General features: G+C 44.3%; 1 protein-coding gene across 1 annotated transcript; it reads right to left on the reverse strand.

The window, feature by feature from the left end:
- Positions 1–32,640: 32,640 nt before the first annotated feature.
- SLC10A2 (solute carrier family 10 member 2) lies at positions 32,641–51,853 on the reverse strand. The gene is made up of 6 exons (XM_061629382.1): positions 51,414–51,853; positions 47,781–47,899; positions 40,737–40,825; positions 38,979–39,154; positions 34,349–34,506; positions 32,641–32,819 (listed from the first exon to the last, which is right to left on the reverse strand). Exons 1-6 carry the CDS (start codon positions 51,851–51,853, stop codon positions 32,641–32,643), a joined length of 1,161 nt encoding a protein of 386 aa, XP_061485366.1.
- Positions 51,854–72,089: the final 20,236 nt, after the last annotated feature.

Here is a 72,089-nt window from a genome sequence, read left to right on the forward strand (position 1 = left end):
ATCCAGACTGAGTGTGTTGAACTTAGTTTCCACTGAAAACAATGAGATGGAAGTTAAGCCATTGTTCATTTGTCCCATTGATTTCAATGGGATACAAACAGAATTTAGGACTCCTCCATATTGGTGTTTTATTATGGGTGTATTTTGAAACATGCACTTGATACAATAATAGTGAACTGTGGTGGATCTATTTTAATTTGTTCTGCAATGGTTCTTCGATCAGAGCTTGGAAAAGTTACTTTTTTGAACTACAGCTCCCATCAGCCCCAGCCAGCATATGCTGGCTGGGGCTGATGGGAGTTGTAGTTCAAAAAAGTAACTTTTCCAAGCTCTGTCTTCGATGCTTCTCCAATGCTACTACATCATGGCTGTCCAGAGGGGTTGTAGCGCCACAAAAGTGGACCAAAAACAAATCAGAGCATTTGTGGTATATAAAGTTACTGGATTCCAGTAGCTATGGGATATGCACTGACTGGAAATGAAGCCATTTAAACCTCCCCCCTCCCCCCAAAAAACTTTTGCAGGCACAAACACAATTGAAAGCAGGATTGCACATGATGATCCTGTTAGCATCATGAGCACAAGAAATCATGAATGTGCAAAAAAAAAAGGATGTCCGAAGGGGCCCTTAAACATTAGCAAATAGGCTGTTTTCAGGCATTATTTGTGAAATAACAACAAAGAAATTACAGACTGATTCAATGTGAAAAGGCGGATAGGAACAAAACTTTATAAACCTGTCTTGCCACCCCCCCTCCCAGTTTGGCCCTTTTTATTTCCTGGAGGTCACCTCAGAAAGGTATATTTCACTTCCATAGCACCTTCTGAAACAAATTCCAAGGATCACAAGATGGCAAGCAAACGCTGGCCCCCCTGCACAACCCCAAAGAGCAAGTGCAACATAGAAAAGAGCCACATACAGAATGCAACAGCTATTACATTTCCACCCAGAAATGTTGGAGTAACATATTTATTGAACAGATTGCAATAAAAATGTGAATGAATTCAAATCTATATTGCCATATTTAGTTAACAGGAGAAATATTAATATGGCCTGCTTGGAAAAGATCTTGCACAGTTTGAGTTAATCATCATCATCATCATCATCATCCCGTCCTTCCTCCCAGAAAGATCCCAGGTAGGCAAACAAGGGACAAAACACCGATCTTCATCAATTTCATTATCATACTCTAGCAAACATTAATGATAGCATGTTTAACAACTAGCAAAACACCAGCATTTCTTAGATGTTACTGCTGCATAAATCTGCTGGGAATGCCAGGCACCAGTGTTGCAGCCACCTAGTGCTGGGAAGTGCTACCTGCAGAAATGAGTGCAGACTGGAGACACTGAAGCTGTGTACACGCTTCCATTTACTCTGCCTCCACTGCGCTCCCACTGCTGGCTTTGGAAGCAGTGTACACACAATGTTAGCTGCAATCCATATCAGTCCTGTCTCTATCCTGTCTTTTCTTATGAAACACTGCACTTTGATGCATTTCCTTTGACACAAAACTACCTAGCTGCGTTTGAAGCCGGTAATGTGTGTACAGCCTGAATCTGCATATTTGTCAGGGGCTAATTTACATGTTTCTTTGGGGAGGTTTGAAGTGTAGGGAGCAGTACAGTAAATTGTTGAACCAGCGCTATGGTTGTAACACTGTGGCTGTATGTCAATACATTAGAGGAAGAAATTGTTTAGTGTGCTGGCACAATTTACCCAATACGGATCAGGAGTGGGGAACCTTTTTTGGCCCCAGGGACACATTCGGTCATGGTCAGCCTTTCAAGGGTCTCATGTGAAAAGTGGGTAGAGCAACGGATATGACTCTTTTGGACAGTAGGGTAGATTCCAGCCACACAAAAACAAGAGGTTTCTACCCCCCCGCACACCCTCTCCATCCTCCAGTCATGCAGAAGCACTCAGGCAGGGTGCAGGGCAGGGGTGGTGAGAGGGTGTGTGGCATGGAGAGGAATATGCATGGCAGAGTCCTGAAGGCCAGAGAGTGAAAGGCCTGGAGGCAGTGGTGGTGGCTTTAGCACCTTGGACAGCCCATTGAAAGTTCAGACTAAAACCTGGAGTGGATTCCATTGCCCTACTGAAATGGAGTCATCAGCCTCCACTGCGTGGAAGGCCACATTTAGTCCCTGGGTCTGAGGTCCGCCACCCCTACCATAGACGGTAGCACAGCTTTCAGAAAGAAAGATGCTGAAGTGGAACCAGAGGGAGGGAGGAGATATGATTTGGTACAGATTCTCAAGGCAATGCTGGTTGTTGCATTAGAACAGGGGTAGGAAATCTGTGGCCCTCCAGATGTTGTCAGACCGGGGCTGGGTACACAGGACATTTTATTCTACAGTCAATGGAGAGAGAGTAATCGTTTTGCTCTACGTAGTCTAAACACAATCTAGGTCTATTGTATATTTTTTTCTTGCCCTGGAAAAACTGGCTTCATTCCAAAAATAAAACCTCATTTCAGATTGATTCTGCATTACCCCACAGGGTGTCCATTTAAAAATAGATGGAGATAGTCCCAGCAATGGGGCTGGTGGTGTATCCACACCTGCCTAATTTTGTTGAGGGTGGGCATATATCAAGATCACAATCACCATTTCTTAACTCATTCATCTGGAATAAGTGTAGGGAGGAAAAAGTGTGGATAACCTAATCAAGGAGTGGGTGTCAAAATATGTATCCATTAGGAATGGAAAGAGTTGTCCATTTTGGTTCTCCCCGTTTCTCATTTCTCCAGTCTTGAATTCAGCTCTCCACCTTTGCAGCAATTTGCGATTTAAAAAAAAAATCCTCATGAAAATTCTCTGGCATTTTAGTGGAACTTAATAAACACATTTTTATATGTAGTTTTGACTAATGTAACCCATTTTTGAAAGCCATTTTTTATCTGTGTCTGTGCTGGAATTACTTTTTAAAGTTTGTTTTAAAGATGTTTTTAAAGAGGTTTTGTTTTAATATGTTTTAAAAGATGCTTTGTGTTAATATGCAATACCTTGCCTTAATGTGAGCAGGCACTCACTGAACTTATCTAAATAAAGGACAAAATGGAGAACTTCTTTCCCGCACAAGAAAAATGTTACTTGTGAAGAGTTTTTATTCCGAGAAAAAATGCTCAGATTTGTAAACAAGATTATATTACTTCTGGGAAGAAAGACTCAAATGACTGTGTTTGTGCCTCTCAAATGAGCTTATGGAAAAAAAGATTCAAGAATATTTATTTTTGGAGAAATTGACTTGCTAATAGATGTGCACAAATCATAGGAACTGTAATCACACAGCATAAGCAGCTGATATTACCATAATGCCAAAGATGGATAGAGCACGATTATGACTTGATCAGTGATAGCAGTGGGTGATCTTGCTAATTCAGAAAATGCACAATTTGCCTAATAATATTTTGGTGGCATGTCTCATATCTCTCATACTACTGATGAAGAAATGTATGATTAATTTTGATGTTTTTCAATAAATAGGGTTAATTGATTTACAGTACATTTGTATGTAACAGTTTTATAAAAAAGGTTCTTTGATACGTTTTTAAAAAACAAAATACAAAAAAAAGTCAAGCAATGTCCTAGTTACTAGGATATGATTGGAAGTGGTAGGAGGTTTGAGGGCAAAGAGAAACTTGTGGTGGGTTTACACACACACACACACACAGGGAAAGAGAGACAGAGAGACAGAGACTATCTAATATATTCTTTCTCTATATTTTCCTTTTTATGTTGTCCATATTACTTGGGGGGGGGGTCAGCTCTTTGAATCTTTTCCAGCTGGAAAGGTAACACAGCTTTGCATGGCTTAGCATGTCAACTTCTGACCAGATAATATTTTGGTTTTCAAGCAGTAGATGTACTTTCATGACCACAGTTGACTTCTGCATGCATGTGGCTGTTGGAATACTATTAGGGGATCTGCTTCCCACAGGTTTTGGGACTAGTGAATAAAGCAAGTGCTTTCTGTGGATTTGCATCGGACAAGAGAGAGGGGCACTGGGAGCTCATGGTGGCTGCATGTGAGAAACCATGGCCCAATGGCTCCAATGAAGCTGAATGTTGGAAGATTCAGGACAGACAAAAGAAAGTACTTCTTCACACATTGCTTAGTTAAATTATGGAATTTGCTCCTATGAGATGTAGTGATGACTACTGTCATGCGACCACCACCCCTCAAGGCATGAGGACCATGCTTCAGACCCAATTCCCACCCTTAGGGCAATTGTTCTGGAACCCAATACCAAATTCCGCCTTGCCAAGGCTGTGCAAACTAACACCAACCCTGCAAGGTAGAAGGTAGGCTGCCACCACCCCTTCACTGATTCAACTCAGAGCTAGGGGAACTCTGAGCCCAGAAAACAGGTAAACCAAGGTCCTATAAGACAAGAGCCAAACTTACACTCCTTGTCAAGAAACCTCTGGTAAAACCCCACAAACTAGAATTAGGCTTCACTTCTTTTCCCTTTGGTAGTTGTGTAGCTGAATGGTCAAGGTGCTGAATTCAGAACCACCCTTACCCTCAATGAATACACCAGGTTAAATAGAAGTAGCTTTATTCAAAAAATATAAGTGCACATTAAAATATAGCAGCAACCAATTCTTCAAAACCATACACCCAAACAGGGGTTTAGGTACACATAAGAGAATTCATTCACACAAGAAAATAATAACCTAACTAACCTATCTACTTACATAGGAGGAAGTTGGATGTAGTCTCGTCTCTCCTCAGAGAGAATAGCATCAGTTACAAAGCAATGGAACCCTGTTTAGGTAACCTCCCATAGGCACCAGTCAGAAGGAACCTTTCAGAACCTTCCTGAGGGAACAAAGGCTATGGGTCTCAAGCCCTATACTTAAGGAAAAGAAACCCAATGGCCCAGGATTAATTAACCAATCAGGAGTTTACTGATGTAATCCTTTCTAGATGTTTCTCCACTTTTGCGCGCCTTCCAGGCCCCCCTCCCAAGGGTGTTTCAACCTTCACAGGCTAGTATGGCCTTGAGTGCCAGGCTCTTACTGATTAGCACAGATAACCAGGTGCTTCTGTTTAGGCCTCCCTAACTGTCTTCAGCTGGAAACCGAAACTTAACATTTTTACCCTTTCAGAGGCCTGTTTTCTAACAAGATGGAACTCCCAGAGTTCTTTGCACATGATGTTACATATAATTTTAACATTTCATAAAAATATACAAGTTCATGACAACTACCATCTTGGATGGCTTTAAAAGAGGATTACAAATTCAAGGTTGATAAGGCTATCAACGGCTACTAGCTGTGATATCTGTGTACTACCTACAGTATCAGAGGAGACATGATACTGAAATCTAGTTTCTGGGAATCATGTGGAGAGAGTTGCACTCAGATCCTGCTTGGGGGTTTGCCATAGCCTATGGGAAGCCCACAAGCAGCCATAGGCATCTGGTTAGCCATTGTGAGAACAGGATTCTTGACTAAATGGGCCTTTGGTCTAATATAGCAAGGCTCTCCTTATGGTCTTATTACAAACTTAAAGGATTCATCCAGTTACATTCAGCAGAAAGTGATGGAAAGATAAGATTGAACCATGAAATGACACAAAAGGGAATGACTTGGAAAGTGCTGGAGATCACCAAAGTAGGGAGGCCAGGTGGCTGCTGTTTCTGCCTCTTTAATTAAAATAAGATGATATTGGCCAACTGGTTTCACTTCATCACACGCAGTGAAAGTTTGCGTCCAAGTTCGATGTTATAATCTCCAGTTGCACACCTATAAAGAAAAGGGCAGCTTGCAGATGGGGAAGATATCTTGCCCAGCAACATTAATTTCCTACTATCAAACACATAATTATCTGACTTCATGGAGTAGGTTCCATTTCTTTCATTCCTGTGCAGAAATATTTGCTTGCCAGGTACCACGTGTGGCAGGAAGGCACACGTAACCATTTCCAGCAAAAGGCTTAGTTAATGGGAGATAGCAAGTGACTCTTTTGTGGTATTGTTCTAGGTTGCTTTGGCAGGGCCAGCTCAAGACATTTTGCTGCCTGAGGTGGAGAAGCAAATGGTGGCCCCCAACCCTGTCAAGTCAAGGTGCATAGTACCCAAGGCTAACCAAGCTATTTTGCTACCTGAGGCAGAAAATCCCACAAGCACCTCTTCCCCTCCCTGGCCATAAAGAGGCAATCATAATAAAATAAACTTCTCACAATTAGCTGCCTCTTCACAACACCCAAAATCTGCTGCCTCATTCTGCCTAATGGGCCAACCCTGATTATAGGGCTCATGTCCCAGCCCTCCATAGGAAGAAGATCAGTGCATGAATTTGATATCTTAATCCCAGGGTGACTTTGAAGGATAAGCATCATAATTGTAGTACTTCGCTGAAGTGAACTCACTAGCCTTGCTTAGTCCAAAAGAATCCAAGGCATGCATGTTCTACATGTTTTTCTCTGTATCATAATCATAACTGGTAAATGTTATTGGGAATTATGCTCAAAGTGGCTCACACAATATCAGAAAAAAATTACGTAATAAAATGTAATAGCATTTCAAAATAATCCACAAACGTACAAGAAGTAACAAAATGGAAATAGTCATATCAATATTATATAGGCCAATCAAACCTATTAATACATATAAAATCAGGTAAACAATCCATTAATAATTCATGCTAAGCCCTGACAACAGTACAAAACCAAAATCTATATAGTAGCGATAACGTGCCCTCCACCCCCAGCAACACTTGCAGAAGACCACCACCCTTGCAGGTCAGGCAGAATGGGCCAGGCAAAGGAGCTGGGAGACAGGTCTTAAAGTCAGATAGGTTCCAGGCACCTTCAGTAGCAGCCTGTATATCCAATACAGTCATCAGACAGATATTTTCATCCATGCTTATGTTTTAGTTGTTAATTGTAGACTTTTGCCCAACTGGTGTTTAAAAATGATTACAACTTAATTCATGAATGCAGACTTCAGTCAAAAAGAATCCAAACACCTTCTACTCTGGTCTAATTATTTTTTATGTTGGCATATTTTGTCCCTCTGGCAATCTTCCTTACATCTTTATGCTAAATGGCTCAAATTACATAAATTAATATCTGATTCTCGCCCCTCCCAAAATAACCACCCTTACTAAAAAAAACCTGGTAAAGCTAGGAGATTTTTTTTGGCTGATATGGAGGTGCTATCTCTGCAACAAGAGCCAAGTTCCTAAAGGGCAAAACGTTTGCATGTCCAAGTTAAATAAAGACACAATTGGTGTTAACTTGCTTCTAAGAGCCCCCAGATGTAGTCTCAAGCATGCCTTAAGGGGCGCCAGGTTATTCTCAACTGTGTTTTATTTGACTTGGATATCTAACAGCTGACTATCTTCTCTCTTGGCTGCTGCTGTAGACATCACACCTGTATCCAAGGCTTTGGTGGGGTTTTATTTGGACAAGTGCAATATTTTTGTCCTGAGATTACTCTGTCTATATTTTGGTGTATGCCATGGATTCAGGGCACAATTTTGTGTGTGCATTTTCCTCATAACCATAGGAACACAGGAAGCTGCCTTATAGTGAGTCATAGAACCACCAGAATAGTAGAGTTGGAAGGGGCTATAAGGCCATCGAGTCCAACCCTCTGCTCAGTGCAGGAATCCAACTTAAAGCATACCCAGCAGATGGCTGTCTAGCAGCCTCTTGAATGCCTCTAGTGTCGGAGAGCCCATCCCTAGGTCATTGGTTCCATTGTCGTATGGCTCTAACAGGAAGTTTTTCCTGATGTTCAGTAGAAATCTGGCTTCCTGTAACTTGAGCCTATTATTCCGTTTCTTGCACTCTGGAATGATCGAGGAGAGATCCTGGCCCTCTCTGTGTGACAACCTTTCAAATACTTGAAGAGTGCTTTCATATCTCCCCTCAGTCTTCTCTTCTTGAGACTCAACATGCCCAGTTCTTTCTGCCTCTCCTCATAGGGCTTTGTTTCCAGTCCCCTGATCATCCTCGTTGCCCTCCTCTGAACCTGTTTCAGTTTGTCTGCATCCTTCTTGAAGTGCAGAGACGAGAACTGGACACAGTACTCAAGATGAGGCCTAACCAGGGCCGAATTGAGGGGAACTAATACTTCATGCGATTTGGAAACTATACTTCTGTTATGCAGCCTAAAATAGTATTTGCTTTTTTTACAGCCACATTGCACTGTTGGCTGATACTCACCTTGTGATCAACAATTCTAAAATCCTTCTTGAATGTAGTGTTGCTGAGCCAAGTATCCCCCTTATAACTGTGAATTTGGTTTATTTTCCATAGGTGTAGAACTTTGCACCATTGGTCCATCTAGCTCAGAATTGTCTGGATTGACTGCCAGTGGCTCTCTAGGATTTCAGACAGGATTCTCTTCTAGCCCTACCTGGAGATGCTGGGGATTGAAACTTGGACCTTCTGCATGCAAAGCAGATGCTCTACCACTGAGCTACGGCCCTTCCCTCATTTGTATCAATGGTGACTAATCAGTCCAAAGGACTAATTGGTTTTTTTTAACAATTCATATACAATATATCATTTGTTTCACGATATCTCACATGCATTAAAATAATGGAAAGGAAGGTGGAAGCAAGATAACCCTGGCACAAAGAAATAAAGGGCAAGGGAGGGTGGAGACATAACATGGGCCTGATAAAGCTTTCACAAGGCAGAAAAGAGTGGAGATCTGTCAAAGATCAATCAATGGAATGAAAAATGCTAGACAGGCAGATTGCAAACTAAATTAAAATTGTGTTGCCAATGACATACTGCAAAGGACATGTCCTTTGCAGTACACATCAAGAAGTATCTGTCAACATCTCTCTTTGAAGCAAGACATATTTACCAATGTTTTAAAACAGTTGCTCTTCTGATTCTTGTGAAAGATACTTTGAATATGTGGCCCTGGGATGAATCCCAAGTATTCTAGAGCCATAGGAAGCAGTGGATCCAAGGGTAGACAGGGACCTCTCAGAGTCAGAGGGAAAACCAATGTCAGATGTCCCCTCCCCACTGCCACGGAAATTTCTGCTGCCTTCACCTTACCAGTGTCAGAAGGTCAAAAACGTAAAGTCCAGCGTGGTCAGGTCAAAGCCGCACTTCTCCAGCTTGGTATAGAGACGATGTTCCCTGAGACGTTGCAGCACTGCCCACACATTTTCCTCGTGTTCCGCTGGGGAGTATGAATAGACAAGGATATCATCCAGATACAAAATCACGAACCTGTCCAAATAGTCCCTAAATATGTCATTCATGAAGTTTTCGAAGACCCCTGGGCTATTGATAGTCCAAACGGCATGACCAAGTACTCAAACTGTCCATATCGTGTCTTGAATGCTGTCTTCCACTCATCCCCCTCCTTGATTCGTACCAGATTGTAGGCTCCCCTCAAATCCAGCTTGGTATATATCTTGGCCGACCGCAGTCGCTCCAGCATCTCCATGATGAGCGGCAGGGGGTAGCTGTTGGGAATGGTGATCTTATTCAACTCTCTGCAGTCGTTACATGGGCGTAGCTCTCGTTTCTTCTTCTTAACAAACAGCAAAGGAGCCTGGGTCGGAGACTGGGAGGGTTGAATGAAGCCCCTCTTCAGGTTAGTTTCCAGGAATTCCCTTAGTACTGCCAACTCCGGTTCTGACAAGGGAGTACATCTGCCCTGCAGGGATGCGCGCCTTCGGCAGCAGATTTATGGCACAGTTGTTTGGGGGGTGGTGGTGGCAACTGGTTGGCTTGTTTTTTGTCAAACACATCCCGGTACTCCTCATACTTGTCTGGCAGGATGACTCCCTCCTGTGGTACGACTCCAGCCACAACATTGGGGGGGACTTCTTCCACAGCTGGCAGTGCTGATGGCAATATCCCGAGGTAAACACCACCACTGCTTCATCCCAGAAAATTGTGGGATTGTGCTGAACCAACCAGGGCATTCCCAACATCACTGGGAAGCGAGGCAGGGAAGCCACATAGAATGAGAGTCTCTCCATGTGTCCCGAGATTTCCATTTCAAGCATCTCCATTGCCCTGGTGACAGTTCCTGACTTTAAGGACTGCCCATCAATGGTCTCGATGGACAAGGGCTGTTCAAGCATTCGGGTGGGCACACCATGCTCCTGAGCGAAGTCCCAGTCCATAAAACTTGATGAAGCCCCACTGTCAATCATGGTGCTGACCTGGATAGTTCTCCCTGAAGGAAGAGTCAGTCAAACCAGTAGGTGAAGGGCGGGGTGTGATGGGAGGGGTTGCTGGTGAGGCTGCAGTGTCTGCTTAGCTCCCAACTCTTTGGCCTCTACGAGAGCTGGGGTTTCAAGTTTTCCTGCACCGGAGCTCTTTCTCCCTTGAAGGGGCATCCTCGGGACAGGTGCCTCCCTTTCCCGCAGTACAGACACAGCCCCTTCCTCCTGTGCTTCTCCTTCTCCTCCGACAGTCGTGGTATAGCCCCTCCAATTTGCATGGGCTCCATCTCCGACGAAGTTGAGGTTCCCACGCTAGGTGGGAAACAGATTCAGGGAGAGGTGTGGGAGCCTGAGAACGTGGGAATTCTGCTCTGCACTCCAAGTGGTGACCTTCAATCCGACTGTCTATCTGCAAACATAACTGGATCAGCCCCGCCAGGCTGCTGGGTGGGGAGGTGCATGCCAATTCGTCCAGCACCTCCGGGCTAAGCCCATTCCGGTAGAAGAACATCATAGTTGGGTCATTGTACTTTACCTCCTGGGCTAGGAGGCGGACGACCATCTCCTTACACTGAGGGTCAGGAAACATCTTGGTCATGGCTGTGACGAAGGCAGTATATTGACCCAAGATAGGGTTGTTTCTTAACGAGATACGGGGTAGCCCACTTGGCTGCTTCTCCTTCCAAGAGGCTGATGATAAACGCCACCTTCACATCATCATTCAGAAACTCTGCTTGGCGTACATGTATGTATAGTTCACACTGGGCAAGGAATGTGGCAAACTGGTTGCTCTGGCCACCATAGCGAGGAGGAAGTCCCACTGGCATCTTGATTCGGATGGGTGGCACGGCCACTGGCACCACGCCTCCTTGGGCAATCAGGGCTTGAAGGTTTTAATTCTAGAGTTGGAGATCTTGAGTTACTTCCTGGAGATTCTGGACTTCAGCATACAAGGCTTGGATGGTTCCCTGAAGTCCCCCTTTGGCGCCGCCACTAGCCTCCATGGAACACCATGGGAGTGTTGGTGAAGGGAGGTGATGGCTGAGTCAAGCTGTCCTGCCCAGAGCTCGAGGCAAGAGATGGAGGCGAGGGTTGGTTCAATTCTCATTTTATTAGTGTGATGGTTACATCTAGAGCAGTGCGCTTCATAAACCTGTCTACTCCAGCTCACTACTTTCCCTAGCTAAGCTACCTAAGCAGTCTCTGCAGTGTGTGGGGAGAGTTGACTCAGCACTAGTGTCTGGGTGGGCACCTGCTTAAGTAGGGAAGGTCTTTGCTCATAAATGATGGCTCCTTTGAATTTCCACCCTCTGAAAGTCCCTCTTCCTGCTCCGTCACGCAAGGGGTGAGGGGCGGTGAGCCTCCGGCGGCCCATCTGACAGTGCGGCTTCGCTAGGTGATGGCTCAGCTTCAGGGAGTGGGAAGGTGGTTGGTGGAGAAGCGTTTGAAGTGCCAGGCTGGATTCTTATGGGGGCAGGGTTGGTGCACGCAAGGGGTCACTTCCCAACAGCTCAGGTGAGGAACTTGCAGGTGGTGCGGGAACTGCCTCGATGGGGGGGCTGGCTGGGAAATTATGTGTGCTGACAGCACTCCCCATTCCTTCAATGCTCCCAGGGACCTCATCCTCATCTGACACCTGTCCCTGAGCTAGCTGCTCTTGCTCCTGGGGTGCAACAACCAAGGTGCAAACCGGGCCCCACAATGCGCTCAGGAGTAACAATGTGAAGAGCCTGATGCGTTTCATTGTTCCACAATGTGACAAGGACGTCAACAGAGTCACTTGCTCTATCTACTGGGAACTTCCCCAGGGCATTCAGGAATCCAGTGGATTCCATTAGTCTCCTTGGGTGGACCATCTTAACCTTTCCACCAGCCTTGCAGGATTGAATCTGTAAATCTAAACTTCACCAGGAAGTGGTCTGACCATGACAATGGGATGACATCCATCCCCCTATCTCCAGATCACCCCTTCCTCCATCTGGAGCAAAAACCAAGTTGAGGATGTGCCCTGTCCTATGTGTCGGATCGGTGACAACTTGAGACAGCCCCATGGTCATCATGGAGGTCATGAAGTCCCGAGCAGGAACACTAGAGGCAGCGTCAGCATGGAGACTGAAATCACCCAGGACTGTTTTTCTGGGCTCCTCCAATACCATAGCTGTCAAACAGGACAGATGAATACAGTATTTGATGAATATTTTAAATATATAGTAATCACATATCAATCTGAAAGCTGATGGATGTCTTCAGAGGAGGGATTTTTTAATATTCTGGCTATTAATAACCAATGCCAAGTGTTATATAAAACTAATTTTTTTTTGTATCCCATATTTTTCTTTCATTTTGTTTGCTAATTTGCCATAATGGAGAATTCAACTTGTGTTACCAATCATTTCAGATAAATATTTTATGCTATCTCCATGTTTAGCATACACAGTACCCGCAATTTCTACTGTAAATGCCACTAAAATATTTTGGGTAGTATTGATCTAATTTTAAATTGAGTCTTGTAAATTGATTTATGGTGTTCTTATGTTTCCTCAATAAATTCTTGCTCATATAAGATGAATAATCCAGCACCCACAGGAGAACTGCAGCAAATAGATTCTTCTTCAACCAGCTAGATGGAGAAACAGTTGAAGGAAATAGTCTTAAGAGTACTGATGCAAATGTATCTGCCCTGATCTATTCCTAGTTGCACAGAACTATCTGTACAACGTTGAGTGGACTCTGAGGGGGATGGATGGGATGCATGTCCCAATCTACATCAAAAGACAGGTTCAATTGATCCTGGATCAGCATTGTGCTGTAGATGTGGATTCACATCTGTGTCTTGCATTGCCTCTTTGCATAGAAGCCACCTCCACAGATAGATTTGCCTCTTGAATCTCTACTAGGCTTCCCAGATTGCGACACAGAGATGTTGTTCAATTCCAAGGCAGAGGAAGAGCATGCCGTTATTAATCTGGGTTAGAATGTGTACCCCATCAGGTAGAGCTGAACCAGGGACAAGGACCACAGACTCAAGATGGTAACTGGAATAAATTAAGCAGTTTATTGATCCACAATAGTATAGCAGTGAGGAAATAATATCAAAGAAATGCCATACTAATGGTGTTGACAAAAGCCATTGAAAGCAATTTGAACAAAAACAAAACCATCCCCTAATACAGCCTTTCCCAACCAGTGTGCCTCCAGATGTTGTTGGACCACAACTCCCATCAGCCTCAGCCAGCATTGCCAATGGTCAGGAAAGATGGGAGCTGTGGTCCAACAACATCTGGAGGCACACTGGTTGGGAAAGGCTGCCCTAATACAAGGCCCTCTAGATGCCTCCCAGTCCACTTAGGTCAAAGCATCCTAGAAACATCTTCCCTTCCCATCCTTTCAGGACATTTCCCCCTCCCTTCTTGTTGCAGGAACCAGGACTCATGTTTCTACCTCCAGGCAACTCTTACCACTTTGGCTTTCTGATGATGAAGACCTATATGTTGCAGAGGATTCTGAGTCATGTTGTGAGTGCACAGCATGATTACATGGAACACCAGCTGGTTCATTTGGCCTCATCCTTGCTCCACCCTCAAATATACAAAAAAATTCTATGTGTTCCCATGTTAAGGGTAAGTCTGGTAATTTGTGCAAACTGCTTTTCACTTGTCCACCATTACTGATTTTCCCGTTAAAGAACCCCCTGGCAAATTTCTGAAGAACTCCAGGGTTTCCAAGAACATTGAAAACAAGTGACTTTTGCTTGCTCCTATGTAAAATAATTGATTCTGTTTAATTCCTTATTATTATTAGTTTTCTTAGCACTTCTTTGGTCTCCCACATTGGTAGTATCCATCACATCATGTTGGCACTCTTGGGAAGGAATTTCAGTACTGATTTTGCAACTATTCCTTGTTTGAGTCAACACAAAACTGTGTCAAGAAAAGAGGAATGAAGAAGGTGACTAGCACGTTACACCTGCCTAAGAGAAAGGAAGTTTGCTTACATGGCATGTAGGGTGACCAGGTAGGGACTGGGTTCCTGCACCTTTAATCGAACCAGGGTGGTGTAGTGGTTAGAGTGTTGGACTAGAATCTAGAAAGCCACTGTTCTAATCTGCCACTCAGTCATGAAGCTCACTGGGTGACCTTGGGCCAGTTATAGTCTCTCAGCCTAACCTACCTCATAGGATTGTTGTGAGGATAAATTGGGAAGGAAGAGAACCATGTACACCACCTTGAACTCCTTGGAGGAAAAATAGGATGTAAATAAATAAATAGTTGTCCAGAAGAAAGAATTTCAGCAGAGGTAGCTTGCATGGCAACTATTAAAGGTGCAGGAGCCCTGGTCTCTTTTTCACCTGGCCACTGTAATGGCAAAAAGACTAAAACTGAACCTAATTGCACATTCCTTGGTGTAATATTTTAATGGATGAAAAAATGACTAGGCTGCATGGTAGGCAATTAGCAGAAAGTTAAGAGGTTTTAGAGTATTTCACTCATGATCATTTCCACAACCTCCTGCTTTAAAATCCCCTTCCAGCATCTTTTACAAACCTAGATCTTGCTTTAAACATTGACTTAATCTAATGTGTTAGTACATCTAACAATCCACAGAATTCTTTTAGGGTGCCTGATGGCTGATTTTTTAAAAATTATTTTACTTTAATTCTTAGAATATTACTGTCTTCATAACACCCTGTTCATTGCGGCACAGTTTTATTCACAAATGACCCTAAGCAGACATAAGCTGTACCTTTACCATGGTTAAGAGACAGCAGGATGCAGTGCCCAGTGTGCTAGACTATGACCAGGAAAACTTGGGGTTAAGTACCCATTCAGCTATGAAGCTCCTGGAGTGACCTTGGTGCAGTTACTCTCTCTCAACTTAGCCTACCTTACAGGGTTGTTGTGAGGAGGGAAAAAGAAACTTATATATCAGGGAAGGGCAAAATTCAGGGTTGCAGGATCTGCTTTGTTTTTTATTAGAACCCCAAGATCCACCAACTGGAGCCACATGCAAAAAACCCACAAACCCATGCATGCATAATTAAAGAACTTGGAGGCTAGGAATTTGTTTGGAATACCAGAACTGAACCGAACCATACAAAAATCCAATCCTGGTTACTGCCCTTTCCCCACCTTTCTTCAATCCAGTAATATCATTTAGGTTAGCAGAATCTTCTCCCGCACCTTTTTTTTTTAAACAATTAGGAGTAAGAAATCCTTGCCAATCTACTTCAAGCTTTTCCAGCTGGATGAATAGGTCTCTGCCATGGGTGTCCCCTGTGTATTGTTTTAAAATTCATCTTCTGTTATTTTTTGTGCTATTTTACATTTTTTTCAGCTGTTCTTATTTTGTGCTGGGGCTTGTGCCCCTGTGTGCTTCGCACACCAACCCCACCACAGGAATGGGAACCCCAGGTATTCCCAACCCTCTAACCAAACGTTGCAGTGCTGGTGTGTGGTGGCTGCCCATAGCTGACTCTCATAATTATGGCCGGCCTGTGCTCCCTGGCTGGTTGCCAAGCCCCCCTGATTCTCACCCATGGGTTGCTAAGCCCCCTCATCTCCTCCCCCATATGGATCCCCCAGCCTCCCCCCTCCTCCCCCTCCTGGGTTGTAAAGCACCCTCCTCTCCTCCTCCATCCCACAGGTCACCAAGCCTCCTCTTCTGCCTTTCCAGGAGTCACCAAGCCCCCATGGGTTGTCAAGGTTTCTTTTCTCCCCCCCCATGGATCACCACCAACAGCCCTCTTCCCCCCAGGTTGCCAAGCTTCCTCTCCCCCCCCCGGATCAATAAGATTTCTCCTCTCTCCCTTCCCACGGGTCACCAAGATTCCTTCTGTCCTCCCCCCATGGATTTCTAACCTTCATCCTCTTTCCCACCCATTGCCAGGTTTCCTTATTTGAAGTCCTTGTGGTAGCCATGCCAAGGCGTCCTGGAGTTGCCCTGGTCTGTCAATCTGCAGCTCGGCTAGGCCACCACCTGCTGCAGCCAACTTGCCTGTTCTGCCGCTGGCTGCTGGAGCTGCCCTGGCCTGTTGCTCCATGGCTCAAAGCTCACTTTCCCACTGGCTGTCCTGCTCTCCTTCCCCTTATGAGTCATTAAGCTTTGTCCTCTCCTCCCCCCACAGGTTGCCAACCTTCCCCCTGTCTCCTCTGCCCCCATTGTGATGCTTCCTGCTGATGCCCCAGCCTTCCACTCCATGGTTGTCATGCTATAGTTCACAGCACTACCTGTCTGTGCTGAAGCGAATTGCGGCATGATGGTTCAGGGCTAACAAAAATATTAAATAGTTAGATAAATAGACATCGCATTGGGAAATATGTGGAAGGCAATTAAATAACAGCAATAAGTGTCCATAGATCCCAATCTACATGCCCAACCTTGATGCACATTGTCCTGAGCTCCTTGAAAGCCATTGGTGGGAGGGAGGGCAAGATATTAATGTGATAAATAAAATATTATGCATTTAGGCTGAATTCTTAAACCATAGTTATAGATTGGCTGTAAACCCAGATGTGAGACCATGGAGAGAAATGGGTGTGCACACTATGCTTTGTATTAATGGCTAACAGGCACAGCACAATCCTATCCATGTCTACTCCAGAAATAAGTCCAACTGAGATCCCTCTCTGCTTTCACCAACTGGCCAACTGGTCAATATTCAGCCTCAAATATGCCCATTTGGATCACTTTCTTCCATCTCCTAACCACAATTCAACCAGAAGGTGCTTGGAAATGTATCTCCAACATCCAAGATTGCTCTTCTGAAGGTCCCATCTCCCCTGCACTAAGTTTGGCAAATCCAAGACAATGCCTTAATCTGACATAAGACTAATGACTTAATTCATAAGTGTATTGTCAGATAAATACATAAGCGAGGCTAAGACTTGTTTGGCTTATTGGTATGATTGCTTGTTGGGATAGAGGTGAGTGAGGCACTGTTACTATCTGCATGTAACATCCCTGTTATACTGGCTGCCAATTTGCTATTGGGCCTAATTTAAGGTTTTAGGACATGAAGCTCAAAAATAGTTCAGGACCTGGTTATTTGAGAAACCATCTTCTTCCACACTGCCCTATTGGGTCACTGAAGTCATTTGTAAAGACCATCCAGGTGGTGCCAACCCCCCTGCCCCGAGGTTCAGCTAACAACTGTTCGGAAGGGGGCATTCAGTGTGGTGGCACTCACTTTACAGAACACATTCTCTTCTGGATTATTATTATTATTATTAGCAGCAGTAGTATTAGTAATAGTAATAATATTGCCCACCCTTCGCCAGAAGGTCCCCAGGTGGGTTACAGCAGTCTAAAATTCAGTATTAAAAGCAATTAAAACAATTACCAAAAAATTGCATTCACAAGAATAGGGTGGGCCAAGTGCCAAAGGCCAGGATAAAGAGTTGCGTTTTAGCACATGCTGATAGTCGTTTGCTTTTGGTGCATGTTAATAATGTTTTTATTCAGGCAAGCCTTCATGGAGTAACGATGCAGACTGCTAGTTTGATTTTGTAGGTCCTTTAGCCTTGTGACTTTTGTCTTTGTTATGTCCCACATTGTCTTGTTTTTAACTAAAGACCGGTGGCGAATGTTCCCTTTTTGGGCAAGGTTCTGGAGCGGGTGGTTGCCGGTCAGCTCCAGGTGCTCTTGGATGAGACCGATTATCTGGATCCGTTTCAATCCGGTTTTAGGCCTGGTTTTGGCACTGAAACAGCCTTGGTCGCCCTGTATGATGACCTTTGTCGGGAGAGGGACAGAGGGAGTGTGACTCTGTTGATTCTCCTTGATCTCTCAGCGGCGTTTGATACCATCGACCATGGTATCCTTCTGGGGAGACTCGCGGAGTTGGGAGTTGGAGGCACTGCTTGGCAGTGGTTCCGCTCCTACTTGGCGGATCGTCACCAGACGGTAGTACTTGGGGAACATTGCTCGACTCCTTGGACTCTCCATTGTGGAGTCCCTCAGGGGTCGGTTTTGTCCCCCATGCTTTTTAACATCTACATGCAGCCTCTGGGTGCCGTCATCAGGAGTTTTGGAGTGCGTTGCCACCAGTACGCTGATGACACGCAGCTCTATTTCTCCTTTTCATCTTCTACAGGTGAGTCTGTGGATGTGCTGAATCACTGCCTGACTGCGATAATGGACTGGATGAGAGCTAATAAACTGAGACTCAATCCAGACAAGACTGAGACACTGTTGGTGAATGCCTTCCCTGCCCAGATGGTGGATGCTTACCCTGTTCTAGATGGGGTTACACTCCCCTTGAAGGAACAGGTTCGTAGTCTTGGGGTTCTTTTCGATCCTTCCTTGTCTCTGGAGGCGCAAGTGGCCACGGTGGCAAGGAATGCATTCTACCACCTTCGGTTGGTAGCCCAGCTACGCCCCTATCTGGACAGGGATGACCTCGCCTCAGTTGTTCATGCTCTGGTAACTTCTAGGTTGGATTACTGTAATGCGCTCTACGTAGGGCTGCCCTTGAAGACAGTTCGGAAGCTTCAGCTAGTGCAAAACGCAGCAGCCAGACTGCTGACGAGGACCAGCCGGTCAGTGCATATAACACCTGTTCTGGCCCGTTTGCACTGGCTACCTATTTGCTTCCGAGCCAGATTCAAGGTGCTGGTTTTGACCTATAAAGCCTTACACAGCGTGGGACCGCAGTATCTTGTGGAACGCCTCTTCCGCTATGAACCAACCCGGTCACTTCGCTCAGCGTCTAAGGCCCTCCTCCGGGTACCAACCCATTGGGAAGCCTGGAGGACAGTTACTCGATCTAGGGCCTTTTCTGTAGTGGCCCCCGAATTGTGGAATAGCCTCCCCGAAGAAATACGCCGACGCTTCTATCTTTTCGGCGCCAGGTTAAGACCTGGCTATGCTCCCAGGCATTTTAATGCGTTTAATGTTACAATTTTAAATCTCTTTGTTTCAGTTTATTTATTGTGATATTTTGTATTTCTGTACTTTTAATCTTTTGTACACCGCCCAGAGAGCTATTCGCTATGGGCGGTTTAAAAATGAAATAAAATAAAATAAATAATAAATAAATAATGTTGTACACCACTAGGAAGTCTTTTGTATTAGTGATCTATAAACTTACTGTAAGTAAATAAATAAAATAAAGAGGTGCAGCCCTCAAATCCTCAAGAAGTCGAACCAAGGCGGCTTGGGTGACTGGGCCCCTTTAGCTTTACAGGAAGGAATTGCTGTTGTGTGTTGGTGGTTCAAGACCTAATGGGACCTCTGTCCATGCGTTGCGGAGAGCTGTACCTTGGGGAAGGGTCATAGCTCAGCGGTGGTGACTGGATAGGTTCCAGTTTCAGCCGCCGGCATCTCCAGTTAAACTGACCTCAGACAGCAGTTCTGGGAAAGATCTCTGTCAAAGATCTTGGATAGCCACTGTCTGGCAATCTGCATTGGGTGCTGGCTGCTGATAAGGTAGTGTCATATATTCATAAGTTGACCATCTCATGCTAGGGATTATCACCAACCTTCCAAATAAGTTAAAGGCTAGAAATTGCACATGACTGTGGAATTTGGTTTTGACCTGTTTTTCCTCAGATTTCACTCGTGTAATGAGGGACCGCTCACATTTCCCCAAGGACTCTCAGAAGCCTGTATAAGGAAGTATCTCAGATTTCTCTGACTCAGAAGAGTGTCATTTATTTAACACCTTATGTAACCATTCCACGCACACGGTTATTTTGCTGTTTATAAGGGTAATTCAATTATACCTGATCTGCTGAATCATTAATTGGTACTGCCAAACCCTCTTTCTACGTATGAGATCCCACCTTCTTTATTCTCCTTCTCTTCTATTTGTAGCATCATAAAATACAATTGCTTTTAGAACAAGTTTGTAAAGGTGAATGCTCACAAGTGTGCCCTTCTTACTAGTTCATTGTTACTTGGCACTTAGCTGGGGAAGAAGCAGGATACCCACACACTACAGTCCATCTTATTCTGAACTACTTGCGTTTATCAAGCATCGCTACTCCTACATGAGGAGTAGCAGTGATGCCACACTCCTCCAGACTGTCGCCATTTTCAGGTGGGATTCAGTCATACACTAGCAAATTCAAGTGGCACAACTGAAGTTGATATGGAACTCTTGCACAGCAAACTCATCATCCCCTCACCCCGCAAACCTTACTTTTTGCAATGAGAAAAGTGACAAGACAATGCACTACAAAGTGTCGGGTAACACATGCTTGATGCCATGTTATCTAACCTCCTTGCAAACAAATCAGAATTACAAACTGCAAACCCTGCAAACTTTGTCCATACAAATCATCATGCTCTTGGGTGCCTTGTTTGGGAGAAAAGAAACACATAAACATCTTTATCTCTTGAGACAGAAGAAATCCTTATCTGCTTAACTGGACTTACTGGACTGATTGGGGGTGGGGTTTGAAGGGAGACTGGGGAACACCACTCATCAAGAAGGCTTACCTTCAAGCAGTGCAGGGTTTCTAGTGATCTCCTGAGGAAACACAGTCTCACTCTGAAGGTTTCTTCTGGGTGTAGACTCCAGAATCTGGCTTTTCCAGCTTCTGCTTTTGTACCTACAGCAGCTAGATTTGTTTCCAATTCCTTCTCTGAGAAGTGGCTACAGCCTGTAAGTACCCACAAGGAAAACATCCCCATTAGGTGTAGGACATGGGTGGGGAAACTTTGATTAGTCCAAGGGCCATATTCCTTCATGGCTTACCTTGTGGCGGCTGCATGTCAGTGGTACACAGGGGCAAAGCAAAAAGTGGGTGGGATCTTTTTACCCTTGCCCTCTCGCATATACATCCACACACATCCATGCACCCACACCTGTATCCATCCACACATGTACACGTCCATTCTCACACCTGTGCTGTAAGGAACATCTCGACAGAGAATGATTCAAAAATGGGGAAGAAAAAGAGGATCCAGAACTTCATGTGTAAGGAACAGAGATTTAAAAAATGTGGAAGTGCTTCTGAAACTGCCTTCTGAAATGACAGAATTTGGGTTAGGTTACTCAGATGGAAAAGAGGGCCTCTGTCTGAACCCTTAATAGATGATACAAACAGTTTCGGCTTCTCAGCAGTTGAAAAGGAAGGGAAAGGTGCAGGAGTGCTGCCCTCTTTTGCATCTGCTCATCTTGGGAAGGGCTACATCACTTGGTATTTATGGATGTGTAGTTAAGTTTGGAGTCCTCATGTGCTCCTCCTTTGAACAAAAGATGTGGCCCCAGCATTCTGAGATATTGGTTCAATTACAATTTGTTCCAACAGGGCTGACTATGCCATCCTTCATTCAGAGCTATAGAGCTAATGCTAAAAAGTAGCTAAGAAGCAATAGACTTAGTGGGACAATTTATGGCTGTACTGTTTTGCGAAAACAACTTGCAGGAACAGATTTCTTAAGTCAAGATGCTAACAGTTGAGAAGTACTATTGATTTGGGTAGAATTCCTGATGTTTTCAAATGTGAAATTTTAAATCTATTGTTTTTCTTTGCCAAATGCATGCACGCAACAGCACAATCGTGACTGTCCAAAAGGAGGCCCCACTGAGCTCAATGGGGCTTACTCCCAAATGTGGGTACACAACTGTAGTCAGATGCTGTCTACGCACCTTACATTTAAAGCACATACCTTCCCCCAAAGAATCCCAGGAACTGTAGTTTACCCCTCACAGAGCTACATTGTTCAGCACTTAATAACCTCTTAACAAATCACAGTTCCCAGGATTCTTTGGAATTTACTCCCCAGGAAGTGTGTTTAGGACTGCAGACTTGAAAATAGCTGTAAGTGCAAAGGCTCTTTTGGAGTTAGGAGTCTTGGGATTGTTGGCAGTTCCAACTTTTCAACTGGCCACTGTAGCTGTGCCTTTAACAGCAAGTCGATGTTCTGACATTAACATGTGATAATGTTTCTCTTCCTGTTGTTAAAGCTTCAGTTGTGGATCAAGCTGCTGTTAAAGATATCTGGCAGGGTAAGTTGGTGCTGTTTTCTAGTTAGCTGGTCTTTGGTTGTCCAAATGCAAAAAGAGGACAGGACTGCTGGACTTGCAATAGTTGTGTAGAAGAGGGAGCTGCAGCATGAAAAGCTACATCTGCTGAAATATGCTCTTCTACATAGCTATTAAAAGGCCCCCAGTTCTGCCATCTTCTGCACCTGGCCACCCTAACAGGCATTTGTAAGTGCGGTTTTAATCTTGTGAGACAACTCAAGTGATCCTCCCATACAGAGAATTGATTTGCAACACTGGCTTTCTCAGTACATAGTTTTATGCAATTTTAAAAAAAATATAGTTTTAAAAAGTTAATGGCCTAGCTGTTCTCAGATGTTCAAAACCAACCTTACTGATGCTGTAAATGAAAGATAAGACATCTATATAGAAATCAAAGAGAACCTAGCATGTAATTTAAAGGACACTTATCATTACAACTTATCAGATAAGTTGCGTAGATAAGGAGATATGCACTTTGCATTATCAAAGGTACGGTAGGAACTTAATGAATTGCCAAGACATAGGAGGCATTCTCTTACTTTTAACCCAAACCCTCCACATTGGATGAATTCCCATGGCTGCCTTCCTATGCAGGCTTACATGTCCGTAACTCCCATTGAACTCTGTGGGATTTCTTTAATTGTACATTGCATTGGGCTGTAATTGTGTTTAAAGAAAATTATTATTGTTATCCTGTGCACACCCACTTGAGGGTAAGCTCCATTAAACACAGAGGGACTAACTTTTGAGTAAACATGCTTTGGATTGCATTGTACATTTCTTAAAAATGTGCTTAATGGGAATATCTACTTCTCTTTGCACCTCACCTTCTTAGATCATCAGGGGAAGCCCTCTTCTGAGTGTTCCCACTTTCTGACATTAGCATCACTTCCAGAGCATTCATCCTGATTTGTTTGCACAAAGCTTGTGGGGCAGGTAGATGATGTAAGCTATTTATTGAGCACTCATTCTGATTAGTTTGCGAGGTTATATGATGTGGCATCAAGCATTACCCCACACTTTCCAGTGCATTTTCCCATCTTTTCCTCATTGCAAAAAGTTTGATTTGGGGGTGGGGATGGGTTTGTTGCACAAGAAGGAGACGGAATGGCAACTGGAATGTTTTTTTCTAAAGCATGTGTTGCCTTACAGTAGTTTAGTGTATATATTGTGTGCTGGACACTGATTTCGTTTATCTGTTTGTAGCCTAGCTTGGGTGCTGTCAGACTGTTTCATATTTTCAGGTGGAATTCAATCACATACTGGCAAACTGAGGTTGCAGATTTATAGTTGATTGGGAGGCCTTCTGCAACAAACCCACTTTCCCAAAAGATTGGACTTTGTGTGATAGGAAAAACTGCAGTGCAAAGTGTGGAATAACACTTGTTTGACACAATGCCGTCGAGCTTCCCACAAACAAATCAGAGTGAATCTTCATTAAATAGTCCAATCTTCCTGCACACAAATCAGGATGGACGCTCAATAAACAGCTCATTTGGAAGCGGTATATGTTTTAGAGCAGTCCTTTTCTTTCAGAAATGTTTTTTTAAAATCATAATTATTATATATGTAGAACCATAAGTGTGCTTGGCACTTTACAGAATACAAGAAGAGGAGTGTGCCCTGAGAAGCTGTGGCTTATCCACTAACAGGCAAAAAACCTTGCGGTTTAAGAACGTCCCTATAGCCAACAGATATTTCTATAAAACTTTAAAAAGCAGGAAAATTGGACAACTATAGTGAATGCACCAGGGGAGCAGGAAAATGATCAAACCTGCCCTCCTCCTCCTCTCACGCCTGCACCCACCCACCTCCTCCCCTCTGCCCTGCCTCCTCCCCTATCCTGGCCCTTCTCCTCCCCTCCCCCATGGTCAGTTTCACCTACCCTAAGCATGATTGCAGGAGAGTAAATCCCATTGAACTCAATCAAATAATCAATTCTCAGCAAACTTGCACAGGATCCCATTTCTTACCTCCCAGATTAAAAAGCAGAGAAATTCACTAACAGGCAAAAAAACCCACCTTATGGTACCTATAGCCAACAGATATTTCTATCAAACTTTTAAAAGTAAGGAAATTGGGCAGCTATAGTGAATGCACCAGGGGAGCAGGAGATCTGACCTCCTCTCTGAGATATTGTACTGCCCTACAAATTTGTCAAAATACAAACACAATTTGGGTTGGTCTTTCACAGCCCAATCCACTTCTTGCGTAGCTTGGAAGAATTGGGTAACATGTGCCTCTGAGCATATGGTGAGTGGTGGCAACACCTGCAACCAGTCCAAATAATAGAAACAAGACATGTGCTGTGCTGATCTAGTTTTAGCAGGGAGGAAGCAAGAAAGTGGATATAGTTCATATAGTCACTTTAGATATGTTTGATTACTTTGCAACTTTAGTGAAGCATTTACTTTTGCTTCTGTTTCTGTGAATATGTGAACTACAGCAATACTTTGCATAATTTACACTAAAAGACCTCAAAAAACAATTGTGGAATAATGGCACTGATTGTTCTGCAGAATAGTCTCCAATGGACATGAGGAGTATCTCAGTTTGCACAAGATAAAACAGTGGGAGGTAAAATATATTGTAGCAACTTTCTATGTGTGTTCTGTGTTTTTAATTGACCATGCCCACCCTTCCTAAGTGGAGTAGTTTAAGCATAGCAGGCTGAAAACATGCATCTTGGGCAGGCCAAGTTTGTTTTTTCCAACAGCTAGATTCATTGCTTAAGTAGCAATATATTGTAATCAGTCTAACTTTACATCAAACTGCAGTTTCAGATTCAACTGTCAATGCATTCAGAATAGAAATAGAATATAACCTTCAGTTTGGAACACAAAACTTCACTATCTTCACCATCATATGACACTGACCGATAAACAGGCTTTGAAATTAATAAAAATAAATTTGACCCAGATTTCTACAATGAATGATGAGAGAAATATAATTTTGTAGGTTAGATTCTTTGTAGGAACAGTAGTAACAAAGGAAAGAAGCAAAGTGAGAAGAACACCAAAAAACATACAAAAATGTATTTCTCCATCTTTGGAGATGCAGTGCTCAAGTGGGCAGGGGAGAAGGAAGAAGGAAGGAAGAAGAGAGGGGGAGGGGAGGGGAAAGGCAGTCTGATCATTTGCATGCTTACTGAGTTCAATGGGATTTATTCCCATGCAATCATGTTTAGGATAGGTGAAACTGACCACAGGGGAGAAGCAGGGAAGGCGGAGGGAGGGGAGGAGGATGGGAGGGAGGGGAGGGATAGGGAGGAAAGTGGAGGGGAGGGGGTAGTGGAGGGAGGTGGGAGGAGATTGGACAGGTGGACACTGGGCAAAGTGAAATCCCCTTTCTTTTTAGAAGGAAAACGTTAACAGTATCATTTTTTTTAGGGTTTCCCCCACCTTTTTAATCTTCAACAGACACATGTAGTCTCCCACCCAAATTTAACCACAAGTGTCCCTGGCCATATCCACACCAGACATTTATTCCACTAAACCATCATGGCTTCCCCAAAATAATCATGGGAATTGTAGTTTATGAAGGGTGCTGAGAATTGTTAGGAGATGCCCTATTCTCCTCACAGAGCTACCAATGAGCAGAAGAGGGGCTGACTGTTAAACCGCTCTGGCCACTGGAGCTCTGTCAGGGGAATAGGAGTCTCCTAACTATATTCTTTGGGGGAAGCCATGACTATTTAAAGTGGTGTGGCCCCCTGATTAGCCAAGCCAAACAGGTGTGAGTCTGGCTTTTAGAATACTGATAGTTAGTTCTTACTGAGCATGCCTATGCTATCATAGATTCCAATGTTAAATTTCTTAATTAAAAATCAGCCAGGCACTTTTTAAACTTTCAGACTGCAGAAGATGAAAGTCAGAGTATGGGGCAAGGTCAGTAATAGGATTGCAGGTACTCTGTGAACATAGAATCATAGAATAGTAGAGTTGGAAGGGGCCTACAAGGCCATCAAGTCCAACCCCCTGCTCAATGCAGGAATCCAAATCAAAGCATTCCTGACAGATGGCTGTCCAGCGGCCTCTTGAATGCCTCCAGTGTCGGAGAGCCCACTACCCCTCTAGGTAATTGGTTCCATTGTCGTATGGCTCTAACAGTTAGGAAGTTTTTTCCTGATGTCCAGTCGAAATCTGGCTTCCTGCAACTTGAGCCCATTATTCTGTGTCCTACACTCTGGGACGATCGAGAAGAGATCCTGGCCCTCCTGTATGTGACAACCTTTCATGTATTTGAAGAGTGCTATCATATCTCCCCTCAGTCTTCTCTTCTCCAGGCGAAACATGCCCAGTTCTTTCAGACTCTCCTCATAGGGTTTTGTTTCCAGTCCCCTGATCATCTTTGTTGCCCTCCTCTGAACCTGTTCCAGTTTGACTGATTTTTAATTAATTTCAACAGATTATGAGACCACTGAGAAAAAAAATCAGGAGTCTGGATTATTTTACTCTTGTTTTAGACTTTAAACTGACAATTCTCTCTGAGTGCTCTGTGTATCACCTTGAAAACTTAGAGGGTCGTTAAACATGCTTTAACACACATGAAACATTTGATGTAAGTCATTTATTACACTTATAGGACATTTCAGTTTGCATTAGTTTAAATAAGTGTCTTATTGGAGGAATGATTTTGGAAGACTATCTCCCAGGGAAGGAAGGCTGGATGCAGCTTGGAGAAGAGCTTTAGCTAAAAGGGAAGAACACATGCGTTGCATGTAGAAAGTCCCAGCTTAAGTCCCTGATATCTCTAAGTAGGGCTGGAAATGCCCCCTGCCTGAAACCCTGGAGAGCTGCAGCTAGATGGCATCAGCCCAGTGTCCTTTGTTCTTGGAACAGAAATGATACTTTTCCCTTTAGATATTTATGTAATCTTATTTGTAAAATTGCCTTAAGATTAAGTGTTTAGAACAATAGTTTACAAACACTGGCCTGGAGAATTCTTGGGATTCTTTAGAAGCTTGTCCGGACTTCCTCAGTGAGACCATCAATGGTGGTGAGCAAGCTCCCTTGAAAGACAGCTTGCCCAGAACATCTGTTATAGTCATCGGAGAGTGTGGGGTGTGTTACAGGTGACACTCTCAGCTCATATGGGGCAATTGTGAGGTTCAACAGGGCAGCCACCCCCACCCATCCCGAACATGCTTCTCAGTCTGTAACAGGGATGGAAAAACCTTTTCAGCCCAAGGGCTACCTTCCCTGTTGGGCAAGCTTCTGGGCCAGATGCAAAAGCAGACAGAGCAACAAATGTCAATTTTGCCTTTGTACAGCAGGCTAGTTTCTACACATGCGTGCCCACCTCCTCTGTCCTCCATCCAGGCAAGCAAGAGCATTATCAGAGTTCAAGGGCACATTCCAACCCGGGAGACACACTTGAGGAGGATGCAAGGGATGTGGCTGGTGAACCAGTGTGGCTTGCAGAGCATCCCAATGGCCAGACAGAAAGGCCTGGAGGAGCACATGTGGCCCCCGGGGCTGGGCTCTTCATCCCTGCTCTGTAAAGATTCCTTGAAGCTGGGATGTTTTGAAAACAATTGTTTTACTCTGGCAGAATAAGGAAGAAGTGGGACTGAGTAAAACAACCCAAGTTTGGTTAACCTTTCCCCACTTTATAGGAAACTAGACAAAGGTGTCGTGACTGACTGCATTTCTTGACGGTACCTGTGCCCTTAAGTGTGGTGTGGCAAGAAGAAATTCAGCAGGTGATGGATGCTCTTGCCATTGTTATCTCTGCATCCAGGGAAAATCTTTACTTGCTCATTTTTCTCTTGTCACTTAATGACATAGGAGCTCTGCCCCCTGTAAAGTAGGCAACAAGTATCTTGGATTTTCTCTCCAGAGAGGTAAAAGTGGTATTATAGTGTGAGTATGCTAGAGGCAACAGTACTTCTGTCTTAACTCCTTTGACTCTACTAAAAATTATTTATCACATGGGACCTTCAGCCTTGACCATTGGGTTTAGCTTTTTTCATCTTGATGCTGATGGTGGTGGGAAGTAGAACATGCAAGTGCCAAGACCCGTTTACCACAGCTGCTAAATTAATTTTTGAGTTTGCCATGTTAGGTTTATGGGGCACAATTCAGCAAAAGTTTATCACCAATAGGAGATCAGTGGGACACCAGGAAGACTTCATTCCTAAATATATGTGTTAGCAGCCTTTCTCAACCTTTGGGTCTCCAGATGTTGCTGAACTACAACTCCCATCAGCCCCAGCAAGCATGGCCTAGGGCAGCCTTTCCCAACCAGTGTGCCTCCAGATGTTGTTGGACCACAACTCCCATCAGCCTCAGCCAGCATTGCCAATGGTCAGGAAAGATGGGAATTGTGGTCCAACAACATCTGGAGGCACACTGGTTGGGAAAGGCTGGCCTAGGGTCAGGAATGATTGGAATTGTAGTCCAGCAACATCTGGGGACCCAAAGTTTGGGAAAGGCTGTACTAGAGCAGAGAATGGGATGGGGATCCTGCAGCCTCCAGATGTTGCTAGACTGAAATTACCATCGTTCCTGACCATTGGCCATGCTCGCTGGGGCTGATGGGAGTTGGAGTCCAATAGATTTTGAAGGGCCACCATTTTCCCAGACCTGTACTAGGGAGAAATCCAGATCACTGAGCGCACTGGGGCTTACTTTGAGTATTCATGCTAATGTTTGGACGGTAAATCCCATTCCATTGTTTTCAGTGGAGCATACAGCTGATTCTTCTCATGTTTATTTGTAAGCAAGAAGTCTGACTTGGTTCAGTATAATGTACTTCCCAGCAAGTGTGCAAAGGATTGCAATCTTAGTCACAACTAACTTTTTCAGCGTTGTGCCCATAATGTGTCCACAGTAGGCCCTGACTTGCTCTCAGACACGCAACATTATGGATGATTCAAGGGAGCAAATTCTGCAAAGTGCTGAGCACTCGGGTGGTGAAAGAGATTTTCCGCACTTTGGCATATGATGCAGCATATGACATTTCTACTTCAACACCTGGCCCACAAAGGCAATTCATTCTTTCTTCCACGTTTGGCATGCCCTTTTTTTCTTAATCATGGAAAAAAGTATGCTTACTGCTTAGAATCCCTCATTTAAGTCATGTTTGCCAAATGCATATTTTAAATAAAAAAATAGAGAGCAATAACATTACCACATTAAATCACAACACCCAGAAGTGTGGCAAATGATCTTTTCCATGTTCTGGAGATTTGGCTAAGAACCTTTCAGCTAAATATTCTTTGTCCATTGTTGACATTCTTTCCCTCCTGGAATAAGGACCATTGGACTTGGATGCATGATGAATTTGGGCTGGAGTGACTATCTGCCATGTTCTGGCAAGAGGGTTTGCTTAGGATGGAGCACTTGTAACCAATCTCTGGGGTGGGAGATGATGAAATAAAGCACCTCAGTTTTTCAGGTTCAAAGTATTGAGGGCTTAATTTGAGAGACGGCCAGAGCTTGTTTGCCAAGCCAAGCCTAGCCTCAGCTCTGGTACAAGTAACTAGTCATTGCTGGAGTTCATACGTGGTTCAGAGTATGAGTTTTTCAGGCTTGTAATACTCAGCTGTATTACAAAGCAAGCATTGTTTCTTCTCTAGCTCAGAATGTTCAACAAGGTTCTGCACATACATGATCAAAGTTCAGGTGGGCAAGACTGCTTTGTAGGTGTGCCGGCCAAGATCATCTTAACCTTTTACTCCCTATGAAACTCGTATTGATTATTTGTGAAGCTATGGGATAATGACCACATGGCATTTTGTTTAATAAGTATCTTCTTTATTTGGGTCACTTTACTCAGTTGTCAGACCATTGGTCCATCTAGCTCAGTACTGTCTACCAGCAGCTCTCTAGGGTTTTCAGTCTCCCTCAGCCCTTCTTGGAGGTACCGGGGATTGGACTTTTGACCTTTTGCATGCAAAGCATGTGCTGTACCACTGAGCTGTGGCCTCTCAGTAGAATGCATCTGTACAAACTGGCCTCAGTCCAGAGAAAGTTAGGATAGACACACACTACAGTGTGTCTCTCTTTTCTCAAAATGGGGGCACACGACACTAGTCAAGCTCTGTCCCTTTTTACTCTTCAGACCTTGTCGGATCAGCTTCAGTGCTTTTTTAAAAAAAAATCAGCTTCAGGGAGGTTTCGCAACTGATTGGTGGGTTGAGTCCTTTGTCTTCCAGGTGTGGCTAATGAAAACGCTTTGTTGAAAGCTCTGGCAGAGACAGTGATTGGGCTAATACTTTGCTGTGGACAGTCCTGAAAGTTCTGAAGTCAGTAGTGGGGAAGGGAGGTGCAGCTAGCAAAGGGCAGTGTCGCTTCAAAATACAGCCAGAAAAACTATTCTGGTTGCTTTTGAAATGACTAGTGTGCCTACAGTCAAAGAAGTCCCATTGAAACAAAAGAGACTTAAGTTAGTTGTGAGAAACTTGTACTATTTTCCCCCCAATGGGCCTGTGACTCACTTTCTGTAGATGGATGCCACTGCCTTTCCTTCAGCCTGTGCATTCACAGCTAAGGCAAGAGCTTTCTGGGGGAAAAACAGAGCTTGGAAAAGTTACTTTTTTAAACTACAACTCCCATCAGCCCCAGCCAGCATGGCCACTGGATTGGGCTGATGGGAGTTGTAGTTCAAAAAAGAAACTTTTCCAAGCTCTGGGAAAACCTGTGTGGTCTAGAAGGCCTTGAGGTGTGGCAACCTGTCAGTTTAGAAACAAATGGATTTAACAAAAGGATTAGATTTAATGGTATTTAAACAAAAATAAATATGTTTTTAAGCTTTCCATCCAAAAACGGATTCTAGGGTGGTATACAAAAACGTGAAATTACAGAAACATTACAACACAAACAATAAAAACAAGATTTTTTCATGGGGGATTCAACTTGCTAAAAAGATCATACTGTAAAGTGCCTGGGCAAATAAAAAACTTTTAACTTGGTGCTAGAAAAAATACAGTGCCAGTGCCAGGCACTTTGGGAAGGCATTCTACAGTTGGAGCATCCTGTCAGAGAATGCCTTGTCTTTTCTGCATACAAAATGTGCTTCCAATAATGGAACAGTGTTCACTCAGAATTCTTTCTTCCTAACCTCAATTCAGAAGATATTAGATACCTAAAAAAAGTAAAGACTGCACATGTTTGGGTACCACTGTGCTTTCCCATGAATAACATAAAAAAATGCCATGAAAATCTTTGAATAATCAAGATTCTTACAAAATAAATTTGATGATAGCAAAATGTGTAGGGTATATGGCACCCGTGTTAGATGGCTGTTGTTCTCCTCTGTTGGCCCATATTTCCTTTCGACCTTGGACTACCTGGCTATTAAGAACGCTGGTCTTTTTTATTCCTTATTATGAGATGTTCTGGCTGCAAGGTGTGCCAATATGTCTAAGATAAGGCAGGGATTGGTGTAATGCTGATGACAAAACAGTGTTTGTTCTTTAAGGCGGGGAAAAGAAGTGATATTGCCCTATGCAGTTCCTAGGGAGAACGGGGCATTCAGGGGCTGCTTCAGGTAAATGTTAACAGATAACCCAAACATGCACTGTTAACATGCAGTGCAATCTTGTAGACTATGGGGAAGGGCCATAGTTCAGTGACAGAGTAACTGCTTTGCATTCTGAAGGTTCCGGGTTCAATCCTAAGCATTGCCAGGTAGAGCTTGGAGGGGACCTCTGTCTGACACTCAGGAGAGCTACTGCTAGTCAGTACAGACAATATTGGGCTAGAAGGACCAATGGTCTAAGTATAAAGCTGCTTGCAATGTGTACTCAAAAGTAAGCCCCATTGAGTTCAATGGGGCATACTTTTTATAGCAGAGATGAGGAAAATGTGGCCCTAACCAGTCCAGCTGATGGTCCCATGGCTGATGGAGGTTGTAGTCCAACAACATCTGGAGGGCCACCGTTTCCATATTCCCACTCTATAGGATTGCAGCCTTAAAGTCCAGCTTTCTGATGCTGTTCTTCCTGTCCCTGCTGTCCAAACAGTTCAGGAGAAGGCGGCAGCCAGTGCAGCCAGATAACCTCACAGGTGGGTGGAGCATTATTTTAAAAGAACAACTTTTTTTTTACTGTGTCTTCATTTTCCAATGATTGTATTCCATAAGGTCTTAGTATTGCTACGGGATTTGCTAGCACACCCACACTATTCACACTGTCAGTCTGAATGCATTCATAGGTATTTGGTGTCCTATTGTATAGCCTTCAGTTTACTTTAACAGATTTCATCACAAAATCAAGCACCAACAAAAGTGTAGGTTTCTGATGCTTTAAGTCAACTGGTTTATTGCGGCAGCTATTTATTCACTGGGCAAGGTATTAAATCCAAAATCAAAACAAACCCCGTCTCCCCAGGTTTCATTCAAAAAGTACAATAAAATGCAAAGGACCCTACTGCACATGAATAATTTAAAAGTAACAGTTTCTGTAGAAAAGTACATTCCAATATGTAAAATGTTTTTCTTTAGGCAAGACATACTTTTTTTTTACAAAGTAAAAGTTCCAGAAAATCCACCAATAGCTATACTTCCCTATTCGCACTCACTGACACATGGTTCTCTGCTCTTTCCTCCTCCAAAGTAAATCCTCCATTCATCATGTTGTATGTCGGCGCTGGCATTGGTTCAGGCTCATATTCATTTCCTTTGTCTGCCAAGTCTGTCTTTCGATCAGCAAAATACTTTTTGTGCACCTGGTAGACTAATAACATTGGCATGACGAGTCAAGGGCCGTAATAGTGGTAGGCAAAATTCAAGAAGCAAGCCACAGGAAAGCATTTAGCCACTTAGCCCTTCGTATTGCAAAAGAAATGCTACAGTGCCAAGGAAGAGCCGGGCTGGGATCCTAAATCCACTTACTTGGGAGGAAACCCTATTAAACTGTCCTGAATGGACAGTATCAATATACCTGCAGGGTAGGATTCTCGGCCTGGCAGAGAAAAGTAGCAGTTTTGCAGTTCAAATATAGCCAACATGCAAGACAGGATTGATTTTGCAGCTGACTTGAAAGTAGGATCTGTGGCAGGGGTGGGGAGCCTGTGAATATCTGAATATTGTTGGACTCCAACTCCCTGGCTATTGACCATGTGGTCCAAAGCTAATGAGAGTTAGGAGTTCAACAAGATATGGAGGGCCACAGGTTCCCCCCCAATGTATGATATTGGGAGGCTCCCAAGGCAGGTTGTTTGCTTGGGAGAACTAACTTGGCCTGAGGAAGGAACGTAGCTCAGTGGGAGAGGCTTGCGTGCAGAAGGTCCCAGGTTCAATCTTTGGCATCTCCAGGTAGGGCTGAGAGAGATTCCTGCCTGATATCATGGAGAGCTCCTGCCAGCCAGTGTAGATACTACTGAGCTAGATAGACCAATAGTCTGACTCGGTATAAGGCAGCTTTGCATGTTCCTAACATGGCTTTACAGATTAGTGTTGCCCACTTGCACAGTTGCCTGCTCTCTCATGCTCACTTTAAATGTTGGTCAAGAAACAGACATTGCAAAAGGCACCCTAAGTCTCCAGTGTGCTCTAATTACACCCTTGACTTAAACTGTTTCCCTAATCCAGAGGCTTTGGGAGAGAATGTGGCAGTTGTTGTGCAATGGAACCTAATGGCGTTTTATCTTGTGACCAATGTATCTTAAAGTCTCAGTTGCACAACCAAAGGCTGTGCAGACTGGGAAAGGAAATGATCAGTATAGGTTGTATGTGGAACGGATACTGTGTGAAGCAATGACCACACCTGAGAGATTGTGGTTTTTTTTAAAAAAAAAATACCAGCCTTGAGATGAAATTATAGCCAAGAGATGCAATTTAACGCCCTTTATGTCCTTGTATGACAAGTCTATACTCTCTGGCTCAGTTCAGACAACATGCCAAACCATGGTTTAGGTTCCATGCAAGCCATGGTTTAGAGCACTTTGCTTTCTGTTTGCTCAACATTTCTCTCTCTCTCTAGATTCAGAGAACTTTGAAGGTGGAGCAACAACTTATAACTATGATTTATCAATTCAAATGTTATACGACATCATAGTTAGCAGAAACCACTTCAAACCATGACTTCTGATTCTGGTTTGCTGACTGGAAATCACAGCCTGTCCATTCAGCAATGACACCAAACCAAACCATAGTTAAGCTTTCCTAACTTTGGTTTAGCATGATGTTTGAGCTGAGTAATGTGACATTCTTGTTGTTGATAAGTTCATAAAAAGGGGGAGGGACTTGCATAGGGTCACTTACCTCCCAAAAATATTGCTGCAAATGCTAGCTGGAAAATACTGTAGATGAGTGGGAAAGTAAACATCAGTTCCAATTGCTCTGGGCTGAATGAGAGCTGCACTATCGTTGTACATAGCTGAGTGTTCTGCATCCCCGTTTCCAGAGCCACTGTACGACATCTAAAAGAAATAACTTTTTTTTTTTAAAAAAAGGATTCACATATTGTGTACATACCATATAAGGGGACTTATTTTCACACTGCATTTTATTCCATTTTTCTGATGATTCCTTACCTGGAAATTTGCACATTTTATTTGACTTTTCACATGATGTAAAAGCTAGTTCTGGAAATCTAGCAGGATAGAGTGGAAGTTTAGAGCTAATATTTGTGAGAAATGATTCCAGAAATCATCCGCTGGAAGCTTGGGAACCTGGAAGATCATGGGAGTTTTGTGGTAGCTGCAGCCACTCATGTGATAAGCATCCTGGCATGCAATGCATTCCTGCCCTTTAGGTGCGTGCCAATTTTTTTTTGTCTGATGAAAATTGTACTGCTATTCCAGCATAGGGGCGGGTAGCAGCTTTCCCTTCCTCCTTTTGCCACACACACCCCTGTGTCCAGATACCCCACAAAGGGGAGAGGGGTTGCACGGCGATGGGATGAGGTGTTAGACCTCCTACACAGTGGGGAGCTACAGTACGTATGTGTATAACAGGTGAGGGATGAAAACCAGATGTTGTGTATTGCAGCAGTGTGAAAGATGGTAGCGTGAAATGCCAGTGTAACGGTTGTGAAAGCCACAATTCCTTAATGCAACAGGTCCTGCAGAGTGAACTTTTTTTTAGAAATCGGGACAGAAGCCCTGTCATTTTAATCCACAAAACAGATGCAATAAACCCCATGTCTGAAAGCAGCCTTGGGGTGCTTCCACACTATGCTTTTAGAGTGGAATTGCCACTGTTCATTCACTCTCTTAATGGGGCATCCACACAACACCATCATCCAGCCATTCTCATCTTGCATTTTTCCTGTAGTTCTTCCGTCTTTTCTCAGATCACAGAAGATTGAAGAATAGCACACTTTTTACATGTACAGATGCCCTTAGCACTACTGTCTTTTTAAAAGGGTGGGGCTTTGACATGGGCAGTGACCTATTGGGAAAGTAAACCTAACACAGCTCAGCATACGTTGATTGTAGCCTTTGTGGTGGATGCCATTTCATGGTTCCATTTAGATATTTCTTAAATTCGTATTTTAATTAGCACTAAAATGCTTTATCTGGAAAATGGACTGCCTTCAAATCGATCCTGACTTATGGCGACCCGATGACTAGGGTATTCAGAGGAGGTTCACCGTTGCCTTCCTCTGAGAGGCAGTGACTGGCCCAAGGTCAGCCACTGAGTTTCATGGCTGTGTGGGGATTCGAACCCTGGACTCCCAGGTCGTAGTCCATATATTTAATGAAAGATATTTCATTATTTCATATTTAATGAAAGAGAGATATACCACTATAAGCTATAATACCTAAAAGCTTTTTCACATCATTTTTTAAACATTATTGTATTATAGCGTTATCGCACTATAACATGATAGCATTGTGGCGCATTCTTTTTCATGGGGAAAAATTATACCCTGAAAAGCATTTTAAAACTAATTAAAAATTGATTAAGAAAAATAAATGGCATCATAAAAAGGTAGCCACCTCAAGGGCTATAGTGAATATGAGCTGAGCTCACAGCAGCTTCTGCACGTCACACTCCTGAGTGTGGACAGATGTACACACAGAAAAAGCATGCTGTTCCCAATAGTGTGAAAAGCCAATTACAATTCTGTTTGTAGCTTACAACAAAAGAGCAATTTTATTTATAAAATGCCTAAAATTACCCAGTGCTATACAATAAATTTTAAAAGGACAATTCCCTGCCCACAGGCTCAACAATATGACTGACATAATGGGAAAGGTGGGAAGTGTGCAAGGAAGGCATTGGATATTTCTCTACCCCTTAGGCCAGGGATAGCCAGTGTGTGTGTCCTCCAAATGTTGCTGGACTATATCAACCCATCATCCTAGGCCATTGAAGATGCTGGTTGGGAACTGTAGTTTCAACAACATCTGGAGAGCACCATGTTGGCTATCCCTGCACTAGACCAAGGGCAAGATGGAAATAGCTTGAAAGGCAGATGGTGAGTGGTATAATCTTTAAGAATCCGGGGTGAACTTTCCTGTTGAGCCACCTAGCCTACAATTGCTCACTTGCATTCTGAATACACATCTTGAAATTGGCGATGGGCAGCTTCACCTTGAGCTGATCCAGAGCCAATTACACGATGCATGAATGTGTGACTAGTATCCTATTGCATCAATGTATTTTGTGTCAGATACATTGCAAGACAGGGAGAAAGACGGAGAGATTGAATTGCAGATATAGCAGTAAGTGACCTTCCTGACCATACTGTGGAGTGCATATTTTATTGCCATTCCACAGATGTACCTTATGGGTGCTTGCATCTGTATGCATATTGAGGCCTGTAACACAGGGTGCTGTCTAACTAGGCTTATGTTGTCCTGCATTTCAGTCCCTTATGTGCCTGCTCAACTTGGCTGGCCTTTGCAAATTTCTCTTTTACTGTACAAACTCAATGAACAGCCCTGGGGTAATCAGTGAGGGACTTCCCAGTAACCTCTGAGTGTTGAAGCCATTAGTTAGTTCCCAGAAATGAGAAGACAAATTTGCTTGTGCACAGCACCAGATAGCTAAATGGGCACGGCTTGCAAAATATTGCTACGGGGGGGGGAGAGGCTCAAGAACACCTGGTGTACTAGTTAAAAAGAATTTTTTAAAATAGTTTTATAGCTGCAGAGGAGCTGTGTCAGAAATTTGCAAAAATGAGATGCTCTGTAACATCTGTGTTCCAAAAATTTGTCAACGTATTTGTAAGCATTACTGCATTACAGTGTGCACCTCCCCCGCCCCAGCTTGGGGAAAGAGAAGCCATTCCATTCCTTTATTCCAGAGGTGGGGATTTTTTGGCCATCCAGATTTTGTTGGACTCCAAACTACCATGAGCTCTAGGCAGCATCGCCAGTGAGCAGACACCAACCACATCTGGAGGGACACAAGTTTTCCACTCCTGGTTTATTTCACATTTTATACCTCTGTCCATTCTGTATATTCAATGTTAGTATTCAGAGGTAAGAATATGGAACGGCATAAACTTTCCCAGACTTGGTACATGTGCCAGAATTGACAGGCTGGTGCCAGGGAACATACAAAGTTGCCTTTTACTGAGGCATATCACTGGCACCTAGCACAGAACTGCCTATTGCAGAAGTAGCCAATGTGGTAGCATCCAGATGTTGGACTCCAACCCAACAGCCCTAGTCAACATGGCCACTGCTTGGGGTGATGAGAGCTGTAGTCCACAACATCTGGAAGGCACTACATTGGCCACCCTAGTCTACTCCTTTTGAGAGTAGACTCAAACGCTTTCCAGGGTATCAGTCACAGGCCTTTCCCAATCCTGCTATCTTATGCCAGGGATTAACCTCCTGGGACTTCCTGCATGCAAAGTGGGTGCTCTACTTCAGAGCCATGGCTCCTCTGGAAAAATGACACCAAAACTGTGGTACTGCACGTGGAATGAATAACAGAGGGTGGAGAGGCAGCCGGAGGAATTTGCATCTGCCTCACATTTTCCTTCAGTGACGAATCTGAAAATATCCTGCATAAAAGATTTTAGCATGCATTCATCTAAATGAAATGGAGGTATGTGTGTGTTTTTAACTTGGGGTGATGTTAATGAGTTTCTTGTGAGGATTATTTTTGGAGGCTTGTAATCTCCAGTCTTTTCAGGCCAGGATATTTCAGATCTGTGGTTGAGCATAGAACAGAGGTGGACAACTTTTTTTTCTGTTGAGGGTCGCGTTCCCTTGAGCTTAGTCTGTTGGGGCCACCCAGTGGCAGTGGCAGTGGCAGGACGGGAGTCAAAAATGCGTAGTCAAAAGTGAGCAGGGCCAGCCACCCTCTTTTCTTTCTTTCTTACTGCCACTCCTTTCCCCCCTCTCTTTTGACACTGATCTTTATCTCTCTCTCTTTCCACTTCCCCTGCTATTCCCTCCTTGTCATGTGCATGAAATTAGGCCAAGGGGTGCATTGGGCCTAAGGCCACAAGTTGCCAACCACACAGCATGAGAAACATTTGTTTTTGTTTAAAGGAACTAGAGAGAACAACTAGAAGTCATAAATATAAATGTTCTGTCTACATAGTAAAGCAGCATATGACCCTTTGACGGCAAATTGAGTTCTGACAAATTGAGGGCCATTGTGCTTTAGTGGTTAGAATATTGGATTAGGATCTGGAAAACCAGGGTTCAAATCCTCACTCAGCTGTGAAGCTCGCTGGGTGGCCTTGGGCCAGTCATAGTCCCTCAGCTTAACCTACCTCACAGGGTTGTTGTGAAGATAAAATGGGGAGGTGAAAAGCCATGTTTGCCACCTTGAGCTCTTGAGGAAAAGGTGGGATATAAATATAAATAAATAAATAAGATGATGGCAACTAGCTCGTCTCTGGTCTTGTTTGTTTAAATAATGGTAGGTCTGTTTAAATGTTTTGTGGCAGGGAATATAAAAATGGGAAGCAAAACCATACCTGTGCCAGGGCTGGCCAGCTATGCGAGCCAGAAAAAAGCCAAGTGAATAGCCAGCGAAAGGGAAGAGGGTTCCAACAATCCAGAGTTGAGGACTGATTGTCCAGGAGCCCTGATACAATATTCCTCCAACCACAGCTATGAGCACTATAAGAACTGCTCCACCGATGGAACCGACCTGAGGGAGGAAAGGGAATGTTTAGTGGTTTAATGCAGCAGTCCCCACACCTTCACAAAGGGTCCGGGCAGCAGAAATGTCATCCCTGAAGTTTCCTACCATTCCAGGAACATGGTGGAGTCAGGGCCAGTCCCAACATTGTGCAGATCAAGACAGCCCTGCTTAGGTAGCGTAACACCATTAAAGGCAGGGATGCAATTCAGGGAAGCGAGGTGGGCCCAGCTTACTTAAGTTATCTTAAAGGGGTGACCTAGCCTACCTAGTTACTGTTGTCTTGGAGTCTCAGTATTTCATCTTTTACTTGTGTTAGATTAACAGAGGAATCCTTCTTTTGGATTGGGGAGCTCCATCACTGGCAAGGATTAAAAAAACCCAAAGCTCTGCTGGGCATGCACCAGCATGGTGCAAGGGAGGGCAGCTCAGAATCCCCCCCCCACTTTTTTCTTGTTGTCCCTTTCCATTTCCCCCTGCTTTTATGATTTCTTTCCAATTGCTTCCAATAGGAGGGGAAATCATTACACCATCTCCTGGCATAGTTTTGTCCCTGGTGTGCTGGGGGACTGGGATACTTCACATCCATATGTTCCTCTGATCTGCCCACTTAGAACCTCCAGCCACGTTGGAGCTCTGATGAAGGTGAAGTTAGGGCCACAGAAGATCTACAAAGCTGGGTTCCTCTCTGCGGGTGGACCTCTTGTTCTCTACCCTCAGAGAGCAAGATCCGCTCTATCCTATGAATGTTGCCCCTTAAGGAGCCACAATTTGATACAATGTGTTGGGTGCTTCATATCATTTGTGGGAGCTTCCTTTTGAGTTAGAATTCCACCCCATTGATTTTATTTAAAGGCCAGCAAATGATCAATGTATCCAGATCCTGCATGAGTAGTATGTTGCATTAGATGACCCTCAAGGTCTCTTCCAATTCTATACTTATTTAATATATGCAAAATATTTTTCTCGTTCATGCCTCAAAATGCCTTGAGCTGCCTTTAAGTAGAATAGGGGACAGCGGGGTGGGGTAAGCAACTCTGCACTGTCCTCTGCTGCTCTTTGGGTTTAGGATGCTCTTCTAACCCCAGTGGTGGTGGCTGGTGCCCATTGGGACTGGTAGGGCAGAAGGCCAACAATAGTGGAGGCAGGGCCAATTAATTTTAGGTTTTGCACCCATCCTCTTCCCTGCTGAGACTAAGGAGGAGGAGGAAGTTGACAGCCAGTGCCACCCCCTGGACTGGATGTAAGTAAAAATGCAGGCAGGTCGGAGCTGGCTGAGGGCGCACTGAGGTGGGTGGGGCAACATCCCATATGCCCCAATGGACCGGCCTCCATTGGAAGTGCTTGTGTTTTAATGATTGTTACACCCCCTGAGCTCTCACATTTGGGCAAGTCCAAACAACTAACACCCCAGTTCTATTACTTTCAAGTCCTATTGAGTTCAGGGGGACTTACTCCCAGAGTGCCAGGTTAGTATGTGTAGAATTTCTGCCTAAATAAAAAGTAAAGGAGACAGATTTGTTCCACTGTAATTATTCCTTGAAATATCTTAGTAGCCTTTGGATGTGTATTTGGAAACGTCGTAACTTACCTTGAGTACGATTTTCGCTTTTGTGGGCCATCGATGCTTAAAAAATATTCCAAAGGAAGCAGGAATGACCAGCGCTACCAGTGCAATGCCTGGAAAGACAAGAGCAGGATAGACTGGGCAAAGACTTCCTTGGTTGGGAAGAACAGACTCTGAACAATGAGATCCTTTGTAAATGTAGGCTTGGGGAAGGGCCATTGCTCATGGGCAGAGCACATGCTTTCCATGCAGAAGGCCTCAGGTTCAATCCGCAGCACCTCCATGTAGGGCTGAGAAAGGCCTCCACTGGAGACCCTGGCGAGCCACTGCCAGTCAGTGTAGACAATGCTCAGCAAGATGGATCAATGGTCTGACTCTTTATAAGGCAGTTTCCCATGTTCCCAATTTCAGCTCCCATGCCTTCTCCCATATAGTAGTTCTTCTGCCTTGCATGATCAACTATTAGTGAATTAATTATTCCATCCAAGGAGCTCAAGACTGCCTGTGTGGGGATATCCCTGTGGGGCAGGTTTTGATGACAGAGTGGGGGACTGACCCAAGAAGGACACCCAGGGATTGTTAAGCCTGAGATGGTGTTACTGTTGAAAGCCGTGCCAACTCTCCGCTACACCATACTGGCTCTGCATCTGACAGCCTGGGTGCATCATCACAGTGCTGTATACGGTCACCCAGTCACCCGGCTGGATAACAGAAATACAGGCTTTTTTCCTCCTGTGGATAATCACTGTCATTCTGTGGTTTACCCTTTATTTTACAATACTCTGAAACATTGATTTTTGCCTTTGGGGCTGTGTTTCTATAGTAGGCACCAGTCTAAAGCTTCTTTCATTGTGTGGTATTGTAGGGTTTTTTGTTTTTCAGAAAAATAAGCAAATGGCTTATTGCTTTTTTGGAAGTGGAGGCAGAGAGTAATACCATTGTCGCTCTTATTGCATGTACACAGCATGTCTTAAAAGCAGAACGGTATAGACTTGAAGGCAATTTTGGATCGTGAGGCAAGTCATGTTGACCAGAAACCTACAGCCAAAGAATTGACTGGTTAGCTGAAATCAATATGTGAAATTGCTTGCCTCTTTAGAATTGCTCAGTTGCAAAGCTCTAAAATAAAAGCCACAACTGCTAGAATTCTCTTCTCACAGACTGCACCTAGCAGCCCTATGGCCCTTGTGCCCACAGTCTCCAGCACCCCCAAACTTCCCTTGCCAGACCTCTTTCTTCCTAGACCCTTTAAGGCTTCCCCCAGTCTTACTGTCTCCTTGATTCCTCCTTTCTTCATTTCCTTGCCCCACCACTCATTGTTTCCTCACCTTCTCGCTTTTCAGGCCATTGCCTACATTGTTCCTGTTCCTTTACTCACCTTATCTCTTGACCAACTGTAGCTTTCCTGTTCTCATTCCTATAATATACATTCTGTACTTACCAAGTCTTGTGAAGTTTCTTTAGAGTTCCCTTAGCCCCTTTTTGACTCAATTCATTGTTTTCTTTGCCTATCTGCCAGATCTCACCCTCCATCTACCCTTTCTTCATACTCCCTGTTGCCCATTCCACACTCCATACCTCTAGGCCCCCCTCTGTTCTTTTGCATCCCTGCAGCCTAGAATCTTTCCCCAATACTCAGTCTGGTCTGGGATGAGGTTTTAATTCCAGTCAAACTAACACCTGCCCCTTCCCTCATAGAAGCTGGATTGCAAATTTTTAAATTTCCTAAGCCACTGAACATTTCATAATACGCTGGCTCAGTTGATCAGTGTCACCAGAAGGTTTACCACCACATATGCAAAACTATGTAGATTGCTTGCTTTTTCAAGAACCCCTGTTAAGTGCCATCGTGGGTAAGTGATGATATCATGTTTGGTGCAGAACACATCCAAGTGAGCATCTGACTTTTGTTGGTAGTAATCTTCAGCACTAGATTCCATCTGGCTTCTTTATATGCAGTGACTAACAGACCAATGGAACCCATATCTAAGGCCTAATGTGCTAGCAGCCTGTTTGGACTTCCTGCTAGTGAAAACTATGGGCAGAGCCACCACACATTTTTTTTGTACATACTATAACGACACTGAGAGTGCAGTCATGATTATTAGTTTTAAAGCATGTGAACAATACCACTGGCTACAAACTATACAAGTGATCCCATTGAAAAATCAGCCTGTCCTTCAGATCTGTTAAGGGGCACAGAATACAGCCTTTCCACCGCATCTACTCGTAAAAAGGATTCTTTATGTAAATGTGCGTGCCCATTTATAATAGGGAGAATTACATGAGAAGTAAAACGTCTTCTGGTTTGTTTTAGAAACATAAATTAGTCCTTTTGCTTTGCATTTTTCAGCACAAAGGCTATTCCATGTTTGTCTAGTTAACACAAATTTAATGATTCTTGAGGTCATTTATTCTGTTTTTTTCTTGCTGAATTTGGGGACTGCCTTCAAGTCAATTCCAACTTATGGCAACCCTATGAATAGGGTTTTCATGGTAAGCAGAATTCAGAGGGGGTTTATATTGCCTTCCTCTGAAGCTGAGAGGCAGTGACTGGCCCAAGGTCACCCAATGAGCTTCATAGCTACGTGGGGATTCAAACCCTGGTCTCCCAGGTCATAGTCCAACAACACCTTAACCACTACACCACACTGGCTTGCTGAATTTAGCTCAACACAAATGAAGTGTTAAAGCACTTGCAAAGCCACACTATGTTTAACCTAAAACTGAAGCAAATCTTATTTTTGCACCATCATTCCATTTCCACAAAGTGTATAGATTGATAATGCAGAGGCACAGATATGTCTTAATGCCTCCCCCAAAAGACAATGCAAACTATGACTGCAATGATGATGTGACAGACCTTCATTGAAAAACAGAAGCATATATTGATGGTGGCTTCTTCTGCTCCCAATTGGGCTTATAGGGCACTACTGATAATGTAAGATGTGTTCCAGCCAAAGAGATGAACCTTTCCATGGGACACACTGGTGCTCATTGCAGGAGACCATCCCACACTTGTGCTACCCTAGACTGCATTGTCTAGAAGGATGCCACTGTGGGCTCAAAAAAGTGTAGGCATAAGGACTGAGGGAATAGGAAATTTACTTATATTTATTTAAGACATTTGTCTACTGCTTAATCATTCACATGTCTAAGCATTTTAGACAAAAACAAACTATAATGAAGTAGCACATATGATAAAGCAGCAAACTCACCAGTCCCACAATTAGCACTATAGAGGTGCTCTACATGGTAGGTTAATAAGGGATTCACTAATAGGCAAAAAACCTTGCTGTTTAAGCACGTACCTATAGCCCACACATATTTCTATCAAATTTTAAAAAGCAGGGAAATTGGGCAGCTATAGTCAATGCACCAGGGGAGCAGGAGACCTGACCTCCTCACTGAGATATTGTACTGCCCTACAAATTTATTTATTTATTTTATTTTATTTTATTACATTTATACCCCGCCTTTCTTTCAATGATAAAAACCCAAGGTGGCTTACATGTGGTTCCCAGGTGGTCTCCAATGGAGGCACTGACCACACCTGACCCTCCTTAGCTTCAACTGGGAGCTGGCCTTATGTGCCTTCAGACCATAGCAATTTCGGTTGGTTTTTCACAGTCCAATCTACTTCCTGTGGAGCTTGGAAGAATTTGTGAACATGTGCCTCTGAGCATATTGTGAGTGGTGGCAACTCCTGCCACCTCCAAAGATGGAGAATTACATTTTTGTGTTTGTTGGTGTTCTTCTTACTTTGCTTCTTTTCTGTGCTACTACTTTTTCTACAGAGAATCTAACCCATAAAATTATATATATCTCATTATTCATCCTAGAAATCTGTGTCAAATTGTTTTTTATTAATTTCAAAGCCTTTTTCAGGGTCAATGTCATATGATGGTGAAGGCAAACTGGAGGTTATGTTCTATTTCTATTTTGGGTGCATTACCAGTTGAATCTGAAACTTCAGTTTGATGTAAAATCAGACTGATTACAATATGTTGCTACTGAAGTAAGGACTCTAGCTGTTGGAAAAAACAAATGTGGCCTGCCCAAGATGCATGTTTTCAGCCTACTATGCTTAAACTACTCCACTTAAGAAAAGGTGGGCATGGTCAATCAAAAACGTAGAGCACACCTAGAATTTTGCTAGTATATATTTCACCTCCCACTGTTTTATCGTCTGCAAACTGAGACATTCCTCATGTCCATTGGAAACTATTGTGCAGAATAGTCAGTGCCATTATTCCACAATTGTTTCTGGAACTTTTTTTTAGTGTTGCAAAGTGTTGCTGTATTTCACATATTCACAAAAACAGAAGCAAAAGAAAATGATTTACTATAGGAAACTTCACAAAAATTGCAAAGTAAATCAAACATATTTAAAGTGACCATCCGAACTAGATCAACTGTTTTAATATTGTTGCTTCCTCCCTTCTAAAACAAGATCAGCACAGCACATGTTTCTGTTAATTGGGCTGATTGCAGGTGTTGCCACCACTCACCATATGCTCAGAGGCACATGTTCACAAATACTTCCAAGCTACACAGGAAGTGGCTTGGACTCTGAAAGACCAACCCAAATTGTGTTTGCATGTTGACAGATTTGTACGGCAGTCCAATATCTCAGAGAGGAGGTCAGGTCTCTTGCTCCCCTGGTGCATTCACTATAGCTGCCGAATTTACCTGCTTTTTCAAGGTTAATAGAAATATCTGTTAGCTATAGGTACATTCTTAAACTGCAAGGTTTTTTGCCTATTAGTGCATTTCTCTGCTTTTTAATCTGGGAGGTAAGAAATTGGATCCTGTGCAAGTTTGCTGAGAATGGATTGATCATTTGCATGCTTATTGAGTTCAGTGGGATTTACTCCCCTGCAATCATGCTTAGGATAGGTGAAACTGACCACAGGAGATGGGGAGGGGAGGAGGGGGAGGGGAACAGGGGGGAGGGGGAGGAGGAGGTGAGGTTTGATCATTTGCATGTTTATTGAGTCCAGTGGGATTTACTGCTGTGCAATCGTGCTTAGGATAGGTAAAACTGACAATGGAGAGGGAGGCCTGGAGTGGGCAAGGGAGGAGGAAGAAGGAAGAGGGGAGAAGAGGAAGAAGGGAGGAGGAAGGTAGAGGAGAGGGGAAGGAGGGTAAAGGCAGGTCTGATCATTTGTATGCTTATTGAGTTCAGTGGGATTTACTCCCATGCATTCATGGCTAGGAAAGGTAAAACTGTCCATGTGGGAGGAGGAGGGAGGGGAGAGTAGAGGGAAGGAGGAAAGCGGGGAGAGGGGAGTGGAAGGAGGAGGGCAGGGCAGGTCTAATCATTGCATGCTTATTGAGTTCAATGGGATTTACTATCATGCTTAGGATAGGTTAAACTGACCATGGGGGAGGAGGAGGGGGGAGGAGGAGGGCAGAGGGGGAGGAGGAGGGCGGAGGGCGGAGGGGAGGGGGAGGAGGAGGGTGGAGGGTATTGGAAGGGGATGGGGAGGGGAAGGGAGGGGTGAAGGAAGGAGAGGGAACAGGCAAAGCGAGGGGATAGAAAGGAGGAGGAGGGGAGGACAGGTTTGATCATTTGTATGCTTATTGAGTTCAGTGGGATTTACTCCCATGCAGTCATGGCTAGGAAAGGTAAAACTGTCCATGTGGGAGGAGGAGAGGGAGGGGAGAGTAGAGGGAAGGAGGAAAGGGGGGAGAGGGGAGTGGAAGGAGGAGGGCAGGGCAGGTATAATCATTGCATGCTTATTGAGTTCAATGGGATTTACTATCATGCTTAGGATAGGTTAAACTGACCATGGGGGAGGAGGAGGGGGGAGAAGGAGGGGGGAGGGGAGGGGGGGAGGAGGGCGGAGGGGATTGGAAGGGGATGGGGAGGGGAAGGGAGGGGTGAAGGAAGGAGAGGGAACAGGCAAAGCGAGGGGATAGAAAGGAGGAGGAGGGGAGGACAGGTTTGATCATTTGCATGCTTTTTGAGTTCAGTGGGATTTACTCATGTGCAATCAGGATAAGTGAAACTGACCTGGGGGAGGGGCAGGGAGAGAGGAAGAGGGAGGCAGAGGAGGAGGGGAAGGGGGGAGGAGATTGGGTGAGTGGGCACTGGGCAGAGAGGAAGCTCCTTTCCTTTCCAAAAGGAGAACATTGTGAACAGTATCATTCTTTTTCAGGGTTTCCCCCACTGTTTTATTCTACAGCAGGCACATGTAGTCTCCCACCCAAATTTAAATCAAAGCTGTCCCTGTCCACATCCACATCAGACCTTTATTTCACTTTATACAGTCATGGTTTCTCCCAAAGAATCCTGAGAAGTGTAGTTAGTGAAGGGTGCTGTGAGTTGCTAGGAGACGCTCTATTCCCCTCACAGAGCTACAATCAGAACAGCTGACAAACCACTCTGGCCACTGGAGCTCTCTCAGGGGAATAGGAGTCTCCTCTCAGCACCCTTCACAAACTACATTTCCCAGGATTCTCTGAGGAAAGCCATGACTGTCTCAAGTGAAATCAAAGTCTGGTGTGGGTGTGGCCCCCTGATTAGGCAAGCCCAGCAGCTGTGAGTCTGGCTTTTAGAACACTGACAGTTGGTTCGAGCATGCCCAATGTTATCATAGGGTTCCAGCCAAAATTTCTTAAATTAATTAAAAATCAGCCAGGCATTTTTTTAAACTGCAGAAGATGAAGGTCAGAGTAAGGGGCAACGACAGTAATAGGATTACAGGTACTCTGAGAACATGTCTGATTTTTAATTAATTTCAACAAATTATGAGAACTCTTGACAGAAAGTCCAAAAAGGGTCTGTTTTTTCTCTCTCCTTTTTTACACTTTGAACTCTCAATTCTCTCTGACTGTTTTGTGTATTGCCATGAAAATTTACAGGGTTGTTAAGGAAGTGTTTATGAGTTCAGGACTATAAGTTTTGTAACGTTTTGTTTTGAAATGAGCTTATGAGAAGCATCAGAATGGCATGGGGGTATTTTCAATTTAACATTGCGGAATGCGAAAGATCCATGCTGGCTATAGCATACAGCCACTCTCGTGACTGCAGGGAGGGGGGAAGGTGTGGAAGTCACTTACCAATACTGTCATATGGGATTAAAATGGAGTTGTAGTCTGTCCAAATTTTGGTATAAAGCAAGAGACAAAGTGGCATCATTCCCATGGCCAGCAGGGTTGAACAAGTTGTCATGCTGACACTGCAAGAGAATTGGTCATGATTACTGTTCATATCATATATACTTCAAAAACATTTTAAATTGGTAAGTCTACAGCTTTTAAACTCAACACAGGCTAATGCTGATTTCTATGATGGCTCTGTGATGGATTTAAAGCAGCAGTCCCCAACCCGGTGCCTTACAGGTGTTTTGGACTAAACACGGCATGGGACCACAATACCTGGTGGAACGCCTCTCCCAATATGAACCTACCCGTACACTGCGCTCAACATCTAAGGCCCTCCTCCGAGTACCATCCCATCGAGAAGCTCGGAGGGTGGTGACTAGAGCTAGGGCCTTTTCAGTGGTGGCCCCCGAACTGTGGAACAGTCTCCCCGATGAGGTGCGCCTGGCGCCGACGCTACTATCTTTTCGGCGCCAGGTGAAAACCTTTTTATACATTTTAAAGTGTATTTTAACAGCATTTCTGTATTTTGGACGCTGTTTGGTTCTTTTGTTGTTTTTTTATTTTATTTTTATTTATTGTATTTATATATTGTGCTTGTTTTTATCTTTTTGTACACCGCCCAGAGAGCCTTCGGGCTTAGGGCGGTATATAAATTAAACTAACTAACTAAATAAATAAAATAAACACACATCAACTACCTGCTGGCTGCGGCTGATGGGAGTTGTAGTTCAGAACATCTGGAGGTTAGCAGGTTGGGGAAGGCTGATCTAAAGGGACCATTGGTTGCCACATAAAGTGGTTGGAGAAGGTCTTGTTCTTTCCTCTTCCCCAATAGTACCACAAGGCCTTTAGGAATCACTCTTACACCATAGCAGGTGCATCTGGCCACCCCAGGAACCTTGAGAGCTTCTCCTGGGTTGTCAGCATAATATTTGTCCAGTGAATTTTTATGCCCCTCCAGTCTTAGGAGCACTGAGAGAGGAATGCCAGTCCGTAGGATTATGTGGTTAGTTACATGACAGTGCTAGGAATACAAAGCCTTTTGTTCCAAGAGAGCTGAACTCCCAGATAAAAAGAAGTCAGCACTAAAATATGCCAGAGCAGAAGTTTAAAGACTGTGGCTGCAGTCTTTATACAGACTTACCTGGGAGTAAGTCCCATTAAAAACAGTAGGATTTACTTCTGAGCTGACATTGTAAGATCGCACTGCAAGGGTGCATTCGTAGGCACACTTACAGATGAGGAAGCCGTGCAGAACTCAGTGTACTTATTTCTAAGTAAATATATGGAAATAAAATATTCATAAGACACTGGTAGAAAAAGAGACAATTTCCTTTTGCCCTGTTATTAGGAGTCACATTAATTCCTTAGAATTATGTTCCAACAGTGACAGAACGCTCTGAGTCTAGAACGTTTATAGCAGGGATGGCCCTGTGGCCCTCCCAGTTGTTGGATTCCAACTCCGATCATTCCTGACCATGGGCCATGCTGTCTTGGGCTGATGGGAGTTGGAGTCCACCAACATCTGGAGCACCACTGCTTACCCACCCCGGGTTAGAGCCAGTAATCTGCTATTGTGAAGAAGGCTGTGTCATATATAATCGAGGGCTGCAATCTTATATATGCTTACCTAGGAGTAAGTGTCATTGAATTCAATGGGACTTACTTTCTAAGTAGACCTGCTGTAGTTTGTTTTCTTTTTACAGGATAGCGCTACAAACTCCCACCCTGTTGCATGCAGCCAAAAGCACAGCAGGACATGACGAATGGTTGAAATGAACAAGTAAGTGTTTAAACTACATTATTTAAAAATGGGTCAATTAAGTATTTTGCCAGACTGAACAGAAATAAAAAATGGAATCTACCCCTGCTCTCCATTAATTTTGGGACTGGATATTGCTTTTATTAACAGCAATATTTGAGGAAAACTCCTATGCCCTGGTGCAGAGAATATAAGTGGTGTGTGGGAGACAAAAGACAACTTCTAGCAATGTTTTAGTGCAGGCGTAACTCCATATGTTACTCCATATGCATCCCCATACGAAAGCCCCCACACAGGCAATCCACTAAGCACTGTGGTGTGCCTGTGAAATGGCATATGTGCTCCTGGGGCTCTCTAGATTGGGATGAATATATGTAAAAATCTTTTTTTTTTTAATGTCCTGGGCTGGGCTCAGGAGTTTCAAAAGCAAATTGATAGTTCAGCGGTTTGAGACCAATGTGCCCTTACGATGCTCTCAGATGTAGAATGTAACAGTCCTGGTGGATCAGATAAAAGGCCCATATATTCTAGCTGTCTTCAAATATTTAAAGGGCCATCATGCTGAAGATGCCCCAGGCTTGGTCTCTGTTCCTCCAGATGGCAGGAGAAGAATGAATTGATGGAAATGGCAATGAAGCAGATTTTAACTGAACATTAGGAGAAACTTCTGATGGTAAGAACAATTCAACTGTGGAACAGAAGCTCTTCTTCACTGGAGGTATTTAAGGAGAGACTGGTGAACCTCTGGAAGGGATGCTAGTCCTGAGACTTGCATTACTTAAACAGGCTTGCACAGCTGCATTGAGCTAGGGGTTGGACTATATGATCTTCAAGGTCTCTTCCAACTCTTAAATTCTATGACTCAAAGCAGCCAGTCAGATACCTCTGGAAGCTCTCAAGCAGCGTGTGAAGCTGATAGACCTGACCATGTGTGATCTGTCTCATGAAGAATATGTTTAGCATTTTAGAAAAAAGCTATTCTTCTTGAGACACTGGGAGAAGTGTCATCAGATCTGTTGCATTTTTTTCCAAACTTCAAAGCGTCCACAGGGGCCCATGAATCAGATTGGGGCAGCAGCATTGGGAAAAAGGGTCCTTAAAAATGTCTCCCTGTGCTGTTTTACTTTTCTAAATTGCCACCTTTTGCCCTATTGGATGAGCTCCAGGACAAATACTAGCTTGGAGGATCTATAGATTGGGAAAAGGAGTGCTTCAACTGGCAGTTGGATCAAACAGCAGAAGCAGCAGCAACAACAACAACAGTATTTCCTCTGTTATTGCAAAGTCAGACTAAGGCCAACTGGAGTAGCCACCAAGTACACTTCTCTACATGTTCTTGTGTTCAAGTATAGCATGTAGACTATGATATTAGAGACAAGAACTTTGTAGATATGCAGAGAATTGCAGCCTGTATAGCTATTACCAACCCAACATATGTTTACTGATGAATTGGCAATTAATCATTTAATATCAATAGCCACAATCCAGAGGACCCCATTAGTAATTCTGAACATCCAACAGCTTTGTTTGTTGTTCTTAAGCAATAACACCTTTCTGGGAGGTTCCAGATAAGCTTCCAATGCATCATCAAGGTCTGCTGTTCCATTTGGGGTGGGAAAGTGGGGGGATGCATGCAAGTTCCAAGTAGTTCTGTGGACTGTGGGGCTTCATACCACAACAAATTTACAGTAATTAATTTATATGTACAATAGGCACTATAGTTCAGGGAGAGGTTTTGAGCAAGATGCCTTAGTGGCCATTTCGGTTCCAAGTATCTGAATGTCTCAAAGGTGGCACAAATTTTGCTGAAAGCAGGTATCTCTTACCTTAGGTCCATGTCACCATCCACCCAGTAGGCTAAAATATTAGAAGCCGTTCCGCCGGGACAGCACCCCATGATGATCACTGCGACAGCTTGTATAGGAAGCACATTGAAGGCAAGTGATAGCACAAAGCCAGTGAGAGGCATAATTCCAAACTGGCAGAGGAAACCTACCATTATGCCCCATGGCCTTTTAATGTGTCCTAAAAATTTATTTAGCTCCACGTTGCAGCCCATAGAGAACATCACTAGTGCCAACATGATTGTTAGTACAGTACTTAAAATGACATTCAAAACTTTATTAAAGTCATCAGTAGGCAGCACACAGGAGGTGCCATTGCAAGTAGTGGCACTGGCAGAGCAGTGTGAAAAATTCAGAATTGGCTCTGCTGTCAAAAAGTCAGATGTCAAAACACCAGATCTTTCTGAAAGGTGGCCCTGCATTTTTAAGGTGAAGAAACACTCAGCCAAGCTCTTAAGCTCTATATGGGTGCTAGTCTCTTGGAGTATCTCATTTTTAAATGACAGTGGGGCAATAAAGAGTGAAATAAACACTTGGACTTGGCAGCCGTCAAGGTTTAGCATTGAGCACAACTGCTGAGTCACAACATTCCACCCATACAAATGAATACGTACACTTTGAATCAATCATTTATCTTCAAGAAAACTTTGACTTTTCTTGCCAAATTAATATTTAAACACGAGCCATGAGAAAAGCAAAGCAAATGTATTAAAATGAGAATCACAAGGATTTCTTAAGACTTACTCTTTCATATTTGTTTTGTTTGCCATACTTTCTTTGTTTTTCATTTAATTTAATGTGGTTTGCCACACCTTAAAGCAGCCTTCCCAACCTGGTGCCCTCCAGATGTTGCTGGACTACAACTCCCATCAGCTCCAGCCAGCATGGACAATAGTCAGGGTTGATGGGTATTGTAGTCTAAAACATCTGGAGGTCACCCAGGCTGCCTTAAAGAACATTCTGTGTCAGCAGTGCTTTCATGCTCAATCCTAATATTTCTAATTGAAAAATACAGCGATAGATGGCCCGTGTCTCCTTGTCTTATACTAAAATGTTGAAGTAAAACACTTCTTTCCATTTTCCATGGCTTTATTTTTTTGCAGTATGTGTATCTTTGCACTTAAGGTTTATTATTGCAGCTATCTTATCTGGAAGGCTGTATGATTTGGCTATATTCTGTAAAGGTAAGGATAGTGTGTTGGATTTCATGATAACTTTCTTGACTACCTGAGAAACTTGGTTATATCATACAACTGTAGTCCCTGGCTGCAGCAAGAACTTGGGGGTGGCCCAGCAGATGCAGGGGCAGTGCCAAGGGAAGCTCCTGTCCTGGCCCACAGACCTGCCCTGTACTCCTTGGTACCTGAATTTGGTCAGCCCCGGCCTGCTCTCGATGTATGCATGTTGGGAGCAGGGCTGGTGCAATCCAGATGACAGCACTGGTGAGTACAGGGCAAGTGTGTGGACTGGGAGCTCCACTCAGGGCCACTGCCAGAGACAGGCAAGCAAGAGGTCTGCCCACAAATGACTAAGTGGTGGGAGTAGGCATGAAGGGCAGTTGGACCAGAACGAAGGATGGGGGAGACATCCCATTCAGTTTGCCTTTAAAGATGAACCGATCTAATATTCACTTTCTGAAACAATATGCAAATAGAGACACAGCTTTGCTTCAAAATTCACACCTCTCAAAATTTTGCAACGCACTTCTCCAGCCAAGTAATATGTACAAAAGTGCATATGCCAGGGTAAATCGTATATAAAAATGCATATATGAGTGGGGAAAAAACACCAACAGGCATTATAGTAGGGAAAATTGCTTTGCAAAAATGTGCATATTGGCAAGATTGTGTACAAAAATGAGTATATTAGGAGAAATTCACACTGAAATGCTTATGAATTTGCATGAGGACTTGTTATTTTTTTTTTAAAAAAAATAGCACTGATGTGACTGAAGCATGGAAAAATGAGAAAGTGAAAGAAACCAAAATTGTCAGGAGCCAGGCCTGAAAACCACTACAGTGAAAGGAATTCAAGAAACAACCGTCTAAATGATTTCCAACGGTTGTTGATTCTCTTGCAATGGAAGATTTGTCAAACCCAGTAACCTCTTATGTTTCAGACAGTACCTCTCAGGCAAAGCAGTTTGGGAGGAGGGCAGACAGATTAACAGATTTATGGAACATTTGTTTATTCATTGTTATGACATGGTGTTCTCTTATATGATTAATACATGAGTAATTAATATTAATAAAGCAGTGTTGAATGCTTGCTCAAAGGTCTTCCTTGATCTTTATAAAAATGCAAGTATACACAGTGGTTTCCTTATTTTCAGTTTTTTTTAAAAAAAGGATAAGGATCTGAAGTGTTAGGCTTAAAACGGTTGCAATGAAAGTTTTTTTTTTCTTTTTGTGGGGTCAGTGAAGGAAAGGTCATAAGTGTTTCGCAAGAATAGAATGAGTGGCGGATTGATGAAAATAATGTCACTTGGTGTCAGAGCAAAGATAAATTTAGCATGCTGTAAATATAGTTGTTTTATGAAAGCAAGGAAGTGCTTTAAGGCGGAGGCACTGGTGGGGAGTCTTCTCTGTCAGATGGCAGGTTTGAAGAAAATAATAATTCACAAATGAATTGTGAAGATGATATAGCAAATCTCTACAGAATCGATAGTGTGAATATTGCAGAAGATAAGGAGATGGCAGGGTGCCAAAGAAAGTGAAATGTATTGTGACTTCAAGGTTGTCCATGAATTAGAAGATGGGATATTGTGTATTGAAATGTGACTATTTTGAAGCACATTTGCTGTATAAGCCTACAAAGTTGATTTAAAAAGAAAAGAAAATGAGACTCTCACTAGAAGATAAATATAATAATTATATAATTACTGTCTTCTCTGTAATGCGTATGCTGTAACTCTCAGATAACTTAGTTGGCAAACAAAGATAACTTGATATTTCCATTCAGAGAAGTGTAACAAGCCAACATATGTCTGTATGAACCAAAGTTCTGTCCTGTGATAGCATATATTTTATTTTATTTTATTATTATTTTTATCTTTATTTTCATTTTGATTTTTTTAATTTTAAGCTAATTTTAGGGGTGGGGGGCCTGCCTGATCGGCAGATGGGGAGGGGGACATGTGTAAGCCGGAGGGGAATAATGTGGGGAGCCACGGTATCGTGAGGCTTGGCGGCAGACCCTGGATGGGCGGAGGTGGCAGGCCACGCCAGGTTAGGGGAACAAGGGATAGATGTATTGTACCCATCCCTTGTTCCGGGCCTGCCCTAAACCAGAAGATAACTGGGGGATGTAAGACTCCATCCAATCTTCGACTGCTGTTGTGTAACGCCAGGTCTGTAGTTCAGAAAACATCACTCATCCATGATCTTATTCTGGATGAGCATGCAGACCTGGCGTGCATTACGGAGACCTGGCTGGATGAGGCCTCGGCTCCTACACTTGAGGCCATGTGTCCAGCGGGTTTCCGATATGCACAGCAGCCGAGGATTGGTAGGCGGGGAGGGGGTGTGGCAGTTATTTATCAAGAGTCCTTGGTTTTCGCCAGACCTCCTCTCCACGTGACCAAGTTTGTTGATTGTATGTACTGGAGGTTGGGACCAAAGGGCAGTTTAGGAATTCTGCTGATGTACCGCCCACCCCGCTGCACGGCAGACTCCCTGGCCGAGGTTGTATGGTTGTTTACCCCGAACTTATTGGGTTTGGGGGATTTCAACGTGCATGCCAAGGCCATTCTCACTGGAGCCCCTTGGGATTTCATTGAAACCATGACTTCATGGGAACTGCACCTAAGTAATATGGGTCCCACCCATGTAGCCGGCCATACCATTGACCTTGTATTTGTCGTGGGAGAGAAGGAAAGTGATCTGAAGATGGGGACTGTTTCTTCTAGCCCTGTGTCATGGTCAGATCACTACCTGGTGAAATTGGATCTCTCTGTGCCGCACACCCTCCGCAGGGGACAAGGACCTATTAGGATGGTCCGCCCCAGACGCATGATGGAGCCTATTGGATTCCTAAATGCGCTGGGTGATCTGGAGCTAACTGAAGGCCACCCGGTCGAAGCCCTGGTGATGGAGTGGAATAGGGAGATCACTAGGGCAATAGACCGGGTGGCACCGAAATGTCCTCTTCTCCTGAATAGAACTCAGACTGCACCCTGGTATACACCACGGTTACGCAGTCTGAGGCAGGAAGTGAGACGACTAGAGTGCCGATGGCAGAAATCGTGCACTGAAGGTGATCGGACACTGGTTAGAGCGGCAATAGCGGCCTACCAGCGGGCAACAAAGGCAGCAAAGAGGCAATTCTTTGCTGCCTCTATTGCATCGGCAGAGTGCTGTCCCAGGAGGTTGTTCCAAGTGGTCCGAAGCCTGGTCGGTCCAGTAGCACAGGAACCTATGGAACAATCAAAAGCCTCCTGTGACACATTTGTTAAACACTTTGCCGATAAAATCGAGCACCTAAAGGACAAGATTCCGTACGTCGTGGTTACAAGTAGGGGTCCAGAGGCGGCCAGTTGCAATCCGGTCTGCTAGGATCAGTTTCAGCCTCTTCTCTCTGATGAAGTGGACAAGGTGCTCTCTACTGTAAAACCAACCACTTGCTTACTTGATCCTTGCCCTTCATGGCTCGTTATGAGCTGTAAAGAGAGACTGGGCAATGGGATCAAGGCAATGGTAAATGCATCCTTGGAGGAGGGTGTAATGCCATTGCCCCTCAAGGAGGCAGTGATAAGACCTATTCTGAAAAAGCCCTCCTTGGATCCCCAAGATTTAAACAACTTTTGCCCAGTCTCCAATTTACCGTTCTTGGGCAAGGTGATTGAGTGTGTGGTGGCAAAGCAGCTACAGACACACTTGGAGGAAGCAGATTATTTAGATCCTTTGCAGTCGGGCTTCAGGACTGGACACGGAACTGAAACAGCCTTGGTCGCTCTGGTGGATGATATGAGGAGGGCGTTGGATAGGGGAGAACATACCTTCCTCGTCCTCCTGGACCTCTCAGCGGCTTTCGATACCGTCGACCACGGTATCCTGTTGAGTCGCCTGGAGGGACTGGGAATTGGAGGCACTGTCTTACAGTGGTTCCGTTCCTATCTCTCCGGTAGATATCAACGGGTAGTGTTGGGGGATGAGGTTTCAGACCCTTGGCCCCTCAACTGTGGTGTGCCACAGGGTTCTATCCTCTCTCCCATGCTATTTAACATTTATATGAAACCGCTAGGAGCTATCATCAGGAGTTTTGGGCTGCAGTGTCACCAATATGCGGATGACACGCAGCTCTATCTCTCATTTAAATCTTCACCAGAGTTGGCTGTGGATACCTTGTCCAAGTGCCTGGAGTCCGTAAGTGGATGGATGGGAGAGAACAGGCTGAAGCTGAACCCTGATAAGACTGAGGTATTAATAGTGGGGGACAAGGGAAGGTTGGGTGATTTTGACCTGATACTTAATGGGGTGAGTTTGCCCCTGAAGGACCAGGTCCGCAGTCTCGGGGTCATTTTGGACTCCCAGCTGTCTATGGAGGCTCAGGTTTCTGCAGTGAGCCGGGCAGCTTGGTACCAACTTCATCTAGTACAGAGGCTGCGACCCTATCTTCCCATACATCTGCTCCCACGAGTGATACATGCCCTGATCTCCTCTCGATTAGACTACTGTAATGCGCTCTACGTGGGGTTACCCTTGAAGACGGTCCGGAAACTCCAGCTGGTACAAAACGCGGCGGCACGCTTAATAAAGCAGACCCGCCGCCGCGATCATATCACCCCAGTGTTGATTGAATTACACTGGTTGCCAGTTGTATACCGGGCCCAATTCAAGGTGTTGGTTTTAACCTTTAAAACTCTATACGGTTCCGGCCCAGTTTATCTGAAGGAGCGCCTCCAGTATCACCAAATATGCCGCCAAACAAGATCAGCCTCACAGGACCTTCTCTCGGTCCCACCGACTAAGACAGCTAGGTTGGTGCGGACCAGGGAGAGGGCTTTTTCGATCGTGGCCCCCACCCTCTGGAACTTCCCTTTGACCTTCGGCATGCCCCCTCCCTGTTGACTTTTCGCCGAGCCTTGAAGACCTGGCTCTTCAGGCAGGCCTATGGGATCTCTGGGGTGGGTTAGGTTTTACACTGTATTAATGTAAGATGGTCTTCAGATGAGATGTTATGATATTAACAATGTGATGATTATGTATATGAGTAGATTGTATTTTATATTGTATTTTATATTGTAAGTCACCCAGAGTGTCCGTTCAGTCGGACAGATGGGCGTCTGCTAAATAAAATTTTATTATTATTATTTTATTATTATATTCACAAGCAGTAGTGTAGTGACAAATTTAGAAGTCCAGGGCCCTTTCATGAGTCATCAGAGGCCAAATTTGACAGGTGACTGGGGGCACCCACCTGTCAATCTCATGACATCATTATCCAACCCACTTATCAAAATCTCTTGTGGGGGGTTCCCAAGCCACAACATCCTGCTGGCAACCAGGTGCTTGGAAATCGCTGCATGTGGGGCTTTGCTAGCCCTGTGCTGCCTTGGGACTTCCCAAAACACCAAACACAGAGCTAGCAAAGTGGATGTTTCACCCCTGCCTATGAGGGGTGGGGACAAAGAAGCTGGTATTTTACGGGCATCGTTGCTGCCTGCAAGAAAGGTCCCTCTCACAGCTGATCTGCAAAAAGCAGGTTTCTTCCTCCTGCATATCATCTGAGCGAAGGACTTCTCTCTTGAACATGATGGCTGTAAAATACCAGGAGAATTGCTTGTAAAGCAGTTCTTTTCCCCTCAGTTGTGCTTTTTGCAGATTGTCTGTGAGAAAGTGGAGACGGGGGGAGATAGCATCTCTCGGAGGGTGGGAGAAGACAGGAAGAGCAAAGGGCTAAGAAGAATGAGGCTGCCTGTATTTTACAAGGGGAAGAAACCTGCTTTTTGTAGATCAGCTGTGAGAAGGAGTTCTGTCTCATGCAGTGAAGGTTGTAAAATACCCCACTCTTCTTAACCCTTTGTATCTCTCCCCCACCCTCCACTTTCTCCCAGACGATCTGCAAAAAGCATCACAGAGGGAGAAAAAAATTCTTTATAAGCAATGAACCTTGTATTTTACAAGCAGCCTTTCATTCCCCTTCTCTGTCAGAAAACGCTGCTTTGCCTCACTCTTAGCCTCATCCTCCCTCCCCCTTCCAGTGTGGCTCTCTTCACCTACCCTCTGCACTGGCTGCTATGGATCTGTGTGGGACAGTTGGAAAGCCCTTCGATTTAGTAAGATTCTGATGCAAACCCCTTCTTAAATCAGGCTTGGCTGTCCCTCCTCTTCTCAGTAAACTTCCCTCTCTTAACTCCTGCTGACTCCCTCCTCGAGTTTCTCTCCTCCCCACAACAATAGATGGTGGGAGCCAATTAGCATGCAAGGAGAGTCATACGACTGCTGATTAGCTGTAGTGACTCCTGACCTTGCTGGATTCTCCAGCTCTCCTAGGGCAAGATGAAAGGGCATAGCTTTTAACCACAAGCATACACTTGGCATTTGGGAATTGTGGTGGCTTGACTGGCTGTAGAGACAGACAGAGGCACAGTAGGAGGGGGCCGGCTGCAAAAAAGGTAACAGGGCTGCATCCCAGAGCGTCCCCCCAGGAAAACACACCTCTTCACAAGTGTGTTTTTATTGTACAGCATCCCCACTCATTACATTTGAAAATGAAAAATAATGCTAATAGGCAATTCAACATGATTTATGGATTTCTCATGAAAATGTTTGACTAGTTACTCTCTTTTTAACAGCTCTTACCTAGTAGAAAATGGACATATCTTAAGGGCTGCCAATTTTTAACTTGAATTAGTTAATTTTTTCTTTAACTTTTCCCACGGTTGCTTCTAACAGCAAACTCAGGTGGTGAGTGCCACCAGGATTGTAACCAAAAGAAGGCCTACTAAGAAACGAGAGGAAGCCATCAGCATAGCTGTGGGGACCCCAAAGTCTGCAGATGTACAACAAATCTTATAAAAAAAACTAAGGAGGCAGCCCTCCCCCCTAAAAAAAACCAGCCCGATGAGGAGTGAGCATGACAGTAGTCATGGAATGTCTTGCCTGCAAGGGATAGTTGGCTGGAACCCTGAACAGGAGTATTTAATTTAGGAGGACATACTGCAGGACATACTGCAACACTTTGTTGCAGGTCCTACTTGTACATACACTAATGCTTGTGTTACTTTGTTGGTGCAGTATGTAAGTTTTCATTCTGCTTCAAGCATTGTCACTGCAGCAGTGTAGGTCATTACAATCCCAGCCTATGATTCCTTTAGTAGGCACACTGGCCCATTCCACTAATGGTTTGCACACAGCAGTTAGATCAGAATTGGCTGGAGCCAAGCATTATGGATACATTATGCTGGTGACTGAACTGTTGAAGCTGATTCCCTGTCCATTTCTGGGCCCAATTCAAAGTGCTAGCAAATCTTTTTGTTTTCTCAGACTGTTATTTTTTTTTTTAAAAAATCTATTTTTCTTGTATTATGCTATGGCATTTTTATAGATTTGCTACTTTTTGTTCATTTTAATATGTTTTAAACATTTTATTGTAATCTACCTTGATAATATATTTGAAGGATGAGGCATAAATCTTATTAAGGCATAAGTACAGTCAAACAATTTCATGTTTCTATCCCTGATGTGAGCCCTGGAAACTCAGAAGCATACTCTTCAGGGTGCTGTTTGCGCACTATCCAGGATCTATTCCAGTTCCTTGCCTTCTGCCCCTATATTGCCACTGTATATCTTACCAATGCCTCTTCCTACAGGCTGTGTGGCAGTAGGAATGTAGGTCCTTGCAATATTTCCCAAGTTTTCACATCTCTAGCCTCTTTCTGCAGCCATTAATTTCCCCTGCTTTTTTCTTGACGTGGTTTGCTGATGAGATGTTAACATCAACAGAAAAGCATTGTAAGTGCCCAGAAGTCACACTGGGGAAATACAAAAGGCTAAGGCCAAGTGGTGCAGAAGGAATTCAAGCCGAATGCCAAAATGTGCCAAACCAAAGATAGTTCTACAGGTGAAACTGCTCAACTGCATGCAAAAACAAAGGGACATGTCTGGGGATCACAGCACCTTCATAAACGGCACAGCCTTGTTGTATCCACCTAGCGGTTGAGCAATTTCCCCCAAAGAATAGCTTATACTGAGATTCAGCTTGGTATAGTTCATTAACAAGTACAGCCTTATATAACATGCATTCACGGGAATGAAAAATGTAACTAGTTAAAGTTAAAAGTAAGCAGCCTTTACAATCAAGTTAAAGCTTTCCATTTTCAACTAGTTAAAAGGGGTGAGGTCCAACATAGTGCAAGCAGGCATCCAGTTGTGCAATGAGGCGTCTTCTTCTCCCTCCCTTCCTGTCCCCCCTGCTCTGGAGGGTTGGAAGACCCTCTGGGACAGATTTTGTGGGTGCACGGGTAGCTGGAAGGGGATAGAAGAGAAACTGGTAGAATCGTTGTGCAAACAGATATCCATTGCACAAATGTGCAGCACATACTTGGATGTTGCCCAAGGTAAATTAATACGAGAGTAACTGGTTTAAAGTTACAGGGAAAGACCATTGTTCAGTGGCAGAGCACCTGCTTGGCATGCAGAAGGCTCAGTCCCTGGCCAAGTAGGGCTGGGAGAGAAGCCTGAAACCCTGGAGAGCTGCTGCCAGTCAGTGTAGACTATAATGAGCTAGATGGATCAGTGGTCTGACTCAATACAAGGCAGCTTCCTATGTTGTTGATAGTGAGAAATGCATGAAAGATGATGGATTGCTAGTAGCATTATTTTTCCACTTTCAAATTTCATGAGTGGGTTTCCTTTACACAAGTCCACACTGATTTATGCAGAACTCACCCTGCTTTTCTTTTATTTTCTTTTATTTTTATTACTTGATTTATATCCCGCCCTTCCTCCCAGCAGGAGCCCAGGGCGGCAAGCAAAAGCACTAAAAACACGTTAAAACGTCAGAAAAACAGACCTTAAAGTACATTAAAACAAAATAATTTTAAAAACATTTTTAAAAAGCCTTAAAAACATTTAAAAAGTGGTTAAAACATATTGTTTTTTTAAAAAAAGGGTTAAAGAAACATATTAAAAAGCAATTCCAACACAGATGCGGTCTGGGATAGGTCTCAACTTAAAAGGCTTGTTGAAAGAGGAAAGTCTTCAGTAGGCGCTGAAAAGATAACACAGATGGCGCCTGCCTAATGTTTAAGGGGAGGGAATTCCACAGGGTAGGTGCTGCCACACTAAAGGCCCGTTTCCTAGGTTGTGCGGAACAGACCTCCTGATAAGATGGTATCTGCAGAAGGCCCTCACCTGCAGAGCTCAGTGATCGACTGGGGATATAAGGGATAAGATGGTCTTTCAGGTATCCTGGTCCCAAGCTGTATAGGGCTTTGTACACCAAAACTAGAATCTTGAACTTGGCCCGGTAGCAAATGGGCAGCCAGTGAAATTCTTTCAGCAGCAGGGTGACATGTTGACGATACCCTGCTTCAGTGAGCAGTCTCACCGCCGCATTTTGCACCAGCTGCAACTTCCAGACCAACTTCAAGGGCAGCCCCACATAGAGCGCACTATAGTAATCCAGCCTGGAGGTTACCAGTGCATGGACAACAGTGGTCAGGCTATCCTGGTCCAGAAACAGCTGCAGCTGTTTTTCCAGCCAAAGCTGTTAAAAGGTACTCCTAGCCACGGAGGTCACCTGGGCCTCTAGTGACAAAGATGGATCCAGGAGCACCCCCAGACTATGAACTTGCTCTTTCAGAGGGAGTATGACCCCATCCAAAGCAAGCAACTGACCAATTATCTGAACTCAGGAACCACCAACCCACAGTGCCTCCGTCTTGCTAGGATTCAGACTCAGTTTATTGGCCCTTATCCAGCCCACCACCGAGTCCAGGCAGCGGTCAAGGGCTTGCGCGGCCTCTCCTGATCCAGATGTTATGGAGAAATAGAGCTGGGTATCGTCAGCATACTGCTGACACCTCACTCCAAATCTCCTGATGACCGCTCCCAAGAGCTTCATATAGATGTTAAATAGCATGTGGGACAAGATGGTACCCTGTAGCATCCCACAGCACAACTGCCAGAAAGAAAGTCACACAATGCTGTTCTCTGAGAGCAAACGTGGAGATAGGATCGGAACCGCTGTAAAACAGGGCCTCCAATATTCATCTCACTAAGTCGGCCCAGAAGGATACCATGGTCAATGGTATCAAAAGCTGTTGAGAGATCAAGTAAGAATAACAGGGTCACACTCCCCCTGTCCTTCTCCTGATAAAGGTCATCCATCAGGCGACCAAGGCCGATTCAGTCCCATAACCAGACCTGAACCCAGACTGGAATGGGTCAAGATAATCTGTTTCATCCAAGAGTACTTGCAATTGCTGCACCACAACCCTCTCAATCACCTTCCCTAAAAAGGGGGTATTTACAACCGGTTGGTAGTTGTCACAAACCAATGGGTCCAGGGTGGGCTTTTTCAGGAGTGGTCGGATCACTGCCTCTTTCTGGGTGGCTGGAACCACTTCCTCCCACAACAATGCGTTGACCACACCTTGGATCCACTCGGTCAACCCCCCTCGGCAAGCTTTATTAAGCCAAGAAGGGCAAGGTTGAATGGGGCAAGACTGCTACGGAGGTGAGCAACTTTACCCTCAAAGTGCCTTGCAAACAATTCACAGTGGGCCTTCGAAGGGTCTAAAACTCCATTTCCTGGAGTTTATGTCAACAGACCCCTGACAATATGGAAAAGCTCCACTGGATGGCTACTTGAGGATGCGATGGAGGCAGAGAAGTGAGCCTTCTTTGCTGCCCTCACCGCCAAAGAGTAGGCACGGTTATGATGTTTTACTTGTGCCGGATCAGCCTCACAGCACATCTTTTGCCACTTGCGCTCTAGCCGTCGTCCAGCCTGTTTTATTGCCCTTAGCTCACCTGTGTACCAAGGTGCAAATCGGGCTCCAAAATGCCAGAGAGGGCGCTCGGGGGCAACTGTGTCAAGAGCCCGATGTGCCTTGCTGTTCCACAGCATGACAAAGGCTTCATCAGGGTCACCTGCTGTATCTACTGGGAACTCCCCCAGGGAAACAATGCTACACTTAGCCACAAACATTTCAGAATAACAGTTTATTGATATGATCCTTCTCATCCTCTCCATGTGAAGTACTTGATAAAAGTCAGTGACTTACAGGTATACTAGAAAGGAGACATTCATAGTCATGTGGCAAATGAAAGCTGTTTCCACAAAAAACTTCTGTTGCCACAATTTTTACTGCTCAAGAAAATGCTGCAAATGAGGCCAATGTTGTTTAATATTCATCATGTGATTTGATATTTTTGAAATAGTTCCTGGGCTATTCTGAAGTAATGAAGAAGAAGAGAGTGGTTCTATGCATGTGCAAGAACGTTGTGGCACTCTGCAGCGTAGAGGGCAAAGAGCTTTGAAGACTAGAGACTGCTTGTGCCAGGAGGAGGGATAAGATCAATTTTCACTGGGGTGGGGTGAATTCAAAAGGACATTTGTTTTGTCATGTGAAGAGGAACTATTAACATACATTTTTTAAAAAAAGGATTTATTTCAATAAAGAAATATCACAGGGCATGCATTTTTATATGAAACAACGATTGCTATTTCAGGAAAGTTAGCGCTAATCTAAAAATGCCCAGAATTCTGATCTTTTTCTCAAAATATCCCACTGACACAAATCTCTGACAGACTTATACATTTGTAAAGTTGATAGCTTAGTTATTAGCTTATGTTCTGGGGCTTGTAACTTAGCCACAGAAATGGCTCCCACTCTTACTGGAATCAATGTCTCTGCTTGCTTGTGCCTCTTTCTTCTCTTGCAGCCAACTGGCCACTCTGTTGACTTCTACAAGTGCACAGGAAATCCCTGCATGAACTAAGGAACACTGGGACCAGGTGGGGCAGAGCCTGGCACATGGGTAGGGATGGAAAGATGTCAGTTGTGATTCTCTTAGTTTCTCAGTTTTCTAATCTTAAATACAGTTCTCCACATTTTTGCAGCAATTTGCAATTAAAAAAAATCATCATGAAAATTCTCCAGCGTTTTAGTGTGAATTTATCCCAATAAACACATTTTTGGAGGCAGTTTTGATTAATGTACACATTTTTGCAAGCAATTTCTCATATAATGCATTCTTGTATGTTATTTTCATTTATATATTCATTTTTATGTACACTTTCCCCTAACATATGCATTTTTGTAAACATTGTTTGGTTGGTGAAGTGCATTGCAAAACTAGACTATGCATGAATTTCGCGGGATGGCTGTGTTTTGTTTCTCATATTGGTTCGGAAAGTGTGAATTTGATCAATTCAACTTGAAATGTAAACCGAATCAAAATATTTTGCCCATCCCTACATATGGCTCACTCTTGCTTACTGGGAGGGAGAAGGGCAGGGCAAAAGAGAGGTTAGCACAGTGCAAATGCAGTGGTGGAGCCAATCCGGTGCTCTTACACTACATTGGCTTCCCTGCCGCCTTGCCCTCTCAGTAAGGAGCAGAGACTCACCTACCAGGAAGCTAGCATAGTGGGTCTGTCCCTCCCATTGAGCCACTTCTGGTTGGGACTAGTAAATCTTTAGAGATCATATATCATAAGAAGGCACACTACTCTCTGTCTCTGCCTGGAGTTTTAATAAAGAATATTGTCATTCTGTATGGAGCCCTAGAAAGTTGCCATGTCAGGGAAACTCTGGGAAAACCAGATTTCAATTTTTAAAAATGTAGGCTTGTTACAAAAGTTAAAGTTCATCCTTTTTGTAACTAGTAAAAGTTATATTTACAGCTGAAAATTTTAACTAGTTAAAGTTAAAAGTTAGTTACTTCTTTAACCTTGTAACTAGTTAATTCCCATGACTGGAGTAAGTCCAAATAAGTGTGCAAAGGATGGAATTGTAAAACTGCCTACATGCATCTATTGGTTTCACATACTGTATTACCATTTCCTATGCTATCTGAGTAATCTTTTAGCTTTATCTGCCAGAAGAAATGCAACAATAGTTTCGTTTTGTCATGATATAAACTGGAAATTGTGATAAATTCATTTGCCCTGTGTATCCAACTGTTCATCTTTGAGCTTATTCCAGGTTTTTGAATACACTTGACCATATCATCTTGATGGAATGGGAAAAGTGTTACTAAACCGAGATTTCAAAGATTTACCACTTCTGTGCCCATCAGTGATTACGAGACAGATACTAAATGATTACCAAGAATGCAATTTTTTGCCTTTTGGCAATTGAACTGCCAAGGTGACCTCAAACCTTATTGGTTAAACAGCTGTAAGGCACATCATACCATATTACTGAAATCAAAGAAATATGACTCATGTCATAACTGTTGACTTTAATGTTTTCAAATCATTTTATTGGATCGGAATATTTTAATAAAAGCAAGGCATTTTCCTTTTCCCTAGCAAGTTTCAGCCTTGGACTTTGACATATAATAGACTATGCAAATTAACCCAGCCTTTGCTTGAAAAGTCACCTGGGCCTATTGAACCAAATTTCAGAACTTTTCACTTGATGCCAGAGGAATAAGTATACTCCTGATTGCTTGTTTTTTAAACTCCGTTTCTTTCAGTACAATGTAATTTTTATTAGGTTTGAGCAAAATAATATAATGTGAGTTCATTAGGATGTATAGAAAGGTTTGTCCATTGCCCTCTAGCATATATTTCACTTCGTAACTCTTCTACCCTACCTAAGACCAGTGATAGTAAAACTAACACACCAATTTGACACACGTTTGTAACTGGCAGTTTCAAAGGACTAATGTACATGCTAATGTCTTACCACAGAATTACAGGCTGTGGGAGTATTGGATTGAGTGGAGTCATCCCTCCGTTCATTTCTGCTGGCTCAGCTGGCCTCCCACTGGCTGCTACCAGTGGAGCGATGCAAGTGTCACTCTGTCAGCAAAGACTTCCCCCTTCTGCCTGCCAAACATGTGATTGAAGGCTCACCAGTGGTATCCCTGCCAGCAAAGCCTGGGGGAAAGCCCCAAAACAGGGCAGTCTGAGGGTGGGGCTGATCCAGCCCAGGGTATACTGGATTCTGAGACACTCTCACAGCCAGCCCTGGCTGGTACTGGCTGCCAGCAAGCATTGAGTCTGATATGGGCCTGATTGATGCACCAGCCTGGAGCTAGCACAGATATCAGATCTGATCTACTTTCTCCACCCCCACTTTTTCCTGCTGCTGGGAGCCTCAGCAGTGGGGAGTTTGGGTTTCATGCCAGAGGTTCTGTCATTGGCATTAAAACTTTTTCCATGGCCCTCATTGGGAGTTTCCATATGTATTACAGTGGAGGGTATATCAGGTAACTTATAGACTTGGGGTAGCTAATATGATGCCCTTTGCCTTCATTTAGCATGGCCAATGACAAGGGCTGCTTCTCCTGATGTAGATTGATTCCCAGTCTGGGCACCATATGGGCTCAGAGAGACCCTGGCCACATTCACATCTGACATTTATTCCACTATTATCCCACTTTAAAAAGTAATGGATTCCCCCAAAGAATCCTAGGAAGTATAGTTTGTGAGGGGTGCTGAAAGCTGTTAGAAGATTCCTATTCCCCTCACAGAGCTACAATTCTCAGAGACTTCTAGGAGGAACTGACTATTAAACCACTCTGGCAAACTGTAGCTCTGTGAGGAGAATGGGGTCTCCTAACAACTCCCAGCACCCCTCACAAACTACACTTCCCAGGATTCTTGGGGGGAAGCCATTACTGTTTAAAGTGGAATAAATGTGGAATAAATGTCTGGTGTGAATGTGGCCCCTGTCATCTGAGGGCTCGTCTACACTGTTTCCTTGTGGCCCTGCCCTCTAATTATAGATTTCCACTCCCTTAATAATAATAATAATAATAATAATAATAATTTAATTTGTGGGTCGCCTATCTGGCCAATGGCCACTCTAGGCGACGTACAATTTAACAACAATACATTACATCATAATAAAATACATCATAAAATACAATATAACAATAAAACAATAAAACAGTTCCAGTACAGAGTAGTAGGCTATTCGTCGTAAAAATTTAACCCTCCCCGTAAGTCCCAAAGGCCTGTCTGAAGAGCCAGGTCTTCAAAGCTTGGCGGAATACATTCAGGGAAGGGGCATGTCGAAGGTCATACGGGAGGGAGTTGCAGAGAGTGGGGGCCGCCACTGAAAATGCCCTCTCTCTTGTCCCCGCCAACCTAGCTGTTTTAGTTGGCGGGATTGAGAGAAGGTCCTGTGTGGCTGATCTTGTTGGGCGGCATGGTTGGTGGCGCTGGAGGAGCTCCATCAGATAAACTGGGCCGAGACCGTATAGGGATTTAAAGGTTAATACCAACACCTTGAATTGGACCCGGAAAATAACTGGGAGCCAGTGTAGGTCGAACAACACTGGGGTGATGTGTTCCCGGCGGTGACAGTTTGTAAGTAGTTGAGCCGCAGCATTTTGTATAAGTTGTAATTTCCGGACCGTTTTCAAGGGTAACCCCACGTACAGCGCATTACAGTAATCCAACCGAGAGGTGACCAGGGCATGTACCACCAGTGGGAGCTGATGAGCAGGAAGGTAGGGCTGCAGTCTACGAATGAGGTGTAATTGATACCAAGCTGCCCAGCTCACTGCCGAAATCTGAGCCTCCATGGACAGCTTGGAATCCAGAACAACCCCAAGGCTGCGGACCTGGTCATTCAGGGGCAATTTCACCCCGTCGAACACCAGGTCAACATCTCCCAGCCTTCCCTTGTCTCCCATGAGTAGCACCTCAGTCTTATCAGGATTCAACTTCAGCCTGTTCCTTCCCATCCATCCACTCACGGATTCCAGGCACTTGGACATGGTCTCCACAGCCGACTCTGGTGAAGATTTAAACAAGAGATAGAGCTGAGTGTCATCCGCATATTGGTGACACTGCAGCCCAAATCTCCTGATGATTGTCCCCAGCGGCTTCATATAGATATTAAATAGCATGGGAGAGAGGATAGAGCCCTGTGGCACACCACAATTGAGAGGCCAAGGGTCTGAAACCTCCTCCCCCAATGCTACCTGTTGATGCCTGTCGGAAAGAAAGGAATGGAACCACCGTAGTACAGTGCCTCCTATTCCCGATTCCTCCAGGCGATGTAAAAGGATACTGTGGTCGACAGTATCAAAAGCCGCTGAGAGATCGAGGAGGACAAGAAAGGTGAATTCTCCCCTATCTAATGCCCTCCTCATATCATCAACTAGAGTGACCAATGCTGTTTCAGTTCCATGTCCAGTCCTGAAACCCGATTGGTATGGATCCAAATAATCCGTTTCATCCAAGTGTGTCGACAACTGATTAGCCACCACTCGCTCAATGATCTTGCCCAGGAATGGTAGGTTCGAAATTGGGCGAAAGTTATTCAAAACTTGGGGATCCAAGGAGGACTTCTTTAAGATGGGCTTTACAATTGCCTCCTTGAGTGCTAATGGCATTACACCCTCCTCCAAGGATGCATTGACCACCACCTTAATCCCCTCGCCCAATTTCTCTTTGCAGCTCACAAGGAGCCACGATGGGCAAGGATCAGTTAGACAGGTGGTGGGCTTCACAGTCGAGAGCACCTTGTCCACATCCTCAGAAGGAAGAGGTCGAAACCTATCCTATTTGACCGGATCGCAACTGGCCAACTCTGTTTCATTTACTGTGTCCACAGCGTACGGAATTGAGCTCCGTAAATGTTCGATTTTGTCGGCAAAGTGCTTTGCTAATTTGTCACAGGAGGCCTTAGACTGTTCCAAGGGTTCCTGAGCAACTGGACCGACCAGGCTTCGGACCACTTGGAACAACCTCCTGGGACAGCACTCTGCGGATGCAATAGAGGTAGCAAAGAACCTCTTCTTTTCTGCCTTTATTGCCACTTGGTAGGCAGTTACTGCTGCTCTAACCTGTGTCCGGACATCTTCAGAACGGGATTTCCGCCACCGGTGTTCTAGTCGTGTCTCACCTCCTGTCTCAGATTTCGCAACCGTGGAGTATACCAAGGTGCTAACTGAGTTCTGTTCAGGGGGAGAGGACGTTTCGGCGCCACGCGGTCCAGAGCCCTGGTGATCCCCTCATTCCACTCCATCACCAGGGTATCGACCGTGCGGCCTTCAGCAGGTTCCAATTCCCCAAGCGCAGTCAGGAATCCTTCTGGATCCATTAGGCGTCTGGGGCGGACCATTCTAATAGGTCCTTTTCCCCTACGGAGGGTGTGTGGTATCGAGAAGTCTATATTTACCAGATAGTGGTCTGACCATGACACAGGGGTGGAAGAAGCCACCCCCAACTTCAGAACACTTCCCTCCCCTCCCAGGACAAATATAAGGTCGAGAGCATGACCGGCTACATGGGTGGGCCCAATATTACTAAGGTGCAGTTCCCAGGAAGCCATGGTTTCCAGGAAATCCCAAGGGGCTCCTATGAGAGTGGCCTCAGCATGTACATTGAATTCCCCGAGAATTAACAGCTCTGGGGACAATGCATGTACAGCCGAGACCATCTCTAGCACCTCGGCCAGGGAGTCTGCTGTGCAGCGGGGTGGGCGGTACACAAGCAGGATCCCCAAACTGCCCTTCGGGCCCAACCTCCAGTACATGCAGTCAACAAACTTGGTCCTATGAAGAGGAGGTCTGGTAAAAACTAGAGACTCCCGATAGATGACTGCCACACCCCCTCCCCGCCTTCCCACCCTCGGTTGTTGTGCATAACGGAAACCCGGCGGACACATGGCCTCAAGAATGGGAGCTGAGGCCTCATCCAGCCAGGTCTCCGTAATACATGCCAGGTCTGCTTGCCCATCCATGATTATATCATGGATATGCAATGTTTTTTGTACTACGGACCTGGCATTACACAACAACAATCGAAGGTCGGTAGGAATCCTGCATCCCCCAGTTGTCGTCTGGTTCTGAACAGACCTGGAACATGGGATGGGTATTACACATCTATCCCGTGTTCCCCTCATCTGGCATGGTCTGCCAACAGTACCATTCCAGCGTCTGCCGCCCACTCTTTCAATAGTTTGGCCCCTCACCATCCCTGTCACATCCCCCTCTGACTTGCACATGCCCCTGTCCCTGTTCGCCAATCAGACAGGCCACCCACCCTAAAACAATAATGAGCCGGAGACCCGCCTCTAACACTCTGATACTGCTAAATTAAATTTAAATTAAAATTAAAAATCATTACAATTCCCCACAACCACACATCCATACATCCCCACAGTCAAAATCAGCCCCAAATCAACACAAGTAGTCCTAGTCTTGGCAGTGGTGGCAATAATAAAGATGACAATCTTCCTTCGGTTGCTGGGCCGCACCCAGAGCCTGGCTGCCCTCCGCGGCGCTCCCACCGCCGCCGGGTCGATGTCCTCCACGGCTCTTCTACGCTGCCACCCCGACCGTTCTCCTGGCGCCTTACACCGAGTCCAGGGCCCGGCTGTTTTCTGCGGCGCTCTCACCACCGCCAGGCCGTTACTCTCTACAGCCCTCCACACCACAGGCAGGGGGAGCAGGCTAGGCGCTCTCCCACCACCACCTGGCTGATGTTCTGTCCGTCCGTCACACTGCTCCCTCACTGCCACCAAAACCAGACCCTAAGGTAGGGGGGATGGCCATAAAGGGGGGTGGGCTTCTCAGCTCAACACTACCCCCCTCTTATAGTCCCAAAAGGTGTTAAAGGGGGATAAACTTGATGTTAAAAAAGCGGCTTACAGAGCTCTAAGTAGAAGGCAAATAGAGTGTTGTAGTTGCTAGGTGATCAAGCATGCTCAGTCTGTTCTATCAGCTGCAGTAGATGGCTTTAAAAAACACCCAGAAGTGTGAATATCTGTGCTTTCCCTGCCTATGGTTAGTAGGATACAGCTGAAATACAAATCTTTGTTTGCATAGTGTTGCGCTTTTGCACGCAAGTTAGGTGGAAAATAAAGTTGAAAAGGCCAGCAGAATGGAGGAAAGCAGCCAAAAGTTGCTTGTCAGCCCACAGGCAGCAAAATGAAAGAAAGGAGGAAGGCGGGAGGAAAGGTGGGTGTGGAGAGGGGAACGATTGACACACCCTCCTAAAAACAGTGAAGCAAAGAGCCTTCATGGAGGAGGGAAGCAAAGCTGACATTATTTTTCCCCCTTTTTGTATTATCAGTGGATTGGGTTAGTATGGATTTACAGGGGGGAAATTGTGTGATAACTTCTGTTTGCTGGTAATGTCATGTGAACCATGCAGATTTAAAGGAGATGTGAGTAGCACCAAACACACTGTAAACCACTGTGTAGATGAGCCCTGGAAGATCTGCAAAGCCTGCTGCTTCTCGGACCAACTCATTGCCTTAGTGACTAACCTGAGATTTATTTCTCTTTTAGAGAATGGGAAGGTGGGGTAGTGCTTACCTTTGCAATGCTGTACTTTATGGTCCTGCAGGTTCATATGGTTGCCTGTGGCTCAGCTGCCCTCAGCCATATATTTAATGGCTAGAGATGTACAATCTGCCCAGCGTTTGGTTTCTTTAGATCCCCTTCTGGGGCAGACATGAGAGCTGCAATAGAAAACAACCGTGGAAAGGAGCAGCAAAGATGGGAATTCCTGC

This window comes from Rhineura floridana, chromosome 5 (assembly GCF_030035675.1).
Source record: "Rhineura floridana isolate rRhiFlo1 chromosome 5, rRhiFlo1.hap2, whole genome shotgun sequence".
In the NCBI taxonomy this organism is placed as follows: domain Eukaryota; kingdom Metazoa; phylum Chordata; class Lepidosauria; order Squamata; family Rhineuridae; genus Rhineura; species Rhineura floridana.

What these genes read in the sequence shown, in the direction of transcription:
- SLC10A2 (XM_061629382.1), bottom strand. Translation starts at nt 51,853, where the DNA reads ATGCAGGGCCACCTTTCAGAAAGATCTGGTGTTTTGACATCTGACTTT. An exon ending in GATGGTGACATGGACCTAAG is followed by an intron (nt 47,900 to 51,413) that starts GTAAGAGATACC and finishes ATTCTCTTGCAG; the next exon opens with TGTCAGCATGACAACTTGTT. An exon ending in GCTGGCCAGCCCTGGCACAG is followed by an intron (nt 34,507 to 38,978) that starts GTATGGTTTTGC and finishes TATTTCTTTTAG; the next exon opens with ATGTCGTACAGTGGCTCTGG.